The following is a 72089-nucleotide window of genomic DNA, read 5'->3' on the forward strand; positions in this document are numbered from 1 at the left end:
TGTGGCAGCACAGCAAACAGCCTCACATAACACCAACACTAATAAAGAGGAAAATTAGCATCTCTGCCAAAATGGATCCCGTTTAATGACAGAGAAATAAAAGCTGGCACAGATGAGGGACAGGGGGAGGATGAAAGAGCACATTTGAAGTGGATTTTGTGTGTGAGTTTTCAAAGGTGCAGTAGGCTATGTGTGTGTGTTTGTATGTGATGTGTGTCGCAAGACGAGCACATTTTGGGATTAAATTCCTATTTAAATCAGACAACTAATGTTGCTGTGCATGTTAATGTATGCAACCACACAGTCTGTATCATATTTCTAAAAACTCCCTTATTAACACAATATGAGGTTTCCTCTGCATATCTGTATGCACACAGACACGCACGTGCGCACGCACGCACGCACGCAGCACGCACGCACACACACACACACACACACACACACACACACACACACACACACACACACACACACACACACACACACACACACACACTGTATGTGCATGCACGCACGCACGTACGCACACACACCATCATGGCCTCGTTCTTGCTGTCCTGTCTTGTCGCTGTACCTGGCAGTGTGGCCAGAGAGTATTTGCTTGTGATCTGATTATCATATGAATTATGCCTCTTGGATGGAGTGGCAGCTCACACCTGTTTTGATTGAGGCAATTAAGCCCAAGGCCCATGAGCTTTGTGACAAGTTCTGACATGACCCGTGTAGAAACAGTCCTCCAGCACTATCTCTATACACACAACTAGAGAGACGGTACCGTTAAAAAGGCTCAAAGGCATTACCATAATCTAATGCAGTGGGCAATTGTTTGGCTCTGCCTTGGCTGGAGTTGGAGTGCTGTTTCATAAATCAAAATGAATCTAGGGTGTGTTACCTGAAAGCAAGTAAATACGCAGCCATAACTGCACTGCTTTTTTGGCACACGTGAGAGCTGCTTGGAGGCAACGGGTGACTACAAGGTGAAGTGTATTTCTACTAAGAAACAACGCATGGAGCCAAGTTTGTAGCATAGCATTCAACCACAGTGAAACACAGTGGAATAAACTATTCTTCTATAAGCAAATATGCAGTAGCCTATAATGTCTGCTTCTTCTATGCATTCTACATTTACTTCACATAGATATTGGCCTCAGGTCTACTAACCAAGCCCTCTTCCTGACTATTTTCTCAACACTTCCTCCAAAAATCTGAGAAAAACTATGTTATAATTATATTTTATTTATTTAAATTATAGTTACAGTATATGGACATCAGCGAGACGGATCTTCGGAATGTTTTTCCACACTTTTTGTCTGCCACATTATTTCAGATCCAACAACAATTGTAGGGTCTATAGTGTTTGTTTTTGAGTAGTGCATTACACTTCAAATATCTGGAATTTCAGAGTGTGTTGCTATCCTTATTCCTGGAGCCAAAACCAATGGAAATTATTGTTTATTCAAACTGACCTATAGGAATTCAGAATTCTTCTTGGAACTCTGAACAAAAAGGGGTTTGTGGTCAGCTTAATTGGCATTTTGGTCCATGTAATTATTGTTGTCTGCAAACACAGTTGGGGGGCTGGCACGCTTTGAATTGCTGAATTGCGTTATGGTTAGAGGGAGGGGCTAGACATCACCTAAGAGAACCTCTCCAACACCAGGAAGTAAAGTTGTATTACAACATTACATTTTTATATTTGTTTTATTTAGACATATCTTTTATGGCATACTCACGGTATTGCACATGCATAGAAAATGAAATGCACTAAAGGGCTTCTCTAATGCACCTCGTCCTTTTATATTTAACTTTTTCAACCACTGGGCATGTCATAATGGGCGGATATTTGTTGAAATAGCAGATCTACAAGCTCACAATGCGTCACAAAGTGACACATTGTGAGCTTGCAGATACAGTTGGCTCCTTTTCTATTTGACGTTGAACAAAGTATAAAAGGCAGTTAAAGAAATCTTTCTCTTTACTGGAGCAATGTATAACATAATACAAAGTTTTAGATTTTGAACATCAGACTTTTGTAAGAGACTCTTACTAAATTTTAGTTCATAATCTACTTAAACTTATATAGTATATGAGCTATACAACTAGAGTTGGAAAATGTGGGTGACAGGTTATACACCTCATAAAATCACACACCCAGTCAAAGGAACAAATCAACCTGTTCATTCTCTATGCACAAGAACAAAATTACATCACTGCAGCATTTTTCCCACCAATATTTTCAGCAATTTGAAACAGTTCATATTTGCATTAGAATGGTGAAATAATGAGAAATCAGATTTGTTCTAATTAGTCCACACAGTGTGCCTATGCTCTACTGCATATTAGCGATGCAGAGTGCACTATGAGGACCACACATTCCCCAGAATAAACCCTGCAGTCCCCCGATAAAAGCGAGGCACAGTTGTGAGACTGTTCACAAATACTAGAAGATTCCCTGGCCTTTCATGCTCGCTGGAGCAGCTTAGAGGAGGGGTTTGCGAAGGTGGGAGGGAGGGTGGTCAAAGCAGGCAATTAGTGTTGAAATAGATATCCCCCCCATTTCTCCAGAGGCCCTGCTCTGCCCCTGAGTACAAAGTGTTACCCTGTCAGCAATACCTCCACAAGCAGAAGAGTGCTCACTGTTGTTTGGGCTCGCCATAGCGACCGTCTCCCGTGATTATACAGCGCAGGACTGAGGTGGGTGGGAGGCAAAGTAGGGGGTGGGGGTGTGTTCAAGTGGAGGGGGAGGGGGAGGAGGAGGAGGAAGAGGAATAGGGGGCATGGGTCATGGCAGTTTTGTCATTTCTCACTGGTGACTCAGAACTTTGGATTCTGCTAATTCCAGCTTTGTGTTTTGGCAACTTAGGAGGTGGTCTAATTTGAGTAAATACATTGCAAGCGACAAGAGATTTTCCACTTGGCTGGCACACTTTAGCTGGCACTCCTGGTGACTTACAGTGAGCAGGACCGTTCGCGCTTGATAAGCATTGTAACCAGTAATGTCACATAGAGCTACTGTAGGAAGAAAGGTTATTTTCTGAGCGGTGCCAACCGCTCCAATACATGGCTTTGTGTTTTTCCAAGGGTTTTCCCATGGTATCAAAAACTGAAGACGTACGTCTTCAAAAGGTTTTCCCATGGTACCATGTCATCAGTATTTGACCCCCCTGTGACGCCATGTGGGTCTATCATTCATCATCATCATCATCATCATCATTAACACCGCTCACTTACACAGGTGTGATTTTTCATGATGTTATCATGTCTGTAATGTTAGCCAAACAACTGTTGTTGGTCTGCGGTAATTTTGCATTTACCCAGAAATCAACATCATGGTAGCTATCTTTGAGACAAACTGTATAACAAAGTCTTTATTGTGGATTTATAAAATATTTTACATTTTACTTTTTGTACTGCTAAAATACCAGACATTTTCATTCATTGTACTGCAGTCTTCACACACACTGGTAGACCAAATCTAGAAAGCAGAGAAATACTTGCATTCTGCTGGTATTACATGTGCTGTGTTCGATACTTAATAAAATAGAAGCAATCAACTCAACTTGGAACTAATGTCTCCATTAAGTTGGAGTAAATAAAAATGTAATCTGTATAATACAATTACCTTTTTAAATAAATATTTTCTTCTTTTAGGTGTTATATCAAGTTATCTTAAAAAAAAAGATGTGCATAATTCTGAGTCATAATATCAATCATATTCAATACAGTAGCTTATTTACAGTGTTATAGAAAGCCATGTCAACATGAATTCTAACCAAAGCCTATGTTCTAAATCCACAGCAAGTTGCTGCTTGTTTTAATATAAAACATCAATAGATTCTATATAGTCAATTAACTCATTAGTGCCTTGCAATGCCCGATTTATACATAGTTGTGCGCTGGCGTCGCAAACTGAAAAGAGCAGATCTACAAGCTCACAACGTATTGCGCTGCAATGTTGTCAGGTTGGAGATATTTACGACTATTTACAGTGTACAACAAGCATAAATCAGGGGTACGTTTGTGGTGGGAACTGCAGCCTCACAGCCATCAAGTAGCTTGAGAACTGTCGGCAGGACAAGAAATGTACACTCCCCATAATAAACACCTACCACAGTTTATGAAGGACATAAGACTGTGGTCAGTGTTGACTACCTCGGACTCACAAAGCCATCTTTGTTTTCATTTAGGACTGCCTGTTTGAGTCAAAAAAGAAATAACTTTGCAACATTTTCCCTGAACGTCATCATAATGACATCAAGCATGATATTTGCTCATATACTGTATTTGTGATATATGGTTTTATTTTAAGAAATATACTGTAAACACAATATACACCAGTGTCCATACTGGTAGTCAAAGTGTGCTTTATCTGATACCACAATGGGGGTTCAATAGTGCCAAATTAAATGATAATTGTTGGCAATACAATATATTGGCAGCATTGACTTCTTCTTAAAATTCTTCTTTGACTTAAAACATAGTTTTAAATTAGGAAACCCAGCCCTCATAAATATCAATGGAATGTGTTAGGTTAGTGCATACAGTGTACAGCAGGGTCATTGGGGCAGAGAGCAGTTAGAAAGTGTTGTTCACACGTCAGTGTCCAGAGGGGGAGGGAAGTCGAGACAAGGTGATAGCGAGTCCTGACTGTGTGTAGAACTAATGCCGGTGTCTGAGTCCGTGTCTGTGACATCTGTGGGGGACAGACTGTGCTTGAGTTTCACTGTCTGTGATAAACTGCACTGGACCTGGCTTTTCAGAGCACCAGGGCCCATCTTTTCCTCTACACTGTCCTCCAGCTGCAGTGAGTGCAGCTGGGAAGCCAGCTGCCAACACTCCTGGTCCTTGGAGACCAGCGTTGCATCGTAGTACTTGAGCTCCTTGTCCAGCTCGGCCGTTTGAGCGTGAAGGGAGACGCCGGCGAACAGGCTGCGTCTCAGTTCAGACTGCAACCTTTCGAGTTCGGCAGTGTAGAATGGCAAGTCTGTCTCAGAGGAGAGCCGGGAAGCTGCGGCCGCGCCGCAATCCTGTCCGGCGTCCTCGCCTCGACTCTCCGGCCACGCAAAGTCGGCCCTGGCGAGCTCGGCGTCGATATCCTGGGACAGGTGCAGGATGAGCTCCTGGTGTCTACGCACCTGCTCTTCAAGCTGCTCCACCCCATCGCTGGTGTACAGAAACTCCTGCAGCTGCTCCTCGCTCGGGCCCTCCAGACTGGACAGGGCGCACGCCTGGCCTGGCGAGCCATGAGTCTCCACCTCCCGCCGCTCAAAGCGCTCAATATCCAAATCCAGCTCCCTTATTCGCAGAATCTGACCCCGGATAGAATGATCCTGAGTGAGGATGAGCTGGACCATTCGATCGATGTCCTCGGTGCCCGAGGAGCTCTTGCACTCCTTGTGGAGTTTCTCCAGCTTCCGGAAGGCTTTCTTCACCATGCGCTTCTGCCGCTCTACAGGCAGAGACTGGGAGAACTGGGCTGGGCCGTTTTGTTCCCAGCGCTTTGGCTTGGTCCCCGCTTTGGAATTGGTGACTTTCTTCCCTGGCTGGGGCACAAAATCGCTGGTCTTGACCAAAACAAACTGAATGAAGGGTTTCTGGTCTCCCCAAGCATTCCAGAGCCTGAGAATGCGAGTGAGAGGAGGCAAGGCTCTCTCAAAGCCCTTCCAGTGCTCAAGGAGACAGAAGTCTTTGGGGTCTCCGTGCAGCAGCCTCTTGCTCTCTGGGATCGCTTTGTGGTCCTCGAGTAAGGCCTGAACCATGTCAGCACATGTGGTGTGCTTTGTTACTCCACAGACCACCTTCTCCTCCTTACACACTGTAACCTGAATCTCCTTTCCAACCACAGGCTCTGCATCTTTTGTCCTGTGAGAGAGAGAGAGAGAGAGAGAGAGAGAGAGAGAGAGAGAGAGAGAGAGAGAGAGAGAGAGATGCTTTAATGCTGTGCCATTTTTATAACTGAACATGTTGTAAATGGTCAATAGACATTTTATCTCTAAGATCATACTCTTTTAAATCAAAATCATGAAAATCATTGTCAAGATGTTGAAACACAACATATCATATATATAGGCCTTAGGGAGCGATTGACAGTCTATTATGGCAGCAAACGTGCACGCCAAAAGGTCATTGCAGATGGTTTGCAAGCTTCAGCACAGCAGGTTGAATACTCCTGTTTGAAATGGAATGTACACATGTGAGTGTAAAGTCATGATGTGCCTCTAATGGCCCTCCATTAGGTCAATGAGCAAAAAAACATATTCACCCGTTTTCGTGCTCTCTCGCCTGATTCTATTAAATGGCTACTCATCGTCTTGATCATCGGAGATGGTCACTTTATGATTTGGTTCTGAGCTATTTAATCCCCAGGCACTCATTATCTTTTCGTCTGGGCCGTAAAACTTGTTCAAAAATTGACCACTAATGGGCAATGACATCCATATTTTACATACTTAATGGACCCTCAGTAATATCCAGGGCCTAATATCCAGTCATTACACGGTGAGCAATGTGAATATCCACAACATGAGGAAGTCATTCAGCGAGCAGCTAACATTTCCAGACATTTCAATCTGATTTTAGGATCTAACAAGATGTCTCAGGTCATAGTTTACATGTACAACATGTTACGTAGCCTTTATGCTTAACATGAATGATTCAATTTGTTCAGATGTACTGTAGCTGTGCTGACTGCCAAGTTTCCGCCTCTTTGAGTTTACTCAGAGGTAAAGCAAAACACCAGCCTGGATTTGACTTCACATGTTCTTTTCTTGACCTAGGACTGAAGCTTAGATATTTCAATTGACCATAGGTATTTCGACTAATCAAAATCACACTCTGATTCACTATTAGGAGAACTCCAGGATATTTGTTAACAACACTGACAGTGTAAGTAGGCTTACAGTATCACTGAAATAAATGCGCCACATTATTAGCATGCATCTTTCCATAATGCCTTTTTTATTTCCTGTCCAGATACACCTTCATTCCATGCTTAATGCAGTCTTATCTATACAAAACTAATCAGAAGATATTGAGATATTGAGATCAAATAGGGTTTCAGTTTCAATCATTGTTGGAATGTACAACAGTGAGATTGTGTTCCCTGTCTTGGTATGCGGTAATGACATCACATTCGTATCATGTAAAGCCTGCGTCATCATCTACACCGATAGCCTTGGTTGGACAATAGTCCACTAACCACAGAGAGAGAGAAGAGAGATCCTGGCAAAAAACCCACATCTTCCAAAACACCCATAGATGCTAGAGGCCAAGTAGCCGGCATGCGTATACAAGCTATTAACCATTAGTCAAACATAAACAACTCTGCCCTAAACTCCCAGTTTGCTGATTTCACAGTCTGATACCACTGTGTTTTGGTTTCCACATGGCATGAAAACACGCACGGACGCATGCACGCACGCACGCACCCACACCCACACCCACACCCACACCCACACCCACACACACACACACACACACACACACAGCGGAGCATTGTTGTAAACTCCTGGCGAAGGAGAGACGTAAGGAACGTGATACGTATACAACAATGCGACAAGTCTGGTTAATGGTTATGGAGACCCTTGGAGACGAGTGAGGAAAAGCAAACACCTGAGCTATGCGGACATGCAAACAATTCCAACACGCCCCCTGCATTCACAGACAATGACTGACAAGTGTGACTTTGACCTGATGTTCTTAGCAGCTACCAGTTCTTCTGGAAACGGCAAGTGGTTTCACAAATGTACTTTAATTGCGACCGTCAGGTCGCACTTTACTATCAAAACCACCACAAAGTGTAACTCCCTCCGTCTGTCTGTCACACCTCACACGTCACACTCTTGCCCTGCTCATATCTCCGCAACCGTTGCCCCGATCCATGCCAAATTTTGCACACACGTTCCTTGCCTGCCAAACTACAACCTCCAAGGACCCCCGGAGCTCCAGGGACCCCCATGTCCCTGGGGGACCCCCAGATGAAAAAAAAATCCAAAATGTGCAAAAATGACCAAATGACCACCCCAACCGGCCTGCTCACGGGGAATTCCCGGGGACCACCAACTCCTGCTGCTCCACAACGGATGCAAAAGTGGTGGCGCCCCCAGTGGAGGACCCCCTACACTGCAGCTCACATAAAATGCCGTAACTCCGGCTAGGAGCGACCGGGACAGCCGGGGCCCGTACCTATTCGTCCGCCTTGCCGGCGCGGAGACCCCACCCCTCATTTCTCACATGGCCCTCTTCTAGCGCCACCATGAGGCCCATTCTTGCAAAACACATTTTTGGACACTGCTCCTACAATTTTTGCCCTAAAATCACGCAAATCGGTACACAGTATGTCTACACTCATCCCATCAACATGAATCTCTCCCATATAGCGCCACCTCCAGGCCGATTTTTAAAAACACATTTTTGGACACTGCTCCTACAGATTTTGCCCTAAAATCACGAAAATCACTACACAGTATGTCTACACTCATGTCATCAACATGGATCAGGAAGATTTTGGCAAAACACATTTTTGCCCTATTTGTGGAGATAAGTGACCTACGGTCGCTTATCTCCCGATTAGGGAGCCTTACTGGTAATTAGCAATACTAGTCCTTACCCGTTCAAAGATATGAGCTCCGAAATGATGTGCAGTGTGTGGGTTATGGGGTGTGCACTGTGCACACAGTATATGAGGGATGGAAAGTAACTTTCTGGTGCTTGCATGATAATATGTAGGAGCATCAATGTAAGAAATACCCGTTTCGTTTAAAGGCTACATAGATACTGTGTACCGATCTACATGATCCTAAATGCAGCTAGCTATCCAGCTGCATTTATCTACATGATCCCCCCCCCCCACACACACACACACACGCGCACGCACGCACGCACAGAGCTGGTTAAACATGTTGCCCCATGCTAGATGCAGAATAGATATGCCTCATGCTAGATGCAGAATAGATAGTAGTTACACCATAAAAATGCTAATATACAGCATATGATTTGTGAAAGTGACAAACGGGCTTCACAGTTGTGTCAGGTGTGTTCATATGCTAATGGTGATGCGATTTCAGATCAATTGCTCCAGCCACTGAGGAGAAACGCTGTGACAGACACTCAGACATTCGCAAAATTATAGTATAGATGTAACTTTACACGTGAAATAATCTTTGATGGAAGACAATTAGGTTTTTTATTTCGCCTCTAAATGTCCAGAATTGGGATGCCAGTTTGAAAGAAGTAAAACAATGTGCAAACACAGCATCAAGATTCGTGAGCTGCTGGATATCAAATGGAACCCAACCACCTTAAAAAACATTGTATATCCCTGCTCTGCCTGCACGTAACCTTGATGCATGAAAACTGTTTTCACCTGTACATGTTTTGTTCTGATTGTATTGTATTGTATTGTATTGTATTGTATTGTATTGTATTATGTACACTTCTGCTTTGGCAATGTAAACGGATGTTTTCTCATGCCAATAAAGCCATTTGAATTGAATTGAATTGAATTGAATTGAAAGAGGTTAATAATCTTACAGTTTATGAACTCTGGAAAATAACATATGAGCACCAAGCAAACACCAGTTACAGTGTTCAACTCTGTTGTTTTCTAGACCTATGGGAAACATACAGGACACGCAGGTGAATAAACAAAGCTCCATTAGACAATCACGCATTTATAGGGTGATGACCAAAGCTCCCTGCCTCAGCTGTGCAGGAAGCGGGTGCAAGCGGGTACACTGGGTCCAGGGAAGCACCTGTGTTTATGCTGCGCCACAATCAGCGCAGCTCAAGCAACATCCGGCCACTTCCTACTAGCACAGTTCTATGAACAGCGTGTGAGACCTTGCTGTACCATGTGGACGGTGTCGTGTGGTTCTTGAGTGTCAAATAATCATATTTCATGTGCCCGATTTGCGTCTCTAGTAGGGCATTCACCAAATATTCGAATATTCGAATATCAAAGTCACTATTCGACGTTGTTCACCAAAGTGGAATATTCGCTTTTTTTTTTGTTTTTTTTGTTTTCTCTTTAAAAAAAGATATAGTTTATAAAGCTTGGCGAGATAGGAAGTCATAAGAATGAGTTGTCAATGCCCCTGGTGGATGAATTTGTTAATGCTCTATACCAGGGGTTCTTAAACCTTTTTAGGCCTGACCCCTAAAATAAACATATTTGAACTGGGGACCCCCACCCTGACAAGCACTTGGAATTGTAGGTATTACATTTAACTCGGTGACTCGGTTCCGCAGATAAATATTGTGAAAATAGCAGATCTACATGCTCACAACGCCTCGCAAGTTTGGCCTGTCCTGTCGAATATTCGACTATGGCTATTTGAATAATTTGAGGTCGAATAATTCGAATACTAAAAATCACAATATTTGTGAATGCCCTAGTCTCTAGCAGTGGGCGTTGGCAAAGTAAGAAGAGTGAAACTAAATTCTAACCTGCTACAGAACTAGTCTACAAGAATTTCAAAGTACAAATAAATGTACACAAATTCATTATCCATAGCCTTTTGTATTTTTGGAGCTGTGTGGAACAGAGCTCCCTATAGGCAGCAATGTGTGTCCTGTCTCACCAGTGAGAACTGTCCCGTTGAGTTTGAACAGGACCTTTTGTGACCACACGAGGGCGCTGTTGTTCAGGCCAGGCCAGACACCCACACCCACACACACATACACACACACACACACACACACACACACACACACACACACACACACACATAGCTCCACTTCGAACAGAGGTTCGATTTTGTCTTTTTTCTATTTATAGTGAAGGCGAAGCATCCTGGAGACTGTCAGAGATCTACATTTACTACACACTGGGGTCTTTTTTTGTATGATTCGTTCACCCAAAGATATATCTTTTTCGAACCGCTGTTTTGTCAAGAGTACGTAGACACAGACCATGAATATTACGTAACGATAAAGGCGCACAATTTATATTAGGAACATGGTCGATTTGATTTTTCACTGTGAATAAAAGGCATCCACCTGTGTGAATGAGGCATTGAGTACGAATATATTAATAGTTTTCATGCGAAATACTTGCTGGTGATTTTTAGATACACCCCTGGTGTGTAAAGAAGTACTAGGTGCAACTGTCTTTTTTGTAATTTATCAAGAAAGAAATATTAACCACTCATTTTGATCTATCTCTTTAAACAATTTACACATAGTATTTTCCTCTGTACTTTGTCTGCAATTTTTTTGCCTCCAAATAAACCCTAACCCTTTCCACGAAAAGTGGAAAACTAGTATTATCAGCTAATGTTCGCGCCAGAATAGGGATGCTAGGGTTCAAGTGGTTAATAGGCAATGTTTTCTCTTAGTATTCATCATCATCACAATGAAAGGTGAAGCTGTGCTATATTTGTCTGAGTACTAACACTTTTGCTGAGATTGGTGGTAACACATTCTTCTCGCCAAAACACTGAGTTGTGCAACAAATAGGGACGGGACGATGTGAAAATTCCATATCATGATTATTGTGACAAAGGAAATCGTGATTTACGATATTATCACGATAATCTAAATCCATTATCCTGAGGTGGAATATTTGCGACGCGTTGTGAGCTTGTAGATCGGCTATTTTTTGGCCTACGTATATTATAAGTACCTTTTTACCAATTTTGGAGAGTTTAAGTGGTACCAGGATATGCAGCTCAGCAAATAAAAGGTGAATTGATCCCAGTGCATGACGGAGGACAATATCACAATAAATTAAATCTCATCATGATACGATTATCGTGAGTGTTCTTTTATCACGATAAACAATAATATCATGTATCGTCCCATCCCTAGCAACAAACAGATTGTCTTCTCCACTTGAGTCAACTCTCTGCCAAGACACATGCATACTACGCGGGTCATTGGACTGATTACATCGTAACAAATACATTCATGAGGGCTGTCACTTTGGATGCCACTTGATATCCGTTGTTTGGGACGATGCTGTGGTTTACGGCAGCATCAAATGAGGGTGCCTGCCCTTATACTGTAGGTCATGGTAATGAAAGAACAGAATTGGCATTAATATTACCATGAAGTTAGTATTCTGAATGGAAATTATGTCCCGATTAGACTTTCTGATGGTATTGTTCATCACTGCACAACATGCAAAGTCTGAGTGTTAATTCTACTCTTCTGTAATGGTCCACGGATCAATTCATTAACTTTAAAGTATTGACTATGTTCACTCCTGTAGCCTATGCCTTATAGACGCCGGGGTTTCTTGTTTACAAACATTGAGACTAAATGCACAGCTGACTGTATCATGTAATCAATTCCGTCCAATCCCCAAACCTGTTGTTTTGGGGAGCGCTGGTTTCATTGGCTAATTTTGGTACGGACCCTGCGCACGCATCTAGTTTTATCAGTGTAACGTGGACCAGAAACCCGTCTATAATATATGCTGGGATGCAATTGCAGTTGTAACTTGTATGAACCTTATATTTGTCATTAAAGCTTCGAGGTAGCACTGTGTATGCCGGGGCATGGAGTATATCTACAAGGCTAATAGTTCTGTAGGTAAGCAGTGAATGTGGGTGCAATGCAGAGTGTAATGCAGGGGTCATCTGGGATTCAACAATTTCATGCCTGAGCGAACAACAGGAACCTGAGCAGTCCACTTGACCCTAGCATGAACTTAGCAGGGAGCTCCTCACCTCCCTGCATGTGGGACATGGGAAGAAATCACATTAAAATGGAGTTTCTATTGTACAGTATGTGTGTATTACAGCACTATTATTAGCCATTATTACTTATTATTTTATCTTTAGATGTGTTGTGTTTTTGTTGTTTTTGCTGTTTTTGAGCGGTGGTCACACCGTCTCCATAGCGTGGCCGTGTGTGTAGGTATGTATGTTTGTTTGTTTGTATGTATGTATGTGGGTGGGTCTGTATGTAGCCTCAAGCCTGTGGTGTAGTACCTTTTATGACCACACATGTTAAGGGAGGGGCGCTGTTCTCAGGCCAGGCCAGGCCAGGCACACACACACACGCACACGCACGCGCACACACACACACAGGGGGAGGGGGGAGGGGGGGGGGGGGTTGGTGGGTAAACCACCGCTCAGTTCACACGGGTGTGATTTTTATATATAGCCTACCACTGCATTGTCTGAAAGGAAGCCAAACAAAAACAAGTTTTACTCTCATGTACCTGTACAAAAGACAATAAACAATAAAGTACAACCTTGAACGTTGAACCTTGAGGACAGTAGATTGGCGGTATAGATATTTGCAATGCCAGTGCTTGCATGGAAAGGCTGCATCCCAGCTGTTCTACTGGGGTGGCATACAGTAGTTCCCTGCCCTGTAATAATCTCAAATAATAACAAGTTGGGCTCCATTAACAATTGCTCTGTGTCATGAATTGGCAAAACCGCATGTTACGGCATTGGATCACATGTTTGAGGTTTTGGAACAAGTCATAACACGTGACGAGAAAATTATGAGTCAGCAGTGTCACAACGTGTTGCTGATTGATAGTGGAACCAGCACTGATAGTCTCCAACAATAACAAGCCACAGTAGACATAGATAGCCTGTCAGCGAGCACAATGTGCCGTTATCAGGTTCAGTTGGAGTAGCATGTCCGCTGTGTTGACTTACTTGCTAAGGAAGAGAAACATTGATTACACTTTGTTTTGGTTTCTGATAGTGTGAATGAAATTACTGAAGAACTCTAGACTAAACGTCTTTGAAGCAGTGTAAGTACAATGATAATGGCCAGTGTAGAGGAGTCAATCATGTCTACATCAAACAATGTATGTAATTCAAACAGTTGGGGTCACACTGACGAGAAGAGGACATCGCACAGTTGATTCAATTAGCAGACACAATGGGGTCTATTTTGATTGTCTTAAGTACCAGATCTTATGTCTTAACTTTAAGGCCTGTTCATACTGCCTCCGACCACAACATTTTTCGTCTGAAAGGTCCGGTTCAACTACAAAATGAAATTACTTGCATCTTCTGAAAAGCATTACCCCGAATTAGAGTTTGGAAAACTGCACGTCGGAAAGTCGGAACTCTCCGACGAAAAGTTCGGTGGTCGGAGACAGAATAGACAGGCCTTTAAGTTAAGGCATAAGAGCTGGTACTTAGGACAATCAGGTAGATTTAACACTAAACAAGGCTCTAACTCGTTCTCCTGCTACACCATCAACATGTGGAACGCCCTTCCACAAGCCCTAAAGGAGCGCAAATCCCTAGCCTCCTTCAAAATTGGTATGAAAAATCACCTTCAGACAGCTGCTACCCGTGACTTGTAAATAGACTAAGCCCCCATGCTCCCCCCCCCCCCCCCCCCCTTTTTCTTTTTTCTCTACCTTTGTATTTGATGTTATGCTTTTGAAACTGATATTATCCTAGATAAAGTACTATGTTCTATCCGTCTGTCTTTCAATGTTATATGAGATACTTAAAGTGTGGTTCCTGTGGAAATATAAGCCTCGGCTTTCTAGGATCTCCTTTTAGTTGACCTTGTACCAGTGATCTGTAGGCTACTGTCATGAAACTGTACTTTTTTTCTATTGCAAACTGCTAATAAATTCTTCAATCAATCAATCAATCAAAGCCCAATGTTTCTTATCCCTCCGCCATTCAACTTTGTATGTGCTCAAAGGTTGTCCTTGGATATTCAATTACTACTACATATGTATGGTATGATACATGACGATACAATCATGAACGTTATTGTCAGATTTCCCGGAATATTGTTTTGCACCATTGCAGCTCTATGAAAAAACAAAAACAAAACACAAACACTCAATTCTACCTGCTGCACACTCCTCCAAAAACCTGTATGGCACATGCCACAATTATTGCACAAGGGTACCTGCTTGCACAATGTAAGAATAACAGTTTGTTTCACTGTATTTTCTGTTACTTTTAGTAGAACACTTTCAATCTATACCAGAGTCATAACTCATTGACTACACTTCACCAAAGTGTATTTACAGGGCCATGTACGGTTTCTCCCCCATTCTCCTTCCTGTCTCCCTTCACTGTAGTCTCAAATAGAGCCATGAAAATGGTCAGAGAACGGTCCATTTGTGAAACATTAGCGTGGGCGTGTTAATAACACATTGGCAGCGCGGTGCTGTTAACATGGCATGACGTAAAGAAAGAAGTCTGTAGCCGTACTGTATAGGCAGCATCATTTTTATGCGTAGACTGTAGCACTGCTCTAACGCAACACTGCCCTGGTTGGTATCCAAGGCAGGACAGGAGGCGCTTCCTGTGCTTGTTATCTGAAAGGGGGGGGCCGAGGGATTGGAAAGGAAATAACATCACTTTTCTATCTGGGGTTGTTGATGATCTCTGGGATGTCTCCCCGGCAGGCAGATAGGCATCTGGGAGAAGAGACATAACACTCCCATTCCCCTTCACTTTACCTTGTTTCCCCTCTCTCTGTCGTTTTTTTTTTCTCTCTCTCTTTGTCAGTTTTTCCCCCTTACTTTTCTTTTGTTACTTTCTCTCTCTGTCTTTACAGGCCGTCTTTATCCATTCACACTGGTCCTCCTGGATATACAACTCTAAGTAGTTGAGTGATACACAAATTGCTGTTTGTTCTCCTTCTCCACATGTCATGGCGCTCACTGGGTCCTATTCGCCACACCGCCACCAGTCCTCAATCATTTGCATGCGTCAGAGTACCATTATGTAGGGTCGGCTATTACATGAGTCTGGCCACTGCATGTGTCACCCAGGGCAACCATGTCATTGTGACACCTTTTTGTGTCACAGGACTACAATTTCACTGCCATTTGACACCCTGGCCTCCCTGCTATTGCCACAGGAGTAATCTGGGTGGTATGCTGTTTTGTTATTGACTACATTTGTCACATGGGTAGGCTACTGTTGAGTAAAAGGCAGCAGATAATTACTCAATGTGATTCTGGACCTTTCTGGACTTTTCAATTCCAATGTGTTAACCTCTTTTGTGAACTGGGAAAGCATTATTGTTGCAGTAATTACGCTTAATGCTGTTTGTACAGTAATGCTGTTTGTTACTTAATAATGGCCAATATTTTAAGTATGAATTGAATTGTTTGATACCAGGACTTTGTAACAACTGCTGCAGGTTCAAAATAGAGTAAACAGAATATTGAGTGGGACAAATAAGAATCAAATGACCCTGAAGGAATTCTCTTACAACGAATATCTTTCTATAGTGGTAACGCCCATGACGTACAATGGAATAAGGCCATTGTGAAGTGTTTCCTTACTTTTTCTTCCCTTTTTTTCATTCTTGGCACCAAGCCCAGTGTCTTTGGGGCAAATAAAATGTCTGTGAAATCAGCGGGTTGACACATCTACCGATCTAAACACTTGAGGTAGTCTAATTATAGGTGCCAAATAGGTAATTACTACACAACATGAAAAAGTAAGACATAGACTGGAGACAGCTCCAGCCAGACCGTTTGAAGATATCAAAGATAGTTCTGCTCAGCTGTGTGTGCAGTGAAAATACAGCCAGTCTGCCACTGGTGCCACTGTCAAACCCAGCTTTTACTGTAATTGAATACCCCAAACCATGTTTTCTTCTTTCAGAACGTAGGCCAAATTCTGATGAATTTGTGCGTGAGTCTACAAGTCAAAATAACTTCTCTACAATTAGCAAAATATTCCCAGGAGTACGGCCAGCACATTTTTTGCCTGCATTCTGCAAAGATAGGTCTGTGAGATCTTAGGTTTCTAAGACCTACTGATGTCAAGAAAGACAGACATTGCAGGCTACTGCAATGACGAATAAGTGTACCACTGCCACTGCTTGGCAGGTACACTTAACTAAGACTAGGCATGTACAGTAAGTGGGCAATCTAATGTGCGAGGAGCCCAGTAAGCATACTTTATGTCATTTCCATCGCCTTTCTACACCATTGCAAGAATCCCAGCTGGGGTTAATGGAGAATGTCAAAAGGGGGGGGGGGTAACTTAGGAGAAGAGAGAGAGAGAGAGAGAGAGAGAGAGAGAGAGAGAGAGAGAGAGAGAGAGAGAGAGGGAAGAAAGAAAGAAATGTGGTGCCATTATACAAGCAGTGATGACAGGATCCCCCTCAACCTGAACCAAGAATGCCCTCTCCTTGGTATTCCATCTGAGAAGTTTGTGGAAAGTAATTAGCTCTCCTATTTGATCATGTTCAGAGTAGGCTTCTGAGAAGCATTTTTGCCCTAACACACAGGTCACTATTCATGGGTTTTGCAATATAGTCCTACACCGGCCATGTTGAGGACCAACACAGGTGTTCTGATTTTAGTTCTATATGCCAATCAGACAAATTGAAACACCTGTGTTGGTCCATTATTTGAAACCCATGAATAGCCTATAACCAGTATACCCTCTTCATCAGATCATCACTCTTTTTTCCACCATCGGTTTAAGATTATACTTCTTTGATAAGGGCTATTAGATTAGGCCTACAGCCACTGGTGAGCAATTCATTTTACACTAGTTTTCAGCTCGGTATGTCAATATGATATATGACAGAAGTTATACAGCTAGCCTACGGATGAAGCGTTCAAAGACATATGGCGATATATAGCAGGCACTTTGAGTTATGGTGACCCGCTTCAAAAACATCGAACGTTCTATTTTGGCTATTATCTGACGTCCAGCCGAGGATAGGCTTATTGACAGGCTGCACTGAAGTCCCCCATCAATAAAATCAGGTGCACGTGCGCGTAAGTGAAGGACGCACGCGTGCGTGCGTGCAGAGTGCAGACATACGGGCTACTCCTACTTAGGATGTATCCTTGAAGCTAATCTTTCCAGCGAAAAGATGACTTCAAAAGTAATACAAAAAATCAACCAACGAACTCGTTTCCTACAGAGGATCGCCCCAATGGTCAACTTCAACACACTGAAGACCATAGCTGGTGCAATAATCCAGCCCCTCTTTGACTATGGAGTCCACGTATGGTATCGTGACGCCCCACAAGCCCTAAAAACTAAACTCCAAACAGCCCAAAATAAACTAATTAGGGTCCTGCTTAACCTTCCCAATCAGACTCACCTCACCGCTACTCACCAGTTAAGAGTGGGGTGGCTCAGAGTAGATGACAGAGTACAGCAACTTGCAATGGGCCTGGTGTACAAGATACACTACACCACTATGATACCCAAGTACCTGTCAAAATACTTTAAAAACGTTAAGGATGTCCATAATTACAACACCAGAGGCAGTGCCACAGATCACGTTCAACCCAGAGTCAACTCAAAGAAAGGGTCGAACTCGTTCTTCTGCTACACCACAAAAATGTGGAATGCCTTACCGAAGGCCATAAAGGAGTGTGGATCACTAGCATCCTTTAAAATTGCCCTAAAAAACCACTTACAGGCAGCAGCCGTTCACAACTGGTAAAAACCTAGCCCAACCCTACCCTCCCTGCCCCTTCCTTGTATATACTGTACATACTGATTGTTTAGACTTACTGTTACCTGCCCCTTCCTTGTATATATTGTATATACTGTACTTACTGATTGTATAGACCTACTGTTTTCTTTTTTTCTTTACATATCTACTGCATAGTACTGTGTTCTATTTGTCTGTCATTCAATGTTATATGAGATACTTTAATGGTTTCCTGTTGAAATAAGCTTAGTCTTTTCATGGATCTCCTTTTAGTAGACCTTGTACCAGTGAACTGTACCGTCATGAATCTGTACATTTTCCTATGCAAACTTCTAATAAAGCCTTCAATCAATCAATCAATCAATGATGACGGCTGAAAACTCAACTATTAACAGCAGCAATACGGTGAGTTTGTGCACAGAGCTCTCAACTGTTCAGGATTTTCTGCCATGGTGGGAAATGCGCAGCTTAGGCCTATAATGTCGTTATTATTATATTATTAAGGGAACATTCCACTACATTTATTCAAAAACTTTAGTTACAGATAGGCCTATACATTATTATATTATAAAACATAGGCTACATTTACCACTTATCCTATTTTATATATTTTATACATAAAGTAGGCTATAGGCCTAGTAGACCTATTTTTTGTAGCATACTTTTACTTTTGGTCCTATGTAGGTTGTAGGCCTATATTTTATATATATTTTGATGCCAATACTTTTGTACTCAAATACATTTTTAATTACGGACTTTTACTTGTAACAGAGTAGGACTAGCCCATTTCCATATTGCAGTATTGATACTTAAAGTAGCCTAAACATTTTAATGCTTTTTCCACCACTGCTTTTCCTGTCACCCAGACAGCGATGCGCGCACTAGCCTATGTGGAATAATAACCTGCCACTGTAGAAGCGCACTCATGAATTAGAAAGCAGTGCAGCCTTCGCCTGCAAGATCAGTGGGTTATGTTTCAGTTTCACTCACCTGCTTTTCAGACGCGTTTTCAGGAAGTTTTTGCCGAAAGGAGCCATAATTCAGCATAGATCTCCTGGGCTGTAACAATTCCAGTGCGGTTACACTCCCGGCATGGCGGGACCTCAGCGACTTTCTGTGATTGTTGTGTGAGGGGGAAAAAGTTAGTTGGCTGAGGGGTGTCCCATGCAACTCCCAACTCGTAACACCGTCTGTCACTCACGGCGGATTGGAGGCCGTCCTATGAGGCCGTCCCTATCCAAAACTGAAACGAGGAGGGTGGTGATTTGGCAGTGGTGGAAAAAGTAGGCCTACTCACATATTTTACTTAAGTAAAAGTATCAGTGCTGCAGTGTAGGAATACTCTTTTATTAGTAAAAGTCCGGAATTCAAAATGTGCTTGAGTAAAACTATCAAAGTGTAAGTGTTGGCATCAAAATGAACTTAAAGTACCAAAAATATACAAAATGTTTGAAACATCTGTGCACAAAACTCTGCCCCCTTGCACCTTCAAGTTCAACCTGCTCTTCCAGAATCCAACCTCCTCATGTAGTTCAATGAATTGCAAAGTGAAATAGGCCTAATTATATAATCGGCCATTTTAATAGACATTATTTTCCACACAAGATAGCTAAGAAACATATAGCTATATAGGCCTACACTCCAATTCTGACATGCATAGGCTACATTTTATATTTAATTTGCACAAGGGACTGGGGAACTTTATCACACATTTTGCAGGCCTATCAGGCCTATTTTATATTCTTCTTATTCTTCTTTAAATGTAACCACAATTCGTAGGTGTGCTCTAGAAATAATTTCACCCACTCTTACATGTTGTCAATACTAACAATGTAAATTACTTAAGGTTGCACATGTATAGAGAGAATTGTGCCTGTCAAGTGGCTCACCCTGGTGGTTACAACAAGACAATTAACAGTCAGAAATGGGATGAAAAGTAGGCCTACTAATACACTTAATTCATCATATTCCTATTCCCATAAGGATCAATGATGCTGACTTTGCTGTCACAGTGATGTAGGCCACTGCCATGCTCTTTATCACTAACTCAACAAGGGTAGGCTGAAACTTGAATACAACAGTAATAGGCCAGACTGGCCAGTGTCATAACAGTTAATTTATCCCCTCTATCACCAACGTGATTCATTTTTGAGCAGTGGTCACACCGTCTCCATAGCGTGGCCGTGTGTGTAGGTATGTTTGTTTGTTTGTTTGTATGTATGTATGTATGTATGTATGTGGGTGGGTCTGTATGTAGCCTCAAGCCTGTGTAGTACCTTTTCTGACCACACATGTTAAGGGAGGGGCGCTGTTGTTCAGGCCAGGCCAGAACAGGCAAGGCACACTCACACTCACACACACGCACGCACGCACGCACGCACGCACGCACGCACACACACACACACACACACACACACACACGTGCACAGACTCCACCGCTCAGTTCACACGGGTGTGATTTTTTAAATCATTCTATTGACATACTATGTTGACAAATTATTTTATTCTATTGTAATGATTGAATAGCCAAATTATAATTATTGAACAGTTATAATAAAAAAAGAGAAACCACAACAATGTATTCACAGGCCATATCTACAAAAGAAAGAAAGAAAGAAAGAAAGAAAGAAAGAAAGAAAGAAAGAAAGAAAGAAAGATGTACAGTGACAGTGTAAACTAAAAAGCAACACAACGCTTCTGTTGTTATCACTTTATCAGTATCACCAGTAAGGCTCCCTAATCGGGAGATAAGCGACCGTAGGTCACTTATCTCCACAAATAGGGCAAAAATGTGTTTTGCCAAAATCTTCCTGATCCATGTTGATGACATGAGTGTAGACATACTGTGTAGTGTTTTTCGTGATTTTAGGGCAAAATCTGTAGGAGCAGTGTCCAAAAATGTGTTTTTAAAAATCGCAAAATTTGGCATGGATCGGGGCAACGGTTGCGGAGATATGAGCAGGGCAAGAGTGTGACGTGTGAGGTGTGACAGACAGACTGACGGACTGACACTTTGTGCAGGGTTTGATAGTAAATGCGACCTACGGTCGCAATGACAACAAGAATCTGCACACATCTGGCTGCAGTTATACCTGGCTTAGCCTTCTGTAAATCCCATTACTGTAGGTAGACAAACTGTATAGATAACAATGTGAAATGGCTGGACAACCAGACAGCAGGCCATTCGCATAACACAACACACATTAGTAAAATACTGGCCATAAATTATCTGGAGAGAATGCAAATATAAAAATAAAAAAATCATCACTGGCAACTACAAATAAATGTACGTCACTGATAAATCAAAGATTCCCTTTGTAGAACTCCCTAGAATGGAGTTGAGGAAGATTACTACAGACCTCTTAATGGGCTAATAAAAGTCACTTCCTGGGGTAATAAAAGTCACTAGTAATCCTCAATACTGTGATTACATGCATGGTTTCTGTGAATTAAGCATGAGAATGATTAAAGACATAAACAGATGTGGTAACAGGAAAAGCCGACCTAAAACAAAGTTGACCCAAACTCGTTTCCCAACGTACGGGTCTGTGGCCTTAAGCTAGATGCAGAATAGACAAAAATCTAATCTTTGCTTCTGGGGTCCCTGGAACAAAATATTTTGCGATGGGGGTCCGTGGCCAAATACATATCGTTGTGGGGGTCCTTGACATGACAAAGTTTGAGAAACAATGATAGCAACATACGTTTTTTCCAGGAAAACTGTTAGGATTTAGAAGACATTTCTAGAATGTGCCTATCAGTGGTTAAGGACCCCCAAAACGGGTTTTTGGCCGCGGACCCCCATCTCAAAATATTTTGTTCCACGGATGGACCCCTATCGCAAAATATTTTGTTCCAGGGACCCCCAGAAGCAAAGATTAGATTTCGGTCTATTCTGCATCTAGCTTAAGGCCACAGACCCGTTGGGAAACGAGTTTGGGTTGACTTTGTTTTAGGTCGACCTTTCATGTATTCAACAGATGTAAACTTATTGGAGTAATTGCAGTCCATAAAAGAAACTCTCAAGTGTTACAGTACATTACACATGTGTACAGGGCTTGTCCTTAAGGGACCCAGTGAGCTTGTACACAGAACAAACAGGACATACCTATTATAACATAAATGTCGTAAATTATTTTCACTGATACATTTTGGTAGTACACAAGTTTATCAACCAATTTAGAGAGCAACCATGAGGCTTACACTTTATCAGAACTCTTCATCTCCAAACAATCACTGACAGTTCTGACTGCTACTGTTCAAGGGAGCAAAACAGGCAGAGATGTCATTACATTATGTGCACTTTGCCACAAAATGATACATTGTGCTATTGAATTAAGAAGAGAAACCTGCTGTGGACGTCCGGAGATAGCAGGATGCAAGAGGTTGACAATGTGTGCACTGGGGTCATCAAGTGGACACGTCAAGTCTATGAAAGATATTTCCTGGAACAGTGAAGCTATTTTTAAATAGCGGAAGGATTTAGAAAATCAGTCATGACCTTTTTGGAGCATTGCTAACTGCTTCCAGTGTTTGACTATGTGTGTCTGTAGTCATGTAGTAGTCATGTCCGTATGCAGTTCCAACAGCTGCAATACAGCTATATAACCTCAAGTGGTGCTGTTGAGCAGCATACAGGGCCATTCACAGGAGCACACATACACACACGCACGCACGCACGAAGGCACGCACAAACGCACGCACGCACGCACGCAAACACACACACACACACACACACACACACACACACACACACACACACACACACACACACACACACACACACACACACACACACACACACACACACACACACATGCACATAAACCTACACCATGCCAAAATGACCTGAAATTGCCAAAAACATTTTACATGTCAATCCCTGGAATAAAAGCGCCCACTCCAAACAGTGACACAAAGGTTGAGTGTTGCCGCGATTTCCCCTTACCCAACCCCGCCAAACCCCAAAATATCCACACCGTCTCTGACAGTCAACCGATGATGACGAAGTAATGACGTTCTTGTAATAACCTATTTTTTTTTACCTGACACATACCCTTACCTCACGTTGTGATGCCGAAGTGACGTCTGAAGAAATGATGACACAGCACAAGGACCCGTGAGGTAGGGGGAAGAGATGATATGGAGAGAGAGAGTGAGACAGACAGACAGACAGACAGACAGACAGACAGACAGACAGACAGACAGACAGACAGACAGAGACGGCGATGGAGAGATGGATCAACGGGATTGGAGGGGAGGGATGGGGGCTGGGTGGGGTGGTGTTGGTGGGGGTGATGATGAGAGAGAGTGGTCCTCATGACATCACGTAGGCTCTTATATACTGAGAGGGAATGGAGCCCAATGCACTCCACTTTACCACCACATAGCTGGAAGACGAAGGGGACCCTGTGTGGTGCTGGGAGAGAAGGACAAGCAGAACAAGGAGAAGGAGAAGGAGAAGAAGAGGAAGAAACAGCAGACGGATCAGCGCTGAACACACATTCTCTCTCCCCAACTCTGTAGCTCTCTGAGTGTTGCTGAGCCATAACTTTATGGACTAAAGATTCCTACACAGACAAGTGTGGGATTTTCAGCGTGGAACTGTTTTGTCCTCCTTCCTCTGTTTTATTCGCCAAGATGCAGGCACAGCTGGCATGCGTGCTCCTACTCTGTTTCACATGCGGAGGACTTTGCACAGGTAAGACATGCAACTCTTTGATAGTTGATTATTTATTTATTTTTTACTCTCACAGTTAAATTAACACAGAAGGATTTTACTGGGGATTTGTGACAAATGTTTATGAAAAGAGAGAAAAGTGCTCAAAGGTCAGGAGCAAATCTATACCTCGCACATGAGAGTACAGCATGCAACAGGTGCTTCCACATGACATGTCACAGTTTATCCTCAGCATGCCTTTAAAACGTACCAGCTACAAACATTAAAGTACCACAGGGCACAATCCTGTCTTAATATAAAAACTGCCACAATGAGGCAGCCAACTGTTTGAGGTGAGACTTCTATTTAACGTTAAAGCGAAGTGAGATACTTTATTTGGAACTCTTGGAGCGCAGTTCCCAGGGTCAGCGTTTAAAAAGACAAAAAGTACAGACAAGACAAAGAGAACATACTACAATACGGCATATAGTCTACAATACTCTTTAAATTGACATAAATAAATACTACAATGCAAGGTTATTCATTTATTCTCCCACATGATTTAATTCTAGTCTACATCTTATACGTTCCTGAGTTTCATTAAGAAATGCATGTGTGCAAGAGTACTTTCATTGTCATTCTTCCATTGATTAAGTTTGTTGCACCCAAAAGATAGAAGACAGCCCCATTACAGAAAACCCAACATATTTTTTATTTATTGTGATAATAGCACAACTATTAAGTCTTCTCTCCAAGTCCCACTAAAGATAAAATATACAAAATACAAAGCCCACTATGTGTAAACGCCAGGCTGTATTGAGTCTCCTTACAAATCATAAGTCATTTTAATCCTATGGCACTAACTTGAATTTTGAGAACTCTCTAAGAAAAGCTAATAATTACCCAGATATACAGTACGGCATGTCACCTTGTTTTTGGTTTTACTGCATGAGGCCTACAAGTAGAGAACCATGGCAACTGGAAGTGGATGGTGGAATTTGAGATTAAGACATATGTTTGGCTTAAAATTCAAGACTGACTTAGCAGGGCAATACATGAACAGACTTAAATGTGGATAAATATTCTTACAGTATTGACTGATGTATAAGTACAGTGAAACAGATATATTTTGTATTCTAGGATGTTTTGGAAAGCAGCATTACTGTATGTACTGTAACTGTTTGATGTGCTTCTAACAGATGCAGACCAAGAACAGCGGGCGTTAGAAGAGGAGCTCCTGAGTGGTCTCTTCAATTCTAAGGTACATTCACCCACTTTTGTTTTAACCTGCAAACTTTGTATGTTTTTCCCTTTTTATGTTTCGTGTATTGACTGTAGTTGCTGGTGTAACTGTGACACCAGTTTTGTTGATTAAAAGAAGGACGAAAAAAGAGATCATAGACCAAAGAGGGAACGCCCACATATCCGCGTTGGCCATCGCTTTCAACCTCTGCCGCCCAGGTGTCCTTTCATGCTGTCATGATGTAGCCTTTTAGTCATGGTCTCACTGGTTTATTCATGATGCAGCAAGTGCACTAGCATGTCTACAATATCTTTCATGATATTGTTTTGGCAATTTTATAGTATTTTAGATACTGTCAGTCTTTTGGAAATTAATTACAATCCCTCTCTGCTATGATGCGAATTTCTGCGTCTCTCTCTCACACACGCACGCACGCACGCACGCACGCACGCACGCACGCGCGCACACGCACACGCACACGCACACGCACATACACACACACACACACACACACACACATAAACACTCATAGCCCAACGTCAATTATAGTGCCAAATGAAAATTAATTGACAAGTAAGTACTGCATTGGCTAACTTTTATTACTTGTTGCTGCCGTTTGTCATGTGCAGTGCACCAGCGGACACATGAGGTAGGGAAATGAAGTGGATGGGAGTGGAGTCGGTGGTGTCTAGAGATGAATAGCCTCAGTTAATAGGATTCAGATGGCACTGCAGATGACATATTGGCCCTCCAATCTCACGCTTTCACTGGCGCTAATTCCAGGGGGTCCCCCGCAGTTTTAGTTATATAGCATTTAACCCTATTTTATACTTTGGCTATTTAAAAATAGAGCCAATCGCCTTCACGTTTCACATTGTAAGGTGTTGTGAACTTGTAGATCTGATATTTTCAACAACAAAAAAATAAAAGTGGTCCCTGGCAGAAAACCTTTACAGATGGGGGTCCGTGGCCTACATGTAATGTAAATGTTTGAGAACCATTTGAATAGACCACTCTTTGCTTTTACTTTTGTCTTTGGTCTCCTCTCATCTCCTCTAATTTCCTTTCCTCTCCTGATGAATGTCAAGAGAAGTCTCACTACCTGATGGTGATGAATCAGCGCTGTGATTCATTGTTGCTGCAGAGGGGAGGGTTTCCATGGGGGGATGTGGTGAGGGAAAGAATAATAAATTGCCAGTTGACTGATAGAGTGTTTCAGATAGGAGAGAGCACAGCTTTATAGGAGGCGGGTTTCTCTCTCTTTGCAGCGTCCAAAAGCCTTCATGAAATTGATTCATCAGTTGTTCTCATGGTACTGTTATCTAGTCATTTGACCTCATTGGCACCTGTTTGATTATCTATATTGAAAAGCCAATTTGAGATTGTTCACTGATAGTATATAGGCCAAATCATCTGCGTAATGCTTACAATACATAGCAAATCTTAACAGCAAAAAGTCAGGCGAGAAAAGGAGAACCTCACTATAGCAGCTCATGCCAAATGACCAGAGTTAGGTTCACTAGCTTGCCAGTAGCTTAAGGCTCTGACAGGCACGGTAACAGTCTCTAAGCCAGCAAGTGACAGACAATTCAATAGGCTCAAAGACAGGGCCCATTTGTAATGGCAGTGGGCCCCTACAGGGGACCACTGAGGTGCATTAATCCTTCAGCCTGGCCCTCCTGTGATAACAATAGACCCCTTTCTGGGCCCGCCCCTTTCCCCCCTCCCCCTGAGCGGCAGCCATGATGGAGTTACTGCTGCAGCAGTGTGTGTCTATGTCTATGTCTATGGAGATGGGACTTTTAATGAAATTAGTCATTACCAGTCCCATCTCCATGATATTTAGATCTAATTCCTTCGCCAGTTCCATCCGCATGATTTGTAGATCTAATTCTATGAGTCCCATCCACATGATTTGTAGGTCTAATACCATCGCCAGTCCCATCCTTATGATTCGTAGATCTAATTCTATCTGTTCCATCTCAATTATGTTTAGGTGTAATTCCATCGCCAGTTCCATCCAAATGATTTGTAAATCTAATTTCATCAGATCCATCCCAATGATTTTTAGATCTAATTTCACCACCAGTTATATCCTTATGATTTGTATATCTAATTCCATCAGTCCCATCTCAATTATGTGTAGGTCTAATTCCATCGCCAGTTCCATCCACATGATTTGTTGATCTAATTCTATATAGTTCCATCCTCATGATTTGTAGATCTAATTCCATCGCCAGTCCCATCCTTATGATTTGTAGATCTAATTCTATCAGTCCCATCTCAATTATGTGAAGGTCAAATTCTATAGCTAATTCGATACAGTCCCATCTCCATATTCTTTAGATCTAATTCCCATGATTTGTAGATCTAATTCCATCACCAGTTCCATCCCCATAATGTGTACGTACAATTCCATCGCTAGTTTCGCCAGTTTCATCCGCATGATTTGTAGATCTAATTCTATGAGTCCCATCCACATGATTTGTAGGTCTAATACCATCGCCAGTCCCATCCTTATGATTTGTAGATCTAATTATATTAGTCCCATCTCAATTATGTGTAGGTCTAACTCCATAGCAAGTTCCATCCGCATGATTTGTAGATCTAATTCCATAGGGTCACATCCGCATGATTTGTAGATCTAATTCCATCACCAGTTCCATCCCCATAAAGTGTAGGTCTAATTCCATCACCAGTCCATCTGCATGATTTGTAGATCTAATTCTATCTGTTCCATCCCCATCATGTGTAGGTCTAATTCCATCACCAGTTCCATCTGCATGATTTGTAGATCTAATTCTATGAATCCCATCCCCATGATTTGTTGGTCTAATTCCATCGCCAGTCCCATCCTTATGATTTGTAGATCTAATTCCATCACCAGTCCCATCCCTATCATTTGTATGTCTAATTCTATTGCTAGTTCCATCCACATGATTTGTAGATCTAATGTGCCGAATCTGAAGCCGGTGGGACGAACGTTTCTCGAGATAAGTGGATTACATACATTACATACATACTCACAGAGATTTGTCACATTTATTGTAAGCAGATGAATTATGTGGATGGGACTGTATCGAATTAGACCTACAAATCATGGGGATGGAACTGGCGATGGAATTAGATCTAAACATAATTGAGATGTGACTGATAGAATTAGATCTACACATCATGCGGATGAAACTGGCGATAGAATTGGACCTACACATCATGGGGATGGGACTGGTGATGGAATTAGATCTACAAATCATGACGATGGAACTATATAGAATTAGATCTACAAATCATGCAGATAGAACTGGCGATGGAATTAGACCTAAACATAATTGAGATGGAACAGATAGAATTAGATCTACAAATCATAAGGATGGGACTGGCGATGGAATTAGACCTACAAATCATGGATATGGGACTCATAGAATTAGATTTACAAATCATTTGGATGGAACTGGCGATGGAATTACACCTAAACATAATTGAGATGGAACAGATAGAATTAGATCTACGAATCATAAGGATGGGACTGGCGATGGTATTAGACCTACAAATCATGAGGATGGGACTCATAGAATTAGATCTAAAAATCATGCGGATGAAACTGGCGAAACTGGCGATGGAATTGTACCTACACATTATGGGGATGGAACTGGTGATGGAATTAGATCTACAAATCATGGGAATTAGATCTAAATATGGAGATGGGACTGTATCGAATTAGACTTACAAATCATGGGGATGGAACTGGCTATAGAATTTGACCTTCACATAATTGAGATGGGACTGATAGAATTAGATCTACAAATCATAAGGATGGGACTGGCGATGGAATTAGATCTACAAATCATGAGGATGGAACTATATAGAATTAGATCAACAAATCATGTGGATGTAACTGGCGATGGAATTAGACCTACACATAATTGAGATGGGACTGATGGAATTAGATCTACAAATCATAAGGATAGAACTGGTGGTGAAATTAGATCTAAAAATCATTGGGATGGATCTGATAAAATTAGATCAACAAATCATGCGGATAGAACTGGCGATGGAATTAGACCTAAACATAATTGAGATGGAACAGACAGAATTAGATCTACAAATCATAAGGATGGGACTGGCGATGGAATTAGACCTACAAATCATGGAGATGGGACTCATAGAATTAGATTTACAAATCATTTGGATGGAACTGGCGATGGAATTACACCTAAACATAATTGAGATGGAACAGATAGAATTAGATCTACGAATCATAAGGATGGGACTGGCAATGGTATTAGACCTACAAATCATGTGGATGGGACTCATAGAATTAGATCTACAAATCATGCGGATGGAACTGGCGAAGGAATTAGATCTAAATATCATGGAGATGGGACTGGTAATGACTAATTTCATTAAAAGTCCCATCTCCATAGACATAGACATAGACACACACTGCTGCAGCAGTAACTCCATCATGGCCGCCGCTCAGGGGGAGGGGGGAAAGGGGCGGGCCCAGAAAGGGGTCTATTAACTGGCAACGAGGGAAAGACCGGACTCTGACAAACCTTCATATAAAACACCCTCCTCAGCACATTTAAAAGACACACGTCATCTCCTCGATCCTGTGATAAGGCCTCATTTGGAGCTACTGTCATACATGTATCTGAAATGTAAATGTCAACATTGGGCAGGGAGGGCCTCTGGCGTATTGTTACTTAAACAAGTGTCTTTTTGTTCAATACAGTCTTTTGCAAGATTGGTGATTCGATAGGCTGTGCTCTTTTCAATTCTGATGTGAGAGGGGAGAGAATCTGTTCCTTTGCGGCCTCTGCATACTGTAAATAGCACAGTGAGATGGGGTTTGGAGGGTACAGTATCGATGAAGCATCAATTTCCTTTTCCCCTCTCAACTCTCTCTGCCATTCTCTGTGTGACACCTGTGGGCCTGTATGTGCGCTCTGCAGTGAACACAGTACAATACAGTATACGCACACACAAGACACCCAAGAACAGAGACCCTGAGCTGACTCGAATCTTGCACTCAAATGAGATTAGAACAGAATAGTTTTGAGAAAGACAAGGTTAGACCTGATTCATGTTCCAGTCCTAAAGCGGGGTGCTCAAGGCCAACTCCGGTGCCTGTGAAAGTATATACATCAGCATTTCTATGGTGATTTCTGTTTTTGAAGCACTATGATGTGAATTACATTCATCCACACGTTCGCTGCATAATGATGGCAGAGACAACAATGCAAGCCACCAGCCAGCTCGTGGGAGCCAAGGCCTTTGACTTGAATAACCTGCCAATAGATTGCTTGTTCGTTTCACAATGAGTTTGATTCATCGTGTTTCTCCTCACTCAGCTCAGCTGTATTGATGATCACAATTTTGACCTTTTTTTAAGTATTCTGGTTTCAATATTTTTGTCATTTTTATCCAGAGTGACTTATAATGAATACAGCAAAACAATAGATTAAGAAACATCGGCAATCTGCATCCAACATCATGACAAACAAAACAACAGTATGTACAATGTTCAGAGGCTTCCTGTAAGCTCAGTATGATTATTATTATTATTATTATTATTAAGAGAAGAATGCCAATTAACTCCCCACTTAATGTGGGTCCTGTAATATGTTTCTACTCCTAAATTCATTATTAGATTATTATCACTGCACCACATGCCAAAGCAAATGTCTTATATGAACCAATAAACTCCCCCCCCCCCCCCCCAATAGATGAAGCAGAACAAACAGAGTGCCCCATACTGGCGCGTGTCACTGGCCAACCTGTGCAGGCTGGTGGGCGAGGCGTGGAGTGGCGAGGAGGAAGAGGAAGAGCTGAACGAGGGGAGAGGACCGTCACTGGAGGGACTGTACGACCTGCAACGCATCTGTAGAGTGCTGCAACCCCGCGAGGACAGGGTGAGTCAGTCAGTCAGACAGACAGACAGACAGACAGACAGACAGACAGACAGACAGACAGATACACACATATTTCATGAGACACAACGCTGTGAACAACCGTTGCATCAATATCACGCTGATGCTGGTAAAACACACAAACAAAACAAGCAGTGACAGATACACGAAATCAATATTAAGTACTCGTGTAAAATGCTGGCCAGCACTCCAGCCTAGCCTACGGGCACATCCATCCTCTGCAAGCAGCAAACACACCTCATTATATTCCCCCTCCTCCTCCTCCTCCTCTTCTGTCCCACTCCAACATCGTTTTCATTTTACTAGCTCTTTACACAGGGGACAAGGGCTCCTTTCACACTGACTGCCGATGAACACCTGCTTCGCCATGCATGGAGGAGCTGAGCGGAGCAATCGTTTAATCACATCGCTACGACACAGGCACTGCCGACCATTAGTCAGTCACTCAACAACAAAACCTGGCTTGCCATCCTTCCACATCGCAGGGGTTGCAACAGTTAATCAAACTAAGAGATTTTATAGATTACACAAACAATAGATTTAATAATAATAGATTAGACAAAATTGAGGCCGGGGGGGTTGAAATTGCCACTTTCAATCTGGCGATGCAACACTTGTGAGCTTGTATAGTAGATCTGCTATTTCAACTATTTTTGCGTGACGCTGTGGTACGACAAAATATAAAAAGGCCTTGAGTGAATCTATTTTGTCAAGGTAATACAGTAGTTCTTAAAAACATTAAGAAGTATTAAAAACCATTAGATCACTGAGAGTTGCAGCCCTATGTGACAATAACACTTTGTCTCTCCTCTTCCCTCCCACACCTGTCTCTCTGACGCTGCCGTTACAGATACTGCGTGACTCTGTGGAATATGTGGAGGGTGAGCAGAACATTAACAATCCGCTCAAGAGGAAATCGCCGTACATTTTGAAGAGGCAAGTGGTGAACACTAGCAAGTCCCGGAGACCGTACATTCTGAAGCGAAGTACGTTTTACTGACGACCAACAGCTGCTGCATAGATGTCGGGTGGCGTGGGAGGAGAGGAAGGAGAAGGGATGTGGGGTGGTGATGCTATACATTATGTGAATAAGTGGCAATGCTTTATTTGTTTTCCTTCTCACCTGTATGTTGTCTTTCCGATTCGCACTTCTCGATTGTGTGTCTGACTGTCTGGCATTGAGGGTCGTCGATCTGCCCGCATTCCTGCACCGTTGACATGTGGTTCCTTGTAAATAAAAGGAGAACCTAAACAGCAAAGCAGAAATGTGTATCTTTGAGATATTATATTTATTTACGATATTTGTTTACCACACAGTATATTTATTTTCTCTTGGTTGTGATTAAAGGATATATGTATTTCAAGACCAGTGTGATGCGACTATATCTTTTCTTTGGATACAAGCTTATCATCGTGACACAGGGACACATCTGTTTTCAGAACACACACATGCTGACATTTTCTACTCTAGCTGCTTTTCATGTTTTACAGTTGTTCTTTAATACTCAACAGCTCAATTGGAGCATAAAAAATGCTCCAATTAATATATTTATGAAAATAATTATTGTTTGTGATGCTACTGTAAGCCGAACTGTGGCAATGTACCAAAGAAATATGACTTTAAATCAAGTATGAAAATACGGTACAGTAAATCAGTTCATTATACTCAACTGATAAAATCCGATGATGGTGGTGCATGTACAGTATTTAGTAATTCACTGCTCCACAAAATTGCACTCTAATAAATCCTTTAGACTTTATTGACCTCAAACTAGAGGCCTTACTGTATATTGAGTTAGATGTTGTATTGACCTGAGACTACAGAATAAAACACAATGCCCTATTCTATCATTATTCTGCCTAGAACACTGAATCTTTAACCTAGCAAAACAGACCCAACAACTGAGCCAGTGATAAAGAACCCATGTAATTATCTTTTTAATTAAACTTGGACAAAATTAAAACAAACATGACGTTTAAAAAATATGGTCATTAACGGTAACATGTCTATTGTTTTGGCGATTGCATTGATGTCAGTATAGGCCTATCTAACAGAGCTGCTCAGCGTGAATCCCCAAAAGCTGCCAAAGGGGAATTCTCTCTTGGCCTTTGTTTAGTGCCTCATGCAGGAGACCAGGGTTCAAATTCCGGGTGTTACATTGGTGCCGCTACTTCTGGATTGGGTTTCCTGGTGGGAGGAGGTCAAAGGGGGATGAGGTCAAATGTGTAGCAGAGTAGCTCAGCCTGAGAGCCTAATATCTCCCATGGCCAAGGGGGCATCCCCTCTGGGGCAGTGGTTTTCAACCTTTTTCGATTCGATTTAGCCTCTCAGACCCAAAACTTGTATTTTATTTTGTTATCGTTGGATAGGAGTTTGTCCACAATTCCCTGCGGTATTGATGTGATGCCATATAGGACTGATAACAGGTCAATCAAAATATAAATTCTTCTACATTCTGTAATTGTGTAGACTTCTTGTAAGTTAAACTAATGTAACAATAATTTAATTCTTAGGAGTATAAAATTCAACCGGTTTCATTTTACGCTCTCAAGATTTAAAGGTCTATAAGCCTCCATTTGGTTACCAACTCTCCATCATTTAGCTCGGGTCCACCGGCTGGAACCCCCTCAAGGACCACTGGTGGTCCACGGACCACTGGTTGAAAACCACTACTCTAATAGTCTAGAGTAGACCTATAGAGGTGTTACACCCGCACCAAATTCTAAACCTTAACAAAAATGAATTTGCTTACCGTATGTTATCACAACATTAGATTCATAAGGGGTTCATATTGCTGCTTTTGAGAACTCGCTGCATTAGGTCCAGGCACCAAGCTCCCAGAATAATCATCTTCCTAATTCTTAAAGGTCAACCATAGTGACAGCACTGACAGGCAGCGTCCACAGTTTGATCTTTGCGTGTAATCCTCCTCTCTGCTGCACTGGGATTCATTTTCATTCGCTTTACTCTGATGAACAATTTAAAGCAGGTAGCCTACACAGACAATAAATAATAATAAACAAAATCCACACCACTTACATAGTGAATGCAGTAGATGGCGATGTTGCTTAACTAGACTGATGGGTAGAATGTAGAACAGGGTGAATGACTAAAATTTACACACAAACAAAGAACCAACATAATTATTATCATCAGAGACATTGGAATCACAATAAACCATGAAGAAAAGGCATCCAAAGCCACAAACCCCACACTAACACAAACTAATCACACAGGAAACCCACCTAGGGTATAAAATCAAGGAACTCCTATTTTGACAGTGCAATATGTGCAGTGATTGAGAAAAATGCATGCCTTGTGGCAACATCAAACTTAAAAATTAAATAGCCTCAACCTATTGTTGCACACAGAAACAAACAAACACACACACACACACACACACACACACACACACACACACACACGCACGCACGCACGCACGCGCGCACGCACGAGCGCACGCACGGCGCGCACACGCACACGCACACACGCACACATTTCAAACATTTATTTATGTCGACATAAGAGATACAATACAAAGACACGGATATTACAAGGTGCTTTACATAATGTACAGTCGTCAAATCTTGGACAAATATCCAATACCCACACACCATTCAAGGGTACAAGTAACAACGCCGTTGCCATATTTGGCGACTACCGATAGTAGAAGAGATTGCACAAAATTTGCAAGCTGTTTGGCTGTTTTTTTTTTTGGCATCCCAAGTTGTTGGAAGCCTCTTACATGACATACCAACCTATGTACGTACGTGTCCAAGGCTGCCAAAGATGAACACAAATAGATTGCACCTATATCCTAGCTCTGTGATGGTTCGTAGGAGCGGCTGGTATTTAATGACTTTAGTCATAAAGGCTTCCTCTAAGCTAGAATCAAAGGTACAGGCCACTTCAAGAATGGAAACTGATTTGTCTCCTTCATTGACAAGAACAACAGATCTGGTGTATTAGCAGAGATATGTGCAAATATTTCTGGATTTTCAGGACACAGGTGAAACATGAAGGGTTTGACACAGGAATGTTTGTACATTCTCACAGACAGTGCAAAATGTTTAGATATGTCATTTGTTATGAGATCAACTATTCTGTCGTGGCGTGTAAAGTCCTTTATAGGCATAGCAGCCATTCAGAATGTGTGACATGGTCTCTGCAACAGGCACACACACACGCACGCACACACACACACACACACACACCTGACATTTGCACATGAAATGGACACACACACGCACGCACGCACGCACGCACGCACGCACACACACACACACACACACACACACACACACACACACACACACACACACACACACACACACACACACCTGACATTTGCACATGAAATGGATTTTCAAATAGATCACAAATGTAAAAATTATGTCTGTGAAAAGGTCAGGGAGGTTGATGGGAGATTATTAGCAGAGACCTTTTGACTAATTTCCTCCAGCTCCTCTATTGAATATGTATAAAGCAACATTTGTGAATACTAGTCAGATAATTGCCTGTTGATTTCAATTTGCCGATAACTCCTTTCATTCATGATACAAAAAGAAAAGAAATAAAAAGAAATAAAAAATAACATGATAAGTGTTCCCAAATAAGTACAGGCTCAGATTGAACAGAACCAGAAGCCGAGTGTCAAATTGATTCCTCAATATTTCTTATAGACTTTATTAGATAGTAGATATTATTAGGCTATATTACATCTTAACCACTTGAACCCTATCATCCATCCCTATTCTGGGGTAAACAAACGTTGTTTATTAAAATTGGCTAATGAGTGGGCCACCGCCCTGCCACCACCCTGTCAGTAGTTGCGTTTCCATAAAGCCTTTTAATGCGCATTAACGCTTTTGCGCATAAATCTTTTTAGAAACACATGAAAATTCGAATAAACTTTCATTATCCGCAAAAACATTTATGCGCTTGGAGGAGGTGGATTTTGAGGTTTTATCGAAATAAAGGTATGCGCATTAGTGCAATGGAAACAAAGAGGAGCTTTAAAGTTTAAACCATAAAAAACTTTGAAAAGTAGACCAAGTTAATAGTATTACATTCTGTCTGGGGCTTTTTTTCAAGAAGAAATTTAGCCTCTTTGCAATAATGAGAGCTCTGAAATAATAATAATAAAAAAGTCTGAATTACAGCAGTGACAGTGGATCCTCAGGGAAGCAAATGTTGGAGGTCGACTTCTCCTGAGCTCTTGTGAAGGTGGGTGTGCTAAAAAGAAAATGGACTGCCAGTGTGAAATACCACTTTAATTAAAGTCCAGCATTACAGCATCCCTTTGGAGGGGTTAAGGCAGTGCAAGGCAGTGCAGTTACATGAATATGCCAGCAGGTGACAGTGTCATACAATTTGAAACCTAGACGTTGGTTGATGAAAACTAGGCTACAGTACAACCAGTGTTATTGATTGACTGATTGAAGAATTTATTAGAAGTTTGCAATAGAAAAAAGTACAGTTTCATGACAGTACAAATCACTGGTACAAGGTCAACTAAAAGGAGATCCTAGAAAGCCGAGGCTTATTTCCACAGGAACCACACTTTAAGTATCTCATATAACATTGAAAGACAGACGGATAGAACATAGTACTGGGGGGGGGGGGGGGGGGGGGGGAGCATGGGGGCTTAGTCTATTTACAAGTCACGGGTAGCAGCTGTCTGAAGGTGACTTTTCATACCAATTTTGAAGGAGGCTGGGGATTTGCTCTCCTTTAATGCTGTTGGTACAACATAAGTTCAGGAGGAATAAGACCACACCGGAGAACTATCTCCCCACTACGTTATTGCCTCCAATCAGGCTGACTTCTACTCCTCCCAAGCTCACCTGCTTGTGATCCCATTGATAACAACTCCTCCCCTATCTCCTCCCCCAAACCAACCAAGGGTTGTATTTATACACGACCACCTCCACCTACTACCCTCTGATCCGTTTCTCGCATGGACACACACAAGCTCAGGCTCACCAACGTGTCCCTGGGTCAACTCAACCGAACCGATTAAATAATATTAATTACAAAATGTAGGCCTACAATTCCTCCTCCTACAACCGACAAGATGCCAGGTCGTACTCCAGCGATGCCATCACTTGTATCCAGCACCAGGCAGCAAGCGAGATCAAACACCAACCACACAGTCTGTGGCCACTAACTTTAACATGTTTCGCCAGCGGCCCGGTTTCACACGCCGTCTCGCGGCAGTCCCGGTTCGGCGCATTACAACGCCACCACCGTCCTATCCTCACACAACCAGTCAGTCCAGTCCCGACCGCCACGGTGTTTCGAGTCACCTCTGCGGCTAGCAATAGCCTTTTTCTCCCACGCCGCCATTCAAAGCCGGCTCGCTCCACGGGACTCCGCCACAACTCTCAGCGATGACGTCACTCCCAGATCCAGAGTTGCTCAGCCGTGCCTATGATTTTCTGTCCAACACTCAAAGCTAAGTATCTTTCCACACACCCGACTCTTATACCCACAGCACATCCTCACCCACTCACTCGTCAACCTCCACCATTCTACATTGATTCATTGAATACTATCAGTCCAACAACAATTCAGGCTAGAGCAATGGTATCTTACAATGATCATTTCCATTGCAGCCCTACATTAACCGGAAAAAAAAAAAAAAAAAAAAAAAAGTAGCCAGTATTCATTTCAAGCCAGTATTCATTTCAAGCCAGTATTCATTCATTTCAAGCCAGTATTCATTCATTTCAAGCCAGTATTCATTCATTTCAAGCCAGTATTCATTCATTCCAAGCCAGTATTCATTCCAAGCCAGTATTCATTTCAAGCCAGTATTCATTTCAAGCCAGTATTCATTTCAAGCCAGTATTCATTTCAAGCCAGTATTCATTTCAAGCCAGTATTCATTCATTTCAAGCAAGTATTCATTCATTTCAAGCAAGTATTCATTCATTTCAAGCCAGTATTCATTCCAAGCCAGCATTCATTCCAAGCCAGTATTCATTTCAAGCCAGTATTCATTTCAAGCCAGTATTCATTCATTTCAAGCCAGTATTCATTCATTTCAAGCCAGTATTCATTCATTTCAAGCAAGTATTCATTCATTCCAAGCCAGTATTCATTTCAAGCCAGTATTCATTCATTTCAAGCCAGTATTCATTCATTTCAAGCCAGTATTCATTCATTCCAAGCCAGTATTCATTCCAAGCCAGTATTCATTTCAAGCCAGTATTCATTTCAAGCCAGTATTCATTCATTTCAAGCAAGTATTCATTCATTTCAAGCAAGTATTCATTTCAAGCCAGTATTCATTTCAAGCCAGTATTCATTTCAAGCCAGTATTCATTTCAAGCCAGTATTCATTCATTTCAAGCAAGTATTCATTCATTTCAAGCCAGTATTCATTCCAAGCCAGCATTCATTCCAAGCCAGTATTCATTTCAAGCCAGTATTCATTTCAAGCCAGTATTCATTCATTTCAAGCCAGTATTCATTCATTTCAAGCCAGTATTCATTCATTTCAAGCAAGTATTCATTCATTCCAAGCCAGTATTCATTTCAAGCCAGTATTCATTTCAAGCCAGTATTCATTTCAAGCCAGTATTCATTCATTTCAAGCCAGTATTCATTCATTTCAAGCAAGTATTCATTCATTTCAAGCCAGTATTCATTCCAAGCCAGCATTCATTCCAAGCCAGCATTCATTCCAAGCCAGTATCCATTCCAAGCCAGTATCCATTCCAAGCCAGTATCCATTCCAAGCCAGTATTCATTCCAAGCCAGTATTCATCCCAAGCCAGTATTCATTTCATTCCAAGCCAGTATTCATTTCAGTATTCATTTCAGTATTCATTCCATTATTCTTCTCTATTCCCCACTTCCCCTCATACACTCCTCACCATTCCAGCATTCACCCATACCAATGTTCAGGCATACCAGTATTCAGGCATACCAGTATTCAGGCATACCAGTATTCACCCATACCAGTATTCACCCATTCCAGTATTCACCCATTCCAGTATTCCCCCATACCAGTATTCACCCATTCCAGTATTCACCCATTCCAGTATTCACCCATACCAGTATTCACCCATTCCAGTATTCACCCATTCCAGTATTCACTCCAGTATTCACTCCAGTATTCACTGCTACGATTACCCATTCCTCCTGTCCACCCGTGCCATCTGAGATCCACCAGATCTTGTCGCGGCTTCTTTTGGGCCCTCGTACTGTCCAGCCGCTCCGTCCTCATCCACTCAGACAATCAAACCACTGTAGATATCATTAACAAAGGCCATTCCTCCTCACTCCCCATCATGCGCTACATTCCCGTCCCTAGACCTAGCCACACTCGCCTCCCTTATCAGCCACTGCCACACTTCCCAGTCCATGCCCTCGTCCACTATCTGTGCGTACCTCGCCGGTATTAACTTTGTATCGAAACTCCTCACCGGCGCTCCTCACCCCTTCCATTCACATCCCCACGTCTCTTTGCTTCTTAAAGGCATTAGACGGTACGAGCCACGTCATCCTCCTAGCCGCCAACCCCTCACCTCACCACTCGCCGATTGTATCTCGGTACTCCGTTCCGGCTACGCCAACCCATCCACCGACTCCACACTCGAATCAGTATTCCTCCTGGCCTTACGGGTTCCTCAGGTGTTCGGAGTTCACTGCGTCCATACCAGATTCAATCCGGCTCACCCCCTGCCTCGCCGACCTGACAATTCTAGACCCTTCCACCCTAATCTACACGCTCAGGCACAGTAAAACAGACCAATACGGAGCTTCGACTCCCATTTACCTTTTAAGCTAAATTCACCCCTCAGTCCCTTTGAGCCACTCTTGCGCCACCTCCATACCCGCCGGTCCCAAAACGCTTCACCTTCCGATCCACTATTCATTTCTGAACCGGCACCGTTATCACTCGGACCTGGTTCCATCGCCACCTCTGCCGTCACTCCAGTATTCACTCCAGTATTCGCTCCAGTATTCACTCCAATATTCACTGCTACGATCACCCTAACCCATTCCAGTCCAGCCGCTCCTTCCTCATACACCCGTACAACCAATTGTCACCCCATCTACACTCCATATCGTTCACACCGATCGAACTAAACTAACCTTCCCTTACTCTCCCGGTTACGATCCTCTACCTGCGAAGTCCGCCTACATCCGTTCTAGTGGTCCAACCCTGCCCATGCCATGTGTTCACTTTTTGGGGCCTTAAAGCGTAAACTCTGCGCACTCCAGATCCATGGACCTCGGCGCCACTCCAGATCCATCGACCTCGGCGCCACTCCAGATCCAAGGACCCCAAAGCCAAACACCCAGGGTCCATCGCCCCCTGGAACCACTAACCGCCACCTGCTAGCACCCAGACCAACAAGCACCCATACCTATTCAGCCCATCTCCACCGCACAACTCATCTACACCACATAACTCATCTACACCACACCATCCTCAGTACTCCATCCCTCAATCAGTCTCCATTCATACACACTGTATCCATTCAATAAATACAACCCAACTGATATTGTTTGATGGTGTGGTCTTTACTAGTGAAATGCTGTTGGTACAACATAAGTTCAGGAGGAATAAGACCACACCGGAGAACTATCTCCCCACTACGTTATTGCCTCCAATCAGGCTGACTTCTACTCCTCCCAAGCTCACCTGCTTGTGATCCCATTGATAACAACTCCTCCCCTATCTCCTCCCCCAAACCAACCAAGGGTTGTATTTATACACGACCACCTCCACCTACTACCCTCTGATCCGTTTCTCGCATCCCTCCACCACCCCAATCTCCACACTTTTCTCATGCGCTCCACTAACATTTCCTCATCCTTTCCTTCAGGTTCCAGATGGGGCCTTAAAGCGTAAACTCTGCGCACTCCAGATCCATGGACCTCGGCGCCACTCCAGATCCATCGACCTCGGCGCCACTCCAGATCCAAGGACCCCAAAGCCAAACACCCAGGGTCCATCGCCCCCTGGAACCACTAACCGCCACCTGCTAGCACCCAGACCAACAAGCACCCATACCTATTCAGCCCATCTCCACCGCACAACTCATCTACACCACATAACTCATCTACACCACACCATCCTCAGTACTCCATCCCTCAATCAGTCTCCATTCATACACACTGTATCCATTCAATAAATACAACCCAACTGATATTGTTTGATGGTGTGGTCTTTACTAGTGAAAGGCTTGTGGAAGGGCGTTCCACAAGCAGGAGAACGAGTTAGAGCCTTGTTTAGTGTTAAATCTACGTTGATGATGATTAGTGGAGCTGCCTCTGGTGTTGTGACCGTGAACATCCTTGACCTTTAAGAAGTAGTTTGTCAGGTACACAGGTATCTTGGAGGTGTAGTGAATCTTGTACACCAGGCCCATTGCAAGATGTTGTACTCTGTCAGCTACTTTGAGCCACCCCACGCTTTCGTGGTGATGATCGGTAAGGTGGGTCTGAGGTGGAAGACCAAGCACAACCCTAATTTGTTTGTTCTGGGCTGTTTGGAGCTTTAACTTTAAGGCAGCTGGGGCGTCGCGATACCAGACAAGGACTCCGTAATCAATTTTCAGAATACACTTTCACAAGATAGACAACTTCCTCAATGTAGGCCTATGAAATAATAATAACTAGACTCTATCGAGGTGCCAACTTGCGTCTTGTGCACTCGTGTACATTATGGCATTTCCAATTTGGGTAATAATAATCTATCTATAAATGCGACAAATCTCTGCGTGTCTGTGTGTCTGTCCGTGTGTATGTAATCCGCGTATCTCGAGAATGGACACAGGCAAACATATGGTCAAAACGGGTCTTATGACAACAGGTATAATGGGGTTTGCATTAAAGGGTAGGGCATTCACAGAGATCTCCATATACTGTATGGGCATAAATTGGACGCCCGTATGTGGAGCTGATGTCTGACATCAGCTCCACCATCTGAGTTCATCTGAGTTTTCCGGAACCGGCTCTGTGTCTGCAGAGATCTCCATATATGGGCATAAGTGGACACAGGCAAACAGACAGATAACTCCATATATGGGTATAAATGGACACAGGCAAACAGATGGTCAAAACGGGTCCTACAGAGATCTCCATATATGGGCATAAAATGGACGTTGACAGATATCTCCATATATGGGCATAAATGGAAACAGGCAAACAGATGGTCAAAACGGATCCTATGAAAACAGGTATAATGGGGTTTGCATTAAAGGGCGGGACATTCATTCCCTATTTACATCGTTCCCGAGTTGGCCAGGTCGGCGACTATAGATGCTCGGCGGCCGAGCTTCTAGTAATAATAATATTAATAAATGATTGTTATGTATCCTGCTTTCATCAAATATAAAGACTATCTCAACAAATGTCTATCACTATCACAACCTCCATGACCGTGAAAAGTTGTGCTTTAGCATGCCTCCCACATCCACAAACCCTGTGTGAATTAATTTGACTCAATTAAAAACCTTCATTGACATCTGCTGCCATATTGACATGCAGCCCTGCTTGTCTTGGCTCGACTCCAGGCTGACGCCTCTTCAATTTAACTCCAATTTGGAGCTAGAGGACGCTAACTGACAGTTCGATACTTGTTGGTGGGGTGTCGCGGTGGAGCTTCTTCACACTAGCTAAAAGGAAAGTCATTCTTTAATCTGGACATGCTGCAAATTGCATAGAAAAGGAGGACTGATCAAGATAATGGATTCTGAAGGGACAAGATTAGTTTCCTTTGTGAGAGATCCGATTGTACGAGCCGCGTACGACAGTGTACGACAGTGGCAGAAGAATTGTGACCTTGTTGCGGAGCCCCTGCTGTGCAGGTAATTAGGCCCGCAATCCCGCATATGGGAGGCATTATAGAGGATCCTCAACAAAAGGTAGTGACTGGCAAGGGGAGAGGCTCTGTCGGAGCTGTTTACTGTCACAGGGAGGCTTGTCAGTAGCGGCTGGTTAAGAGTCAAGTAGTAACGGCTGCAGCCTGCGGGAAGGCGTCTGCGAGTCTGCAGACCTGGCGTCTGCGAGTCTGCAGACCTGTTTGCAGACCCAGCACTGCAGACCCAGGTCAACCTCTCTACTGCTCCCAGTGGCAGCCAGGCGGAGCCGCTCGATTGTCCACGACATTGCAAGCGGCGCGAAGGCCAGCGGACCTTGGTCCTGCTCTTCGCCCCCGAGCGCCGCAGGCGCGAGTGGCTGCGAAGAGCGGGCCAGGGCCGCGCGGCCGGCGGAGCGCCGCGCGAGTTACGAAGCCGTGGTGAATGCAATCGTTCTATTTATGCCCAGGCCGTAAGGCCTGGGCAAGCCCACGATAAACATCAGCATTGATGGCTGAATGGATAGCGTCGCCGACTTGAGTGCCAGAGATCACTAGATCGAATCTCACCGTCGCCCCACGACGCCCTGTCCAAGTCACTAAGTAGTATGGGGTCTGCAGGTCTGCAGACCCGGGTCTGCAGACGCGGGTCTGCAGGGTGCGGTGCAGACTTCCCGCAGGCTGCAGCGGTTAGCTTCTCTTAAGAGTTAGAGCAGTGATTCCCAACCTGTTGGCCCAAATAATTGGCAAAACAAAGACTTTATTGATAACATAACATAAAAAAGTATTATTTCCTTGAAAAATGTGTTTTCAATGTGATTACCAATAGACAGGAACTGTTTGTATGTTAGTTAAATTGAGTGAAGCCAGAGCACAATCAATATTGATCGATGTAAAAAATAAAAAAATAAAACATTTTTTGATTCAGTTGTTCAGATGGGTGGACCCGGCCCATACCTGCCAACACTCACTGTCTTTGGAAGAAGTCTCCTGTTATTTGACCATGTCTCCTGTTCTAGAATGACCACCAAAACTGTCTCCTTTTTTGGGGAATTTTCACCCTTTTGCATGGTGGGGGTAGCTTGAAACGGTTGTGGGGGGACTTAAAACGATCTAGTTCAACCTTGATCACAATGGGAGGAGATGATTGTTTTCACACTTTGCTTTTTGCATGGTGGGGGTAAATTGAAACGGTCATGGGGGGACTTAAAACTAGCTAGTTCAACACTGCCCCCAATGGGAGGGGTTGATGCATGCTGTAATGGTGGTCAGATAGGCACCAATGGCCCAGAGCTACTGGATGTTTAAGATCGGACTCTAAGTGCAGAGGTTACATGTTAAAATCTCAGTCCTCCTACATTGCTATAGTACTCCTATTATATAGGACATTTTCAAGGTTATAATACAAAAGGATTGCTCTAAAGCTCTAGAAAACACCTGCATTGAGAGACAGTGTAGTGGTCTGAGGATCAGACTCTGAGTGCAGATGTTCCATGTTCAAATATCAATCCTCCAATCTTCTTCTAGTAAGTAGTACTTTGTCATTTTCAAGGTTAAAATACAAAAGTACTCAAAAGCACCAGAATAAACGTGCAGTGCGAGATGGTGTAATGGTCTAAACATTAGACTCTCAGTGCAGAGGTTGTGTTCAAATCTTAGTCCTCTGACATAGCTATAGTGCTTTGACATTTTAAAGGTTATAATACTAATTTAAAGGAATACTCAAAATCTCTTGAAAACACCAGCAGCGAGAGACAGTGTAGTGGTCTGAGGATCAGACTCTCAGTGCATAGGTCCCATGTTCAATAATTGAAGGGTAACACACAAAATAACTCTTAAACCATGCTAAAGGCCAAACCACACTAATGTTTTGTCATGTAACTCCTTGCAACAAAACCATTTTGAGGTCAACAGCACTTGATCTATTATCAGACTCTCAGAGATGTTCAAATCCCTGTTCTCCTACAGTTCAATGTTTTCAAGTCTTAAAAGAACAACTAAAGAACACTTCAACAGTAAATGCCCAGGAACAGACATGAGTAAAGAGAGATTAAGGCATAGTATAGTGGCCTAATCATTGGACTCCCAGCCTTGTGGCCTGAGTTCAAGTCCCAGTTGATCTGTGGTTCAATGTTGGGATGTTTAACTTTATCAACTAAGAGCTAATATACTAAAGAACACTTCAACATTTCTAAGAGATGTGTGACTGAATGGTGTAGTAGTCTAATTATCACACTCACAGCACATAGATTCCATTTTCAAATCAGCAGTTTAATTTAATTTTAATAAGACTAACATAAAAATGAATAGGAGTAAAATTGACCTGGAGAAAGTGTCTGAGTGGTGGTGTAATGGTCTAAACTAAAGTATCTGATTTTATGTGCAACCAGTCCTTGTTCAAATCCCACGCCTCATGTCATTCAATACTGGAGTTTCAACTTAACTTTACTAACTGAAAGCAATCATATAAAATAACACGTAAAAGAACTCCTAAAATAACTACTTGAATAGTAAGAAACAACTGCATTAAACAGAGTTTGTTTTTTGGGGGATTTTTGGGGACTCTGGGAATCACTTTTCTCCGGGTGTTTCGCCTTGATGGGACTGACTTTTTTTCCGGGTGTTTGGGGATTTTGGGATTCACTTTTTTCCGGGTGTTTCGCCTTGATGGGGACTCACTTTTTTCCAGGTGTTTCGCCTTGATTTTGGGACTCACTTTTTGGGGCATTTTTGGGGATTTGGGGACTCACTTTTCTCCGGTGTTTCGCCTTGATGGGGGACTCACTTTTTTCCAGGTGTTTCGCCTTGATTTTGGGAGTCACTTTTTGGGGAATTTTTGGACTCACTTTTCTCCGGTGTTTCGCCTTGATGGGACTCACTTTTCTCCGGGTGTTTCGCCTTGATGGGACTCACTTTTCTCCGGGTGTTTCGCCTTGATGGGACCCACTTTTCTCCGGGTGTTTCGCCTTGATGGGACTGACTTTTTTCCAGGTCTTTGGGGGATTTTGGGACTCACTTTTCTCCGGGTGTTTCGCCTTGATGGGACTCACATTTTTCCAGGTGTATTCCCCCTGTTTCCTGGAGAGTAAAGTAAAGGTGTAGGGTATATCTGAAAGAGATCTGTCTAGCTATATACAGGAAGAAGTTTTAAATGGTGAAATTCAACTGACTTTTTTCTGGATTCCAAGAATTGACAGTCACATGAAAAAGATTCCACCAATTGTGCTCCATGTACATTGACGGCATGGGACTTGAACTTGCGATCTGTCTGTACAAATCAAGCGCACCACACCACTGAGCCAAGGCACCTTTGGCCCCAAAACAGGTATCCCCTGGTGATTTTAGCCTTGAAAATGTCAGGATACTTCTGCATTCTACTGTAGGAGGACCAGGACTTGAGTACAGACCTCTGCACCAAGAGTCTGATCTTCAGACCACTACACTATCACTCACTGCAGGTTTGTATTAGTGCTTTTGAGTACTTCTTTTGTTTTTTAACCCCCTGATCCTTTACCTTGATCCACTAAGAATATTTTGGAAAATCTTTAACATGTGTTTTGGATGACCCTAAGGATCATAAAAAAAACCCTGAATGGTTATTATTGCAATTTATTTTGGGTCATGCCCCTTTTAGCTTAGATTGGCTGGCCTAAATGACCAGAGAAGACATACAAGACAATACAAAACAGACAGTGAAAGACTCTCAGAGATGTTCAAATCCCTGTTCTCCTACAGTTCAATGTTTTCAAGTCTTAAAAAAAAAAAAAACTAAAGAACACTTCAACAGTATTAACAGTAACAGACATGAGTGAAGAGAGATTAAGGTGTAGTATGATGGCCTAATCATTGGACTCCCAGCCTTGAGGCCTGAGTTCAAGTCCCAGTTGATCTGTGGTTCATTGCTGGAATGTTTAACTTTACCAACTAAGAGCTAATATACTAAAGAACACTTCAACATTACATTTCTAAGAGATGTGTGACTGAATGGTGTAGTAGTCTAATTATCACACTCACAGCACATAGATTCCATTTTCAAATCAGCAGTTTAATTTAATTTTAATAATTGAAGACTAACATACAAATGAATAGGAGTAAAATTGACCTGGAGAAAGTGTCTGAGTGGTGGTGTAATGGTCTAAACTAAAGCATCTGATTTTATGTGCAACCAGTCCTTGTTCAAATCCCACGCCTCATGTCATTCAATATTGGAGTTTCAACTTAACTTTACTAACTGAAAGCAATCATATAAAATAACACGTAAAATAACTCCTAAAATAACTACTTGAATAGTAAGAAACAACTGCATTAAACAGAGTTTGTTTTTTGGGGGATTTTTGGGGACTCTGGGAATCACTTTTCTCCGGGTGTTTCGCCTTGATGGGACTGACTTTTTTCCGGGTGTTTGGGGATTTTGGGATTCACTTTTCTCCGGGTGTTTCGCCTTGATGGGGACTCACTTTTTTCCAGGTGTTTCGCCTTGATTTTGGGACTCACTTTTTGGGGCATTTTTGGGGATTTTGGGATTCACTTTTCTCCGGTGTTTCGCCTTGATGGGGACTCACTTTTTTCCAGGTGTTTCGCCTTGATTTTGGGACTCACTTTTTGGGGCATTTTTGGGGATTTTGGGACTCACTTTTCTCCGGTGTTTCGCCTTGATGGGGACTCACTTTTTTCCAGGTGTTTCGCCTTGATTTTGGGACTCACTTTTTGGGGCATTTTTGGGGATTTTGGGACTCACTTTTCTCCAGTGTTTCGCCTTGATGGGGACTCACTTTCCAGGTGTTTCGCCTTGATTTTGGGACTCACTTTTTGGGGCATTTTTGGGGATTTTGGGACTCACTTTTCTCCGGTGTTTCGCCTTGATGGGACTCACTTTTTTCTCCGGGTGTTTCGCCTTGATGGGACTCACTTTTCTCCGGGTGTTTCGCCTTGATGGGACTCACTTTTTTCCAGGTGTTTCGCCTTGATGGGACTGACTTTTTTCCAGGTCTTTGGGGGATTTTGGGACTCACTTTTCTCCGGGTGTTTCGCCTTGATGGGACTCACATTTTTCCAGGTGTATTCCCCCTGTTTCCTGGAGAGTAAAGGTGTAGGGTTATATCTGAAAGAGATCTGTCTAGCTATATACAGGAAGAAGTTTTAAATGGTGAAATTCAACTGACTTTTTTCTGGATTCCAAGAATTGACAGTCACATGAAAAAGATTCCACCAATTGTGCTCCATGTACATTGACAGCATGGGACTTGAACCTGCAATCTGTCTGTACAAATCAAGTGCACCACACCACTGAGCCAAGGCACCTTTGGCCCCTAAACAGGTATCCCCTGGTGATTTTAGCCTTGAAAATGTCACGGTACTTCTGCATACTACTGTAGGACCAGGACTTGAACACAGACCTCTGCACCAAGAGTCTGATCTTCAGACCACTACACTATCACTCACTGCAGGTTTGTATGAGTGCTTTTGAGTACTTCTTTTGATTTTTACCCCCTGATCCTTTACCTTGATCCACTAAGAATATTTTGGAAAATCTGTAACATGTGTTTTGGATGACCCTAAGGATCATAAAAAAAACCCTGAATGATTATTATATTATTATTATTATAGGGGTCATGCCCCTTTTAGCTTAGATTGGCTGGCCTAAATGACCAGAGAAGACATACAAGACAATACAAAACAGACAGTGAAAGACATTTCGCAGGCCTTTTTGGTGTCATAATGGCAAATTTTACAATTAATTGCATGCTGAAAATAGACAAAATTGTTAGTCTTAGTTTTAGTCATCATAGCTTAGTTGATATATAGTTTTTCTCAGTGAAAAAAGGTAGTTGACGAACATTTTTCTATGACAGCGATGACATGTAATAATCCTTGGTCACTTCAAATCTGCCTCATGATCTGTGTCTCACTCGTTTATCTCTGGTGGCCAAGTCCGTCTCTCAGAATGAACAAACCTGAGAAAGGCTCCACTATTGGGGGTATTCAGAAAAGAACCACATTAGAGACCTGATATTCTAACGACTCTCTGGGTGCGTTCGAAAACACACTCTGGTGGTGGAGTGCTCTCTGGTTGTTCGGAATTGTGAGTGCATTGCTGTTTGAAAATTCAGTGCACTGTGCTCTTGGTGTACACTGGTGTACGCTGATCGTCCCTAGTCAGAAGCCGGGCTGTCCTCTGCATTTGACTCCGAAGCAAGACGAGCTAGTCGAGGCGGGGGCTGCTGCCAGTACATTTTTATTTAGTATTATTTGATTAAGGGTGCGTTAGGCACTATAGGAAGCAGTGAGGGACAATACAAACAGCAGTCACGGAGGTGCAAAGCCACAATACATTACAACCTCCAGGCAAGGTGTGTTGTTTTTTTGTTCTGGCTTTGTCTGTAAGTAGGGTTAGTAGGTACTATGTCCCGAGTCTGAATGTATGTCCCGCCCCATCTCACAATGGGGCTTAATGACATTGACTCATAATTAGCACCGCTCACTTCAACTGGGTGTTATTATTTTTACCTTTCAATCACACCCTATGATTGAGGCCATTATTTGACCTATTTCCATTGCATTGATTGAACCTGTATGCCGCTGTACATGATAGTTTAGTGGTCATTGGTCAATTGATTAAACCATTGATTAAACCAGGGGTCTTTAACAGGGGGGCCTTCCTCCTTTTTTATATTAACCACTTGAACCCTAGCGTCCATAATCAGAGAACTTTAGCCAAAAATAGCAGATCTACAAGCTCACAACACCTCGCGCTGCGAGGCGTTGTGAGCTTGTAGATCGGCTATTTTTGGCAAATAGCTTTGGTGTAGAGGCGGGGGGGGGGGGGGGGGGGGGGGGAGTACAGAGTGAAAGGTCAAGTTTATTAAGTATTGACGGTTCAAGTGGTTAAATATCTGAAAACATGTTGACATGAATCCAAAATACACTGATGATTATGCTGTCAAACGACAAAAACTATATGGAATTCATGAACAGGTTGTGGGGGTCCCTGCTTCATCTCTCTCTCTCAACTAAGGGGTCCTTGGCCTGAAAACGTTGAAGACCCCTGGATTAAACTGTTGATGGGGAGTCAAACAATGTCTTCGAGGAACGATCTTGCAACTGAAATTCGTGGCAACTGGCGGTGATACCGGCCTGCCTCTGGTGTGTGCCCTGGCGTGCTTGATTGTTTTCTGCAGTGCCACTGGGCAGGAGTGCAGCACAGCGAGACGGAAGCACATCTCTAACCACAAAATGCTGACAATGCACACACATTCCATCATGCATGCACGTGTACAAACATGCTTTCAATCACATTCGCATACATGTAATACACGCACGCACGCACGCACGCACGCACGCACGCACGCACGCACGCACGCACGCACGCACGCACGCACACACACACACACACACACACACACACACACACACACACACACACACACACACACACACACACACACACACACACACACACACACACACACTCACTCTCTCTCTCTCTCTTCCTCACACATACAGTACCATATGTGCACATCACATTCTCTAACAAACCACCTGCGCTTCCCTTTGCATAGAGGCATTTTTATCCACTTAAGCAGCCCTATACTTAGCCGTATGACAAATAGTAAAAATAGCCGATCTACAAGCTCACAATGCACCATAATGTGTATTGTGAGCTTGCCAGTGACAGCCAAAAACAGGGACGCCATGCTGAAAGTGGTTAAAATAAGGATGATTCCTACAGACAGCAGCCAGCCCACCACCATCCCCCCCGCCTGGTGGCATGCCCTGACATTATAAACAGGCTTCATGATGAAGACGAGCAGTGGTAATTGTTGTGAAGGGAAGTGCATAATGTGTGTGTGTGTGTGTGTGTGTGTGTGTGTGTGTGTGTGTGTGTGAGAGAGAGAGAGAGAGTGTGAATGTGAGAGAGAAAGGAGTGCTTGCCTTTGCAGCAGTAGGGGCTGATTGTGTCTCCTCTTTGCCTGCCTGCGATAATTAAAATGGCTCAAGTGTTCCTGTACCGCAGTCACAGTGTGGGGTTAGCAGGATATAGGGGATGGAATGGATGTGTGTATGCATGTGTATGTAGGGGGGTACTGTGGCCTGAGAGATGGATGGGGAATATGATTGATGGGGATGGGGGATGCTTTGTTCTGAAAGCTTGTCTGCCCCGACAGGTTCAGCCGCGGCGGATGCTTCTTTGGGTCATGCACCCTGCGGGATAGGAGCTATCTGAACCCTGCACACACAGGGAACCGCAACATTTATCTTTAATTAACGACCTTTTACATTCACAAGACAGGCCCAGGAGTCTCAGACTAGTCTAAGGGGTGCGATATGAAAGGTGGGCAAACAGCAGCTGTGCTGTCCACTGTTTTGTGAGCCTCTTTCTTTAATCACGAGACACTGATCTTCTAGATGAGGGAGGGTCTGGAATTGTGAGGGGCTGTGAAGACGACTGGCTTCTTCTTTCGAGGATGAATAACTAGCATCTACAAAGGAATCTGTGAATTGTGTTCGGCTCTTAACTGTAGCTGTCTTTTCTTCTAAAATATGGTCCAAGCCATATGATGACAGAGCATCTTCTTATTGCTGTTTTGATGTGAGGATATCAAGGTGGCTGCTGTCGCTTCACACGTTCCTTTTTTCTTCTTTTCCCATAATTGGTTTTGTGGAGCGCTCATTGGAGAGGCATGTGATAAGCCCAACAACCAGCACACGTTTCCTCTCATGTTGTGACAGATGCTGCCTGTGTGATGTTCCACAAAAGGCCCCAAGACACAACCTGTTAATTTTGGCTGCGGAAGAATCATGCGAAAGAGAAAAGAGAGAGAGAGAGAGAGAGAGAGAGGAGAGGGAGAGAGAGAGAGAGAGAGAGAGAGAGAGACAATTCCCCTACGAAACAAAGCAGGATTAGGTAATTGTTTTGATTACTCTTTCCCCGGTTCCCCCTTGGGGCAAGAGTTACTGAAGCTGAATAGTAAAGAGAGCATTGGGGAAATGGAGGAACCAAGCAGTAACACGACATCAGACTACTGTCCCTGTGGCAAGATTTGTTCCGCTGGCAACAATGAGGGACAGATGGGGAGGGGGGCAGTGGGGGTCGCACCTTTGTGAGGCGAAGCAATTGGGAACGATTAAGCCCTCATTTGCCGCGGGGACGATCCGTTCTCAGGAAGCAGCAGGCTTCAACAGTGCCTGCAGCACAAATGTTATTTCCTTTCCTCACGAAGACCCTGTAGATGCCATGGGAGTATTGCTGAAGTGATGCGTGCAGTATTCTGCACATTAGAACATATGGAACAATGTTAATGTTCAACTCCATGAGAGCCAAATGATAATAATTTCCCAGGTTACCTGAGTGGATTGCCTCTGAAATAAGAGAGCAGCTTAATTTGTCTAATTGCTTGTGATGTGCAATGCTTTTGATAATGTATTTCCCTAAATGTTTGCTCAGAATATTTGGTATCTTCATTACTGCATGGCCGCAGATTCCTTTTCTCGTAGCAGTGATCTGCCTGTATCCATCTTGAGGTGGTTGCTAAATCCTCAACTTGCTTTCCTCCCTGCCATCAACATTTTCATCCTAGATTTGTTCCGATAGGGAATGCATCCTCTTTCTTCCCCATCATGGAATAAATTCAATTCTCAGCGGCACAGCTTAAGGCAGTAAGCGCCCTTAAGCCGTAATGCATTTAGGTGGCTGCAAAGTTTCGTCTGAGTTGTGTGCAAGGATCCTAGGGCTCAAACATATTGAAATGAGGTTGATCTGATGCGGTTATCGATTGCAGTGTGACAGCTTAGAATTTCATTACAAATCGGATTCGCTGGTGAAATGTTTCCATTGTTATGACTGCACAGAGCCGTAGCCAAAGACACACATGTGATGTCAACACGCAAATAGAACAAATCACCAAGACCGGTGCCTGCAATTCTCTCATTTGAAACAAGCAAACTTTTATTTTATTTTATCTGAGAACAAGGGAGCCTCCATTTGAAAGTGTGACGAAGCGAGGCGAGGGCCGCCTGGCATTGGCATCTGCTGTCTTCAGTGTCTCATAAGCCCGAGAGCACCTGAATGTGGAGGGACTCTCCATCACCAGCAGACATACAATCACCGGCTCCTAGCCGGCTTATTACGAGCCATTCATCACCCTGCATGTCTACTCTGTGTTTGCCCTGCCTTCGGCTTTGCCTCTCCTTCAAGGCATGCGCTTTGAAAGCCCCTTCACTTAGCCATTCATCTGTTCTTCTCTGTGCTTCTACTCTGGTTCTCCTGGGTGTCTTTTATCTCTGCTATGCTAGGATTCAATTCCACCCTCCTCCTGCCCTGTCCCTTCGTCTCGAACCCCCTCATACCCCGGCAAGTGCACGCACCTGGTTAATTTGGGCTTGTGTTGCAAATTTGCAAAGCATACATGGTGGGAGAAGGCGCTCATCAGAAACCATTGATGAACCTCGAAGCATCCTGTATCTTAAAAATGTTGATTGGATCTGTGTGTCGCCGAAGGATTTAAAGAGCTTGCAATGAAGGATCGCTCAATTGCACCTGTGAAGTGAATGTTGAACAAATTGCAGCATTCCATAAACAGTATAATATAGGCTAACAAGTATACAGAGATTGGATATAGCAGATTTTCTTTTTGTTAATACCTGGCTGCAGCAATTGACAGGTCGATGCACTTCCCACTGTGCGGCAGGTCTTGTACAAGACACACTGCCAGCCCCCTTGCTTGATACAACCCTTTAGGTACGGTTCTTCAGATGTCCCAGCATAGCATGTACACTCACTTGATTTTTGGTTGCGGGTCACTTTGAAGGAGAGAGGTTTGTGGGTGGGCTGACTTTGTTTAAAGGAGATGGGTCTTAGAAAAGACATAGTAAAAGACAAAGTATAAAGCATAAAGTAGGAAATGGCTAGAATGGCGCTTCATTCTTTAGCCTGATATGTCATTAGTGGATGAGTTTGCCTGTTCCAAAATTGCCTGACATGTCGTTAGTGGATGAGTTTGCCCGTTACAAAATCAATAATGCAATAGCTAATTACTGTAAGATGTACTAATGTGATTTCCATGTTTGAATGATCTTGGAATGCATCAAGCCTGTGTTTACACAGACTGTACTTTTCATCAACAATGCTTGTACAACACTTGTACATTTGTGATAGATTGGATCCATTTAATCCATTTTCTCTGTAATCCCCTTTCTGAATCACTTGAAAGGATGGAGGAGGAAATCAAGGTGGACTTGGCTGTTACAGAATTGGAAAGGTTTGTAAATGGTGCTTGAAGGTCTTATATCTAGAAAGATGCTCTAGTGCATGCGGCTTTTTATTCTAAGGTTTGATGTAGCATCGGTTGTCAAAATGCCCATCACAAAATAAATGATAGCTGCAATGGTCAGGTCAGGCAATTTGAGGACTGGACCAATGTGCAGAGTTTTGTTGATACTACCCTTACACCATGTTGGCAGTGCTTGATATTGAACCTAGAACCTTGTGACTCAAAGGGGAATGCCCAGCCAGCCAAGCTACTCTGGCACACACCATGCCAGTTACTGTTCAGTAAGCTACATGGCTTTACTAGTGAGTTGTATAACCAAGCAAAAGTGTATCGTTTAACAGTGTTTCTCAAATGGGGATAGAAAGCAATGTCATTTCGCAATATGCTGTTTTATTTTTTAACATATTGGCATTGGAACTGGACTTTTGATGTCAATATTCTAGCAAAATGCTGTAGTCAGGGGAAGGGGAACTTGACTTCCAAATCAGTATTAAGGGGTACTTGCAGAGTTGTATTTTTACTTTTGCAAGTATCTTGCATCACGTCAAGACAGTTCTGTACCACAGTATTAAACAAATCTTCATCCTTAATTGTGTTCTTTTATTTCATTAGGTGTCAATCACACAGGTCACTTGGATGTCATCACTCTCATTTCAACTTTCAAGATGTTCAAGATCTTTCCAACACCGTTTGTGGTCATTCCCCACAGTCTTCATGTTGTTTGGGGAGATGCTAAGTCCATAGCAGGTAGGTGATTGTGCAAACGTCTTTAAACATGTGGTTGTACTGAAACATCTCCCACGATGGACTTAATGGATTGGGCTTTAGGAGTAGAAGGAAAGGGGTTAGTGTGACTTGAGAGGAAAATGGGGAGGTGGAAGAACGCAGATTCGAGCAAGGTAGGTGAAGAAGAGGTACACAGATGCTTATCAGATGAGGTGTACTGTAGTAGGCCTACTGTGATAGGAGAACTGGAGAAAGAATGGAGGAGGGAAAGTATTCTCTTTCCCTGAGGACAAATTCGTTTTATACCCGATGCAGTGTTTAGTGTGCTGTGAACACTGGTATGAGGTGGCTTGGTGAAAGAATAAGAAAATCGGTCCACCTGAACTTATTTCAATGTACTGTTCTTACCTATCATGTTGTGGTGTTTCATGGGTGTTTTAGAATGGTCCATCCTTTTTTTGTTGTTGCATCATATTGGAGTGAGCAGCTTTGATAAGCAGTGTCTTTTCTCCCTGAATGCAGTCCGTTATCCGATGTTCTGTAACCCCCACATGCCCAGGTGCCTTAGGGTGAATCATGGCTGCTTATAAGCTAGCGTATGACCTTTCCTGTGACAGATATAACCAAAGAGCACATGAGTCAAAGCTGTAAAGTGCACAATATACTCCCCCCCCCCCCCCCCCCCCCCCACAAGAACCACCAGCTCAACTCATTCATTACGTATGCAGTGAATAAAGAGGGCAGAAAGCAGATGAACATTGACATGAATAATGTAGCGCTTTTGCTTTTGGCTCTTAGACAAACACAGTTTCTCTAACTGCAAGTTTCAAGAAACTGCAAATGTCATTAATGCTTTTTTCCCCCCCTTTCTTCATTTATTGAATTTGCACTGCAACGAGGGGGAGGGGGCCAAATTGTATGATCTACATTTATTTATAAACATTTTTTTTTATATCAAAACAAAACATGTTCAAGCAAAGACAGAAGGACAAAACATATCTGATTCAGGGTAGTGTATACACAGGAGTTTCTGAGTTTTTCATCTGCACACTGAAACCAATATTCATGCCCTGAATCTGCAGACAGTGGTTTTGCTATTTGGTGTATCACAAGCAGCACACTTTCGTATAGATTCATCTTGGTAGTCGATGCAATTCTCCCCAGAAAACTGGCATTCATTTGTTTTAATCTAAGATAAATTTTAAATAGTTTATACAATACAACATTTGAAATGATACATGTAAAAAAATATATGTCATCATCTTACAATACAGTACCGTTTTAAAGAACAATGGAAATAGAAACAAACACTGAAACAACATCTTTACACACTCTCTCCACTTAACAATATACAGCACGTGTGAAATCGTAACCTGTCATAGGGTAGTTTTAGTAGGATTCTACGGACACACCTGGACACAATTTCAGTTGCGGATGCTGAACAATATAGGCCACATAACAGACCCTGAACATACAAAAGGAATTTTGTTATTTCACAGAAAAAAAAGGCTTTGTTCATGCACTTTGTACATGCTCCACTGGAAGACAGATTATGTCCTAGCGCCCCCGCCCCAACACCTGGGATCCATCGTTTATTAAACTTTCATTGCTTGGGGGGGGTAGTCTTAACAGTGGATGATTCCATATCGTCGTTGTCGGGTGGAAACCATGTATGTCCAAGACCTTTCTTTTTGTATTTATCGTTTTAAAAATGAACTAAACTAGTGAAAATAGCTGATCTACAAGCACACAACGCCTCGCACCGCGAGGCGTTGTGTGCTTGTAGATCGGCTGTTTTCACTACTTTTGTGCGACAGTCTTGTATGATGAAGCAGGGCTTTACTTGGTGAAAAAACTAAAAAACTTGGAGATACGAGGTTTCTACGCGACAGTGACGCTATCATTTCAACACAGACTTGGACAAACAACTGTCTGCGAGGTTTTTGCAAACTTTTTATTCTTGCAGAGGTCTGCCAATGCAGCTATAGCATCTGGTATTTCACTGATGGGACGGCCAGAACGACCATTATTCCCTTATCAGTAATCAAAAGAGAGAGGGATAGATTACTGATCACAGGCATATACCTCATGTCAGGCCCCCGATATGGATTGCACTTTCAAAACGGGGACTTGCCAATAGTGAAGAATGCTGCACACAGCACTTTTGTCAGCGCCAGGTTGAAGAATTTATGCAGCTTTTGTTGTTATCCCCAAGATGTAAATCTGTCTACAAATTTGCACCGTGCAGCTAGTTTTCAGCTGCCGCGCTTTCCTCAAACACACTGAGCAGCCGGCGGTTTCTCCATCTCTAAATATCAGCTGTACACAATGGGGAGCTCAATCACTTAGCGTGCGGGACATCAAAATCATCCCTTGCATTAATGTATGACAACTGCCCTAGGACATCATGTTTTTATAGCTCATAACCAGGTAATACTTGGCTGAATTGGCACTACGGTGTGCAATCATAAAGGACATCACACACACTGTAATGTAGATTGTGTTTTGAACAACATCCATTCAAATGAGAACTCCCCCCCTCCCCCCCCCCCCAACCCACCCCTACAAGCTTGTCTGGAAATCATTCACATAAAAGAAGAAAAAAGAAAAGGGCGATATTCCAAGGGAAATACTGGAGAAAAGCACTGAGCCATTTAGTTGTGGATGTTCTCATTTGATTTCACTCTGGAAACACAGAGGTGTGGAGGGGACTTTTGCAGCGGTGGAATGAACCAATCTCAGAAGGGTCTTGATCTATGACACTAAACATGACCTCATGGGAAAGAAAGGAACAAGTTGGATCGTAACAGTGCGACAAAACATTACCAAAAAAAGGACGTGGCGGCAAATTCTAAATCAGTGGTTCTCAACCTGTGGGTCGGGGTCCCCAAGTTATTTTGGGGGGGTCCCCAGATGATTAGCTTAATGTGAAACATTGTTTTCTCACTCTACAGTAAACAAACCAACATAAAGTTTAAGTGTATAGAGGGTGTATGCACATTTCTAAAGTGACAATTTGAGGACTTTTTAATACAGCTAAGATGACAAATTAATCATTGGTCAAATATTAGAGGCAGAAAATGTGAAAATAGCCGATCTACATGCTCACAACGCCTCGCAATGCGAGGCATTGTGAGCATGTACTGTAGATCTGCTAGTTTCACAATAGAACTGTGTTATACAAAATGTAATGCCTCAACTGTTAGTGCTCGTCAGGGTGGGGGCTCCCCAGTTAAAATATGATTATTTTGGGGCCTGAAAATGTTGAGAACCACTGTTCAAAATGAGCGTCTTCTGTTTACACCTGGAGTTATGAACGAAAGTCAGGTTTATGTAAACATTCATCTCTTTTTATTGCATTGCTGAACTTGAATGGTACATTGAAGCCTGTTGCTTTTGGAAAGGGTGAATAGCAGTGTCAGTAGCATTGTGTGCTGCCTTATCATAATGAGGAATGAAAAAATAATAATACAGGGGCGGTTTTCAAGAATTCCTTTTCAGGCAACATTTTGAAGTTTGTTGAAGTTTGCATGCGCTGCATAGGCCTTGTTATCTGATGTCTACATGGCACATAAACTAATGCAGAGAAACAAAGCTTCAGAACTGTTTTCGAGTATCTGTCGGTTTCACTGATGGGGCCGGGGGGGTCTGCGTGATGGGGCTCGGCCAAAGCCGCCCCCCTCGTGCCGCCGGGCCTGACACACACACACGCACACGCGCACGCACACACACACACACACACACACACACACACACACACACACACACACACACACACACACACACACACACACACACACACACACAGACAGAGAGAGCAATGCTGTGGAAAGAGAGGGAAAACCACTGAATTGAGATCCTATAGCTTTGGGGGGAGGTTGTTTGCTGGTGTACAGTGAGCCAAACACAGACCAATTTACTTGGGGAAATTGTGCTGTGGTGGAAAGAATGGAGAGAGAGAGAGAGGGGGGGGGGGGGGAGGGAGAGAGAGAGAGAGAGAGAGAGCGCGACCCAAGATCCCCCCATTCCTCACTGTGCAATCTCATCTGGGCTCCTGGAGAAGATGGGTGAAAGCAAACATTGTTCTGCTGTCAGGCGCCTTTGACAGAACATACAGTGCTGAGAAAAGAAAGGTATTGGCCCACACAGCCAATCACCCTCAGAGCCTGGCAGAAAATTAAAATTAGGGAGTAGAAAAAGTTAGCCATGACATGAATGATGAATATTCAAGCAACCATGACCGCTAATACTTTGCCGCGGGGGTTTCCTTTTTAGAGAATCTAAATAACTCAGGGGGCGAGTAGGGATCTTTTCTCGAGAGAAATCCCTTGTTTTGTGAGCTCATTATCAGTCATGAAATGTGTGAATGAACGTGTCTAGAAAAATATGTTGCGATGCTCTGTGATAACAATCCTTTCTTGCAATTTGGAAATAATTAGTCTACAGACAAAATACATACTGTACAGTAACACAATGTAATATTGGCAATTCGTTTGTGCATTATTAAAAAAACAGTCGAAGAACGAATAAGCAAATGAGTAGCAGGCCATGAACAAAAAAAAAACAGTAAGACTCCCTAATCGGGAGATAAGCGAAGCGATAGGGAATATGGGAAATGGGACAGATCCATGTTGATGACATGACTTTAGAGATACTGTGTAACGCTTTGCGTGATTTTAGATCATTTTTGGATCACAATCCAAAAATGTGTTTTGCAAAAATCGTCCTGATGGTTGCGCTAAATGGGACAGATCCATGTTGATGACATGACTGTAGACATACTGTGTACCGCTTCACTTGTTAAAGACTTAATTTAACATATTAATCGTCTTATGATTTGTATAAATAGCTTAAAAGGTGGGATTATGTATTATGCGTTACATAAAAGAAAGGTCTATGGCATGGGATATCTATGAACACTCATGTTCACATACACTCTGAGGTCACCTGAACAATTAAGAACGATTGTGATGGAAGATATAAAAAACTATAGATCGATTTGGCAATGAAAAATTACAATCAAACACTTACATACAAAATAAATAATAATAAACCTTGAAACAATGAAGTTAATAAATAATGATTAAAAAAAGTATTTTATACGTCTACAGTCCTCATTGGCTGGGAGGCTGTGTAGTCCAAAGACTTATACTTCTAATGATAAGCCACTCTTTCTGGCTGGCCGTGACCACGATGCGCACACACTCAATGTCAAAGGCGATCTTGTGGTCCACGTCTTGAACCTCAAAGTTGCCATTTTTAAACTCCCCCAATGTGATGTAGGAGGAGCACTGTTTTCCCTTCTTAGTCCCCACGAGTTTTTCCCCAACCTCCAGAGCTCCATGGTGGAGAATGTCATTCTGCCGGTCGTCTGAGCCGGTGGCGATCTTTATTTTGCTAATCTTGGTGGATTTGTTGAACACTATGACAAAGAAATCTCCGGTGGTAGGAGGCTTCCCCCAAAAGTATTCGTCCACGCTGCTGTAAGCCTTGGTGGCATCGTAGTTTTCAAAGACATTAATGTTGGTGTACAGGCTGGCGGGAGGGTTGTCAGGAATGTCTACGGAGTCTTCCTCAAAGTCATCGTCCTTCAGTTTGTTCTCTGCTCCCTTGTAAGAGGAGTAGTAACCCATGTGCTGGAATAGCGAGGGCTTAAAGCGGATCACATCCTTCTGGGCCAGCAGACCCCTGAAGTGAATGAGGAGCCAGTCACATGGCATCTCCTGGTAGAACATGAGCAGGAAGTGGGCCAGACGTGGCAGGTCTCTGGAGTGGTACAGCTTCCCTATGTAGCCAAGCTTGGAGAACTCTAGCATCACCCAGTAGGAACCTTCTCGGGAAGTGATGACCTTCTTCAGTGCTGTCAGAAAGTTCCTGGAGCAGCGCACATCATCCTCTAACATCATATAGAAGTGAGAGAGGTTTGTGCAGAAGTTGAGGAGGAAAGCATAGTCCACGTTCTGCTTGGAACGGAAACGGACCCTATCCTCTGGGTCATTGTAGTTCCTTTTCAGCCCATCCAGAGATGGGTAGTACTCTTCCGGAGCGTGGATTACCAGCAGACGTCCAGCAATGATGTGGTGGGCAAACTTCCTGGTGATCTCCTGCACCAGGTTCTCACACCAGACCATGTCAAAGTCTGCCAGATGGACCACAACCACAATCTCTTTCAGTTCCTCATAACTGGACTGGTCGAAGATGGACTTGATGGTCTCCAGGAGGTAGTTCCCACGTTTCCTTTTGACCGACGACAGGCCAATAGTGAGATACTCTGAACAAAAACAGATAATAATAAAATATAATACAGAGGTTATGAGGTTTGTACATTGCTAGTTTGGAGTATTTCATGAGAAAACAAGCATGCACGATTATTTTAAACTGAGGTTATAGTTTACTGCATGCAATTAACATGAAATGCCATGTTTGTGTTCTTAAAGGGGGAATAAGCAAACTATTATATTTTTAACATACGGCAACATAAAATGTATAATACATATATGAGCAATGCATAGGCCTATATAGCTTTCCTATAAAATACATATACAAGGCTAATGCTAAATGGATGTAATGTACTGTATGAAATAGTTTGAAATACATTGAGAATGTAAATCTGTGTGCTGCTTTTTCCACATATTGGTTGGATCGGCAGTTCTACAAAAAATGTTTTGTTTCATACAACTGTACATTGTGTACGTACAGTAACGGCAGGGGAAGCTAAGAACATAGGCAAAGATCGGAGCTATCCGCGTCCAAAAGTTGGAGTCTGTAGGACCAACCATGTGCTGTGAGGCCCCAGACATGCTTACTCAGTTACTCGTTATGTGAAAGTCCTATGACATTGTATAATTAATTAAATATAAATAAGGCTTTAGCCCATGCCTGCACCACTGAAGTGCTGACAGAATGGAACCTCTTGACCTTGTGTGGGTTTATGGCAGGTTCTACCTATGTAAGTGGTTCCCAAGCGGTGTGATTATTGAGGCTAACTGGTGTGCCATGAGACAAGTCTAGGTGTGCCTACTGCCCAAGGATTTTGTGACAACCACATATTATTATTGCAAAATACAGTATACATTTTACAAAAGTTAATAATTATTTAAAAAAATGTGTCAAAATGTATCAGTACTTTATGCATTCTCATTCCCAAATACAGAGGCAAATTCTATATACTCTAAAATATATTTGAAACGCTTTCAACTTGAAAGTGAAAACTATTAATTTATTATTTCGCACACAAATACATTAATAATTAAAAATAAAAGAATACACAGAGTGTTACTTAAGTATCATAACACGTGTTATAGAGTCTATTTTAAGTCGCACAGATGAATAGAGGTGTGCCACTAAATTATGATTTGCCCTTTGAGGTGTCTTGAGGACAAAAAGTAGCTACACTGGGAACGGAACAGAGGTCGTCTTTGTGCCATGCTCTAACTATTCAGCTACAGAGGGCCAATATAATTAAGACAGATAGTGAAATTAAGGGAACTCTCCCAAGGTCAGAGACAAAACACCTATAGGACATCTTCATTTATAAATGCTTAACTTACTCTTGCGATTCAAGGGGGTTCCGGCGAGATAACGATATGTGACATTAATGGTTCCAGAGAAATTAGTCAGGTCTCGGAAGGTGTGGATGTAGCGCTCTGTGCTGGGAGGGTGCACCGACGCTTCCCTCAGCTGTCGTTTATCCTCCTCCAGCATTGTGGAACAAAGACAAGACAAATTCTTATTAGGATGCCAAACAAAGCAAATGTCTCACATTCACTAAACAAAAACAAACACACATTGTTACTACTGATAGGTGGAACATTCTATGCCATCTTGAAACGCTGTATTTTAATAAAACTGTATTAAACCATTCTAGCTCTTGACAGTTCTAAGAAAAAAGGAATATTCAAATGCCATTGAGCATAACAAGTAAACAGACTTAGATGGGAACACTGGAGAGCCAGAAAATGTGAACTTGTTCTTAATAATTTAAACAACAAATACAGACAATGTGCCATGATCACCAAGTCTTGATGCCAGCATGAATAAGACATAAATCAACTGCATGATTTCAACTCGGGCCCATGTCATGAAATTTTAAACATGTTTCCTTTGAAAACAAGAATCTATGAAAGGGACAACATGGATGTTATTTACGAATACAAGACTATCTCTGGTTGCACAAGTATACTGGGTCACATGCATTTTAGGGGAACAAATAATTAATTAGATGGGGATTTGACCTAAAAATCTGAAAAGAAAAAGCACAACCCATTTTAACAATAAAGTGACACTTTATCCTGGGCAGAGGAACATTTTATGCATGTTCATGTTTCTGGCAAACATTTTAAACATCGTTTCTGAATATCTTCAGCCTGGAAGCAATTTTTTAAACGTCTTTATTCAGTGACCAAAAAATTGAGAAGGAGGCGGGGAGGAGCTGGAAGAGGGTTGGGCAGGCCTGAGAAGGAGGCGGGGAGGAGCTGTGAAAGGGTTGGGGAGGGGGGTGCAGGCCTGCTGAGCAGGAGGTGGGGAGGAGGGTGGGGCAAAATAGCGTAGTCCCACTCAGGACAAGGTGGTACTGCAGATGAAAATGCTCTGAAAACCAGGCAGAAATAGGGGCTCTGTATTCAGGAGTGGTAATTTAGCCTCAAACCTTTCGAAAAAACCTTTTCGGGACATAAACAATATTATGTTAATTATTTTTAAATCCATGGTGTAGAACGTTTAATCACAATATGGTGCTTATTTGATTAAATAGTATGGTCACAATTGGTTGATCAAGTTTGTAGTCTGACTGATCAGGACACTGCATTGCTAGTAACACAAATGTACAAAAACAAACAAACAAAAAACCTCACACAAACCGTACTACAAAAACATGCAAAAGTAATACGCCAACACAGTACAAACACAATACCGTGCCTACTCACAAGGACATAGCCGTCCTCAATGTAGAGGTTGAGGAAGAGGAGGAAGGTGATGAGGAAGCCGAGGAAGGGAATTGTGGAGCGCTTCCTCAGACACCTCATCTTGTCCAGGGATTTCCACACCAGTCTCATGGCGGACAAACACTCACTGGGATCTGCAACGAGAAATGTGAGACATGTCATGCAGGGACGTGCTGGCCATTGGGAAAAGCGGGACAACTCCCGAACGGCCGGTTCATTCCCGGCCGGTCCAGGCCGGCCATTAGGAAAAGAAAAATTTAAATAAAATGTCGGCCTTTGTTCCATTTTGGGTGCTGGGCGGCCAACAAAGTAAATCGTCACTGTCGGGCAGAAACCTCGGATCTCCAAGTTTCAAATTTGTACATTTTTTCGCAAAGTAAAGCCCTGCTTCATCATACAAGGCATCGCACAAAAGTAGTGAAAACAGCAGATCTACAAGCACACAACGCCTCGCGGTGCGAGGCGTTGTGTGCTTGTAGATCGGCTGTTTTCACTAGTTTAAATCAAACGGTTTTGGACACACAAGGTTTCCACCCGACAACGACGAAATATATATGTAATTGGCCCACTGGCTTGTTACTTGTCATGATCTGAAATGGCAAATCTTTGAGTGGCAGTGAGGACCTCTCCAACTCTTTTTCCCGGGCTGAATCGGGGGCCCAGCACGTCCCTGATGACATGTTAGGCTTGCCGTGTATGTCATCAGCCCCCCAGGCTGTATGCAAATCATCTGTCTTCCTCTTGAGCGCCAATAAGTTCTGGGGGAATTCATATTAGTGCTGCGCTTTCGCCCCGTCGTATGTCACCCTAATCTTCTGCTGGAATCATAATTACTTTTCAATACACCCCTAATGAGATGTAACTGGGTACTTTTTCTTCTCAGGCAAGAGGTAGGCTGAATTGGCTGATTGGTAAAGCGCATAATAAGCTGAAAGAAAATTGATGGCGCGGCAGGACTCGATGCAGAACGACCTACCCATTGACACCAGCCCGACTGGTGATGCGAATCATCTGCTCGAATTCAATAATAACAAAGATAATGGATGACACACTGCCTTTATCCATAATGTAGCCTGTAACTATACCCATCATGGTGTGTAAACATACATTAATAAGGATAAAACCAGCTTTCTATCATCATAAAAAAAGAAGAAAAAAAAAAGAAATAATAATAATTACCGTACTTTCTAATGACAAATATTACACTGTATTAAAGTAGTGAAATATGTATAATAATTCATAAAAAAGCGCGCATGCTATGAAATGTTTCATGTACTGTTGCACTTAACTCTTTTACCGCTATGTACGTTAACGTTAAGCTACTTTGATGGCAGTAGCACACATAAAGAAATAATAAATAAGGCAGTAAAAGAGTTAAGTGTACGGTATGTAAGTCCACAATCGTTGGACAGTGCTCCTGAAATGATAGATTAACGTTGGGTTGTATGCTGTTGTACTGCATCTTGTGCTAAAAAGCACATTCTTCGAGTTTGACTCATACTTGCCAATGAAGTGCATCTAATTCCTGAAAACAGCTGAGATTGTAATTAGCTGATATCTCTTATGCCAATGCTCTGATTGCTGGAGAAATAGTCACATTAACCGCAGTGGCAGTGCAAGTGTCGGAGAACAAAACGATTTATCTACACTGTGCCAAGTCTTTCCTTGCTGCCAGTCATTTATGCACCAACATGCTCTTTTGTGCCACTGCTACAAAACCCAAGAGATGACTAATAGAATGAATACTATGCTCAAAGCCCCATTCAATGACCACACACACATCGATCACTCGCACCGGGAGTCTGCGTCTCCGGGGAGTTTACCAAGTCAATACCTCTTTGAACACACTTGAAAACTGAATTTAACGTATCCATCCTTCTCCAAGCCTGCTGTTTGCTATTTTCACGGCCTGACTGCCTATAATGCGCAGAGCAATTACCAGTAATTATTCCACTAGCTTGGTGTTGTTTTTGTTCTTGGACTGAACCACAGTCTCAATGAACAATGAGGTCAGCATATATATAAACATATTAACTACCTGGATTATGTGGAAACGTGGATAAGGAGATGAGGTGAACATAATTACCGGCGCTGTAATGAAAAGGCCAAGACATGCAAACCTGTCACTTCATCGCTCATTCTAATCACCTCTACGTCCTATCACCTCTAAATTGGACAGTGCTGTCATCTTTCCATTTCATGTACAGGGCCTTTCTCTATAAATGTGCGGGGGCTGCTGACCCCTAGCCAGTGGGAAGGGGCAGCGGGTGCAGAGTGTTCCAGGGTTTCAGTCATTCCCCAGACATGATGAGGAGACGGGATCATTAGGGCAGCTCAGCCAGCGGATGACTAAAAAGCTGCCAGGGACGAAAAGGGGACCCCTGCAGATAACAAAGCTCCTGCAGCTCTGTCCTCCCAGCTCTGTCCTCCCAATGCCAACCTCATCTCCTCATGTGACACAAAAAGCCTGCACTGTCTGCCATTTAAGCCTGCACTGTCTGCCATTTACCTTCTGGATAAAATGGAAAATGTTGCAAGCTGTGTTCCTTTTTAACAGATAGAAGTTAAAAAAATACTTGGTTTTCCTCATGCTCTTTTGAAAGGAACAATGGGAAAAAAATCGTTGCAGGACACAATTGCATAACAGCTGGGTAACTTTCAAGTTATCTGAACAGATCGAACTGGTCTCTGTGATTTGTGGGTAGTGGGTTTCTATTCTATGATGATGGTATAGGACAACACTGAGTGGCTGCTATGATTCTGTTATTCATAAATATGTACTGATTATTATCCTGAATATGAAATAAATTTCACTGGAATGTGCAATCATTTGGATAACATTCACAAACATTCACAAACGTGAGGAAGACACTGGAGCAGCTCGAGTCATGTCATCATGACTCTGAAGATGCATTCAACATAGAAACGTTAGTAAAACGTCTTATACTTAGCACCTTCAAAGAAGAGGCTTAAACCTGTCCGAGCTCCAGTGTGTTCCCCTTTTTTGTTGCTGTTGTGTCCCTCTGCTGTGATGCACTGGAACAAGCCCTAAGAGCTTTTTGTGTTTTTAGCATTATTGTATAATTGTACCTCTGTACTTTTTGCAAACTGTTAATACAGAATTCAATAAATCAATCAATCAATCAAACAAATCAATCAATCAATCAATCAATCAATCAATCAATCAAACAAACAAACAAACAAACAAACAAACAAACAAACAAACAAACAAACAAACAAATAAACAGTATATCTGCCTGGATGAAGTGAAATTCCCTTCCTTCTTGGTCTGTAAATATTTTCCTATATGCACATTATTACTGGAAATAGATTGTTCATACACAAACTTTACCGTGAGAGATTGCACATTATATTTATTTGCATCTGGTTAGGCTTAATGTAGGTGGCCAGATCTGTTCCTAGCCCCTAGGTCTTCAAGTCTATATATATGCTGATTTTGGTGGTGATTTAATGCAATGTTACAGTACCTTTACTGCCTTGTGCACCAACTGATGGCCCAAACACCATCTGCATTTGTCCAGTCCAGGCGCAGAAGGCCAGTACAGTAAGTCATCTTTATACTGTCTTTTATATCTCGTTTTTTGTTACTAGTGATACTTTCTGTATCTTTGTTTCATTTGTTTCATCCTTACTGTGTGCTGCTATGATGACTGATTTTCCCTCTGGATTAATAAAGGTCTGTCTATCTATTTGGACAAGTATACAGACAATGAGTATATGCATTGCTACTTTACTCCTGGACAGGGCCACTGCCAGGAATTCTTGGGCCCCATGGAAAGATATAATACCAAGACTATTATTACATACTGATGATGACATTATGTGGTTCCCCTTGGTGCCTCCGGGCCCATAAATCATCATCAGCACTTTATGATGGGTCTGCTCCTGGGTGCCCAAAACATAATCTCACCTGTGATTAGATTCATTCCAAGTTTATCGTTCAAGAATCAACGACTTCAACCAAGGTGACTGGCTATTGTCTCAGTATGTCCAAGACACAATATCAGGTACATTTTAATCTCATTTTATACACATGATTAAAATACACACATCAGTCAAACAACTCTTCCTTTTGTTTGTTGTTATTTTCTTTTTAGTTTTTTCCCTAAAATTTCCCCCCAAAGCCAATCCCCCATGTGTAATGTGATCCCTGTCAAAACCTGCCGTTAGTCTGTTGTGTCTTCAGCTGCTTCTTTGTGCCTGACAGTCAGTGAGGAGCCAGTTTCACTGTCTGGGACAAAGAAACACATACAGAGGTTCATGCTATTTCCCCAGTTCCACTCCTCAGTGGACAGGCACGTGACCAATTAGCAGGGGTCGCTATTGCAGCAACCCGCAAACACCGCCAAATTGAGCGCGCTGAAGGCGCCGATGCCGAGAATTGAACCCTGGTCTCTGGAGTGGTGGGTAACTTTCTGTACCTCTGTGCCCCCTACAGTGCAACATAAAAGTGTAAAAAAATAGCAAGAGCCGCTGACCGGCCCGTCCGCGTCACTCCAATTAGCAGGGGTCGCTATGGTAGCAACCCGCAAACACTGCCAAAGTGAGCGCGCTGGAGGCGCCGATGCCGAGAATTGAGCGCAGGTCTCTACAGTGGTGGGTGACTTTCTGTACCTCTGTGCCCCCTTCGGTCTTACATGCCCAAAACAATTATTAATAAATGTATTATATGTGAAAAAAAAAAAGAAACTGCGTGCCTGAGAGAATCAATGTATCCTTTTCTAGCTCAGTTTGTGAGCTAGGGATATGGGTGTAATGCAGAAAAGAATTGTACCTCAAAGTGGGGGTCTGGGTTCATTTGTACAAATTTGTATATAGTATTAGTAAGTTCATTCTTGTCTGTGTTTATAAGCATTACGGGTGTAACCTGTAACAATATAGTAACTGAATCGAAAAATTCTACTATATTGATATGCAAACGCATATATTGTACCGTTTTGGCTTTGTATTGTATCGGTATCGATTTATAACGCAGATAAACGGTATCAAATCATTTTACAGTGCAAATAATTGATTGTATGGAAACTAAGTATTTGTGCCTTGTATTTAGCAATTGTAAGAAGGAAAATTTAAAAGAGGGGTTTAATTACTTTTCCATTCCATATAGCTACTCTTGGTTTACTTATTTATATCCATAATAATAGATTTTTCACTTTAAAAAACTGCTCTATTGACACGTTTCACACAGATATAATGTCTTTGCTAAATAGTTACTATATCGGTTTTAAATCATTGAATCGAATTGTATCATATCGCCATGCATGACCCAATATTGTCCATGTATCGTATCGTCAACAATGTATCGTGATGCGTATCATATCGTTGTTAAAATGTATCGTTACACCAGTAATAAGCATGTCTTCACTCTGGCAAGAATCGAGAGAAAGTCTTGAGCTTGTTTATTATTATTTTTTACTTTGTAAATGAGCTAAGTGTCTTTTAATGGTGTGTAATCCTGGCAGTCTCACAGTCCCCTCAGATGTCCCCTGCATGCAGCCGGCTGGGGCTGTTAAATATCCATTATGCACCGCATGTGAACTGGACCAGAGAATCCACAACCGTCGCCCTCCCCTGCTTATACTTATGCCCAGCAGTGAGTGGGCTTACAAACTTCTCTCTCTCTCACCCCCCCCCCCCCCCCCCACACACACACACACACACACTGTTTCAACCAACACAGCTTGCTGCAAAAACTCCTCTCAAAACCATTCCTGCGAAAGCAGCGAGAGCTCAAAATCTTTCGTGGGTGGCAACACGCGCACACACACACACACACACACACACACACACACACACACACACACACACACACACACACACACACACACACACACACACACACACACACACACACACACACACACACACACACACACACACACACACACACACACACACACACACACACAGCTTGCGCTGGCAGCTGTGAGCTTCGTGAGGCCCAGAAAATCAGCACATACTTCACCAATTCAATTGGGTTTTGATTTTCAGGGTTGGCGATTTGATTGAAGGTTATTGAGGCCTTGCAATTGTTTTCGCCTTGCTTTAAGATATGTTGCATTTAGATTTGTATCATTTTCCCACCATTCGACTGCAGCGAAGAATACCACTTTAGAATAAACAGGCCTACACACAGTATTCAATTTCACATTTTAACCACTTCATGGTATGATCTGTCCTGCAATGAAAATAGCAGTTATACAAGATCACAATGCAAAACATAAAATGTATCTTTGAAAGTTTTGGAAAACATGCAGTAAATCGAAATGCCAGGTTGAAAAGTCAAGGACAACTGAAATCTCCCTGGCATGCAGTTTTTATTACATCCTGACTCCAATGTAGTATCTCAGGGTTGGTCACAGTGAGCAGCAGTGACAATCTATGTATGTAGTTGAATATGTGAAAACAGACAAGGGAACAGAACTGTGAACAAGGGGATTTGAAAGTAATTTCAAAGACATCCATTAGCTGCATCTTGTCTCCAAAACAAAGATGAGAAGGATATATATATATATATATATATATATAGGGGTGGGCGATATGGAAAAATACAATATCACGATATTTTCTCAAGCTGTATCATGATACAAGATTTTATCACGATTCTTTTTTCAAGTAGGTTTTTATGGATATTTTTCAAGTTACTTGACAAAAACTAGACTCTCTGGTTTCCTTTTGGGAGGTCTAAATTGAACTCTACAAGTATGTAACTCTGACAGTATACAAATGAAACCAAATGGACCCGTAAGGGTCCATTTGGTTTCATTTGTATACTGTCAGAGTTAAGTGGACACCGTGACATTTTGAGAACTACTGATTTAGACCAAAATGCAGGTTTAAATTGAATTCTGCAATGAATCTCTGTATTAACGATTAAACAGGATTTTTTACAAGGCTCCCTCAATTGTATCACGATATATAAATACCTCTGAAAAGGCATATCGTGGAGACATTGTATCGTCTCAACGATAATTATCACCATATCGCCCACCCCTATATATATTTTTTTTTTTCATTGATATGTGTTCAATGAAATTAGCAACAGTGCACCCAAGGCTATTTGCTGATATGAACTACCCTCTTATCACTGCCGCCAAGTCAAATCTTAAGAGATGCTGCAGACTAATACCATTATGTCTCTATAATTTCAAACACAGTTCTTTATTTTTTAAACATGTTTGCCGTTTTGCCAGTATACTGTATGGTTACCACATTACCAGCAAAATAAAACACAAACGCCCTGGCACACTGGCATTTCAGTCTTGCTGATTCCCTGGCACCTCACAAGAGATGCCTGATCCAGGCATTGTCTTCCTTTGTACTGCACACTCCTTCAAAGCCCCATCACTCTCTCTAATGGCAAAATCGGACAGAAGCAGATTCAAAATGGAAAACAAGGAGCTCCCCAGTGGGGAGAAGGCAATTATAGTCTGGCCTGATGTTCTACCTGATGCCAAGAATTATATATAAGCCAAATAAAAAAAGGAGGAAAAACAAGGCGGACAAAAGCCTTTAATACTGTATCCATTTGAATTGTGGAAGCTGTCCTCATTCATGGCAGATGGGTCTTTTTATAAAGTAATGTGGTGTTTGGATAGAAAAGATGTGTGGGCGCATAATGCAGTATATCTAATATCTATATAAGTTTTGAGCGGAGTATAAAATGACATGCCGGAGAATGTGAGCCGCAACAATTCTGAATCTCATCTCATAAAGGTTGTTTACGCTGAAGTCACCGCATGATTGAAATCCCAGTGTCAAGACACCTCAGAGAAACATCTGGCATGGCGGAAGAGAAACACAGCCGAGAATGGGAACTCGCGTTCGCAAAGAAAACTAACAAACAAACAAAGAAAACAAAGAAAAAGGAAGAACAGGCAGAACGGCAGAATAATGAAGGAGGGATTTGAAAAAAGAAAAATGTCAGCTTCAGGTCTACACCGTATTGAGGCACTTCGTGTCCTATTCAGAAACCTAAATAAGCTTTTAACAAACACTTTTCCTTTTCTTGCCAGCGTGGATAACTTTTAACTTTTTATTTATTTAGAACGGCTGCTTTTTCTTAAATGGAAGTCTGGGTTTTTGTAATAGAAAAACCTGCATGAGG

The 72089-nt window shown here is 42.5% G+C and overlaps 3 protein-coding genes across 3 annotated transcripts; 1 reads left to right on the forward strand and 2 right to left on the reverse strand.

The window, feature by feature from the left end:
• Positions 1–4368: 4368 nt before the first annotated feature.
• Positions 4369–19480, reverse strand: rassf9 (Ras association domain family member 9). Its single transcript, XM_080737300.1, has 2 exons — positions 19357–19480; positions 4369–5862 (listed from the first exon to the last, which is right to left on the reverse strand). The coding sequence occupies exons 1-2, from the start codon at positions 19401–19403 to the stop codon at positions 4590–4592; spliced, it is 1320 nt and encodes a 439-aa protein (XP_080593426.1). The 5' UTR covers positions 19404–19480; the 3' UTR covers positions 4369–4589.
• A 4526-nt stretch (positions 19481–24006) lies between these two features.
• Positions 24007–32201, forward strand: nts (neurotensin; the record flags this gene model as incomplete). The annotated part of the gene is made up of 4 exons (XM_080737221.1): positions 24007–24067; positions 25225–25286; positions 30998–31183; positions 32052–32201. The coding sequence occupies 4 exons, from the start codon at positions 24007–24009 to the stop codon at positions 32199–32201; spliced, it is 459 nt and encodes a 152-aa protein (XP_080593347.1).
• A 27932-nt stretch (positions 32202–60133) lies between these two features.
• Positions 60134–64072, reverse strand: mgat4c (mgat4 family member C; the record flags this gene model as incomplete). Its single annotated transcript, XM_080736086.1, has 3 exons — positions 60134–61290; positions 62570–62714; positions 63944–64072. 3 exons carry the CDS (start codon positions 64070–64072, stop codon positions 60134–60136), a joined length of 1431 nt encoding a protein of 476 aa, XP_080592212.1.
• Positions 64073–72089: the final 8017 nt, after the last annotated feature.

Source organism: Nannobrachium achirus (assembly GCF_963921795.1).
Source record: "Nannobrachium achirus genome assembly, chromosome: 11".
In the NCBI taxonomy this organism is placed as follows: domain Eukaryota; kingdom Metazoa; phylum Chordata; class Actinopteri; order Myctophiformes; family Myctophidae; genus Nannobrachium; species Nannobrachium achirus.

Bases quoted from the DNA above. Each gene is read 5' to 3' on its own strand.
- rassf9 (XM_080737300.1), bottom strand. From the start codon at position 19,403: ATGGCTCCTTTCGGCAAAAACTTCCTGAAAACGCGTCTGAAAAGCAG. The intron at 5,863-19,356 runs GTGAGTGAAACT...TCTCTCTCACAG, and splicing joins AAAACGCGTCTGAAAAGCAG to GACAAAAGATGCAGAGCCTG.